Here is a 71202-nt window from a genome sequence, read left to right as displayed (position 1 = left end):
TGTCTGACAATGCAAGGTGACATCAACCGAAACTTGATTTTTTTTTCAGTGAATTTAAAGCTATTTTAAAAATTGAATATTTAATTTAAGAAATAAATTACAGGGTTAAAAAAAAAATTGGAAGGTGAAGAGATTACTGGCTTTAATTATAAAAAAAGAATGTTTTATTTATTATTAATAAATATTTTTTCATTAAAAAGATAGATGCATGTGATTTTGATTTTTTTTCCTGTAATTCTTTCTTCTTTCAAACCATATTTGAAAGAGTAAATAAATTTAAAATATACTACGTTATCTTTTTAAGTTAAAGTATTTAAATCAAAAAGTTTTTTTATTCCACATTGAAAAAACATGATTTTTTTCTTAGAAATATAAAATATATATATTAATGGGTTTCAAATTCCATGTTGAAAAAACATCAATTTTTTTCATGGAAGCATAGATTATATATACAAAAAGGCTTCAAATCTCATATTGAAAAGATACTATATTATCCTTTTACGTTGAAATATTTAAATCAAAAGGTTTTTTTATCCCACATTAAAAAAATATGATTTTTTTCAACATGAGATAAAAAACCTTTTGGTTTAAATACTTTAACTTAAAGAGATAACATAGTATCTTTTCAATGTGGGATTTGAAGCCTTTTCGTATATATACTTAATTAATCTCACAGGTCCTGTAGTTAACGATCATATAAGTCTTTAATAATTCTAAAACTTGTAGAACTCAAAGTTTCAAATTAATAACCTCTAAAAAATAAATTTAGATTTTACTAGTTAAGCTATGTTGTTTTTACCTATTTTCTCAAGAAAATTGGAAACAACATGTAAATTTTGCTATTTTCCTAAATAATTTTTTAACGGAGTTATTTCCCTCTTTTTTTTTCTCCGACCGATGCTCTACCTTGCAAAACAAAACTCAAACTTTTCTTTTATATCATAATGCTACGAATTTCAGACTTAAAACGGTACAGTGAATGCTGAAAACATAACCCAATTTTTCCAGATTAGCAACACATGCAGGGCGAAGTAATATCTCTTCGGTAGCCATAAGTGCCATTAGTGTAGAATAAATTTTCTTCAGGTCAGGCAGGAAAAGATTCATGTCAATTTACACCTTGAGCAATAAAACTAGAGCGAGGCATGTTCGGCCACCAAGAGTAGTCTCCCCACATCTAGTACAGATATTTGCAAGGCAACGTTGTTTTAACTGATCATAACTCCTCTCTTACATCCTTGTGAAACGCAGGTTAAAATATATACTTTCTTGCTGGGAGAATTGCTTTTATAGATCCTCTCATAGGAGAGTGCCAAAACGTGATCAGATTTTTCATATCATCAATCAAACTCAATAATGTGATCAAGATATGAAATGAAAGGTGGAAGAAAGCGATTTTCAAAGTGCACTAGCACCAAACAAAAGCTGACAGAAGTTTAGGAGCATAATTGAAGCTCTTATCACATCAGCACTAGCGTGCAGAATGAAAATCCATTCAAGTCATTGCAAATGGAGGATGACTACTGAAAGCAAAATGGCAGAGGACACTGTCCTGTATTATCTTCCACTGATGTTCTTCACTCTCGTAGTCAACTTGAACGTAAAAATTTTAGTAATTTACAAAAGAATTGAATGAACAGATTCAAAACATGAACTGGGAAGGGCTTATTGGAAATTGAAGCATGCCTTTTAACTCAAACATCCTCAAAAAATCTTCAAGAACAAACTACAGAAACACACGCAGCTCTCACATTATCAACTCGATTGCGTATTCATGGGAGTAAAAAGGCTCGAGTAAAATCTGGCATGATGTTGTCAGATAGAAACCATCACTTCGGTCGTGAGCACTCAAAAAGACAACAAGAAGTGGCAGTCAGCGTTCCCTACATCTTATATTGTGAGGATTCTTAAGGTTCCTTTAATGCAAAACCACAAAAACAGGGGGCCCTGGGTGTTGAGATGATTATGATGAATTTCAGAAGGATCCATCAATGAAAAACTAACAAAGTAGGGCCTGTAGAATTGCATATCCCAAAAAGATGCTCAACTCTAAGAAGATATTCTCGATTCTTAAATTGACAATCACATGCACCATAGACCAAGCCACAAAAATCAAGCTTACAGATCCATCATGTTGAATTGTTAAAACCCACAGAATGAATAAGGTCTAGCTTTGTTTCATGTATCGCACAAATTTAACAGATCCATCATGTTGAGAAATGATGTTTTCGATTTAGGGGCTAAAGAATTTTATTATTCAAATTGAATGGTGAATCTTATTTGAATGAAGAACTTTGAGCTTCCAGCACAGCTACTCAATTTACCAGAATGCTCTTGTCACTTTCATCATAGTTTATGATCAACTAAAAGCTGACAATGATTTGCAAGTGGTGCCATGGTTTGTATTAAATAAATGTATACAATCTTTATTTTTTACATTACATTACAAATCTGAACGCATTGATTAATGTAAATTGAGCGCAAACATTCATGAGCACCTACTACACAATAACAGCCTCGATGTCTTCATCCAAGCAACTAGGAGAGAAATGGCCACCGCAGCCACATTCTTTAAAACTTGAGTGGAGGGAGTCAAGAGTGGAATAATCATAATTGAAACTCAAATATCTGATTTAATAAGAAAAAAAATAAAACTTTAAAACAAAGGTAGGCTCTACCTAACACAGTAAATGTGCCCAGACCAAACGTACGTGTCATGCAAATTGCCAAAAATATTAATAATGTCAACATAATTAATGTTTGAAACTAGAGAATAACAAGCAAAAGATAAACTTTCATAATTAACACTCCTAAATTTAGGGAGTCGTATCGTTTAATATATGGTGTCAAATTAAACAACTCATTTTAATTAGAAAGTAAAAAACTGTTATTATTATTAACGGTTGTTTATCCTGAACTTCATACCAAACAATGATAATTTGATAAAAGATCTAAAGAGTGATTAATTTTTTTGTGATTGAATTATTCGATAAGGATTTAGAATAACTGATGTTTTCTTACTACTCTATTTTTATTTAATTATTTAATTAACGTGGATGTCTGGGTTAGCTTGCATGTACCTTAACTAATCTTACGAGTTCTGAAATTAACGATCATATAAGTCTATAGTAACCCTGAAGTTTATGAGACTTGAATTGATGATCTCTAAATAACAAACCTAGAACTTGTCCAATTAAACCGCACCACTCAGAATTCTTCCTTTGCAGCATGTTCTCAGTGGGCACTAAAAAGCAATGGTACGCCTAGCTCCAGGGGAAGAACTAGTGCATTTTAGCCTCAAATGCAAATAAGTGGACATGACAATTGAATTAGATAAAAGAAAAAGGAAACCTAGGAGGGTGACCATATAAGTTTTCAATCTTGGAGACGGAGGCATTCCTGCTGGAAGCACTCTGCAAAAAAAAGCCAGTGGCTGTCTCGCAGAACTCCATTTTCAGAACCTGGTTTAGCTAGCGTTAATCTCTAAGAATACAAAATTGACCAAGACAAGATAAGGTGTGATGAATGTTTCCTCTCAATAAGCTCTCATTTCATGCATGCATTTTCCTTCTGATCAACCAGAACCTTGCCGTGTAATGATAATCCTGCTATAAAATAAGAAACAATGTGTATGAGGTGAATTGTTCATAAAATATCTAGTAAGTATATTTGTGCACTTAATAAGAAATAAGAGAAAGAAACATGAAATGGCTCTCAAATAAATAAATAAATAAATAAAATAGAGCTACAATCTCCTCTTTATTGCATCCTCTGCAGTTCGACGGCGAAAGTTATTTTAAAAAATCTGAATTATTCAAATCAATACTAATAATAATAATTTTATAATTATTTCGAGAAATAGTAATTCAAGTAACCACCCGATCCTGGTGGTTCTAAAAAATAATTCAAACTATACTGATTAACCTAAATTGATGTCTTTTTTCTATTCTTACTTGTTCATTTTTATAATTAATGGCGACTTATAATTTTTCTTTGACCTAATTTTATATAGTTAATTATTTTTTTTAGCATAAAAACATTAATGGGGGCAGTGAGTGAAAAACTCAAGTTACGCCAATTACTAGTAAAGCACATTCAGATAAAAAGAAATCAGGTTAAAGGGAAAAAATTGAATAATTCAAGTAATATTTATTTAAAATGACAATTTTTCATCTAAATTATCCATATGCCCATTCGTCTAAATCAACTCATAGCAGCAAGCATGATACTTGTATGATCCTCCGATCTTTGATCCTCGGTTCTTCTTTTTTTTTTTTGGTAATTATGGTTATCCAAATCAGTTTACATGCACCTCGACTAATTAATCCCTTGAGACTTAAAATTAATGATTAAGTAAGTTTCCAATGATTTTAAGATTTGTGGCATTCGAACTAGTAATTTCTGGTAAGAAAACTCAGAACCTAACTAGTTGAATTACACCTTTTAGAGTTTGATCCTCGATTTTATTGAAGCATTACATGCGAGTTTTATTTTAAACAAATTTCTTTTTAGTAAGTAAGAATTACACTCCTTTAATCTAAAATTTATTAGTTGATATTTAAATTTCTTAACTCAATAGGATAATCAAGAAAGTTTGCTTCTTTGTTTAACTTTTTAAGTTCAAATTTTAAAATTAATATTGAGATGAATTTATCAATTTAAATACGTTTATCAAAATAAAAGATTCATTCTCAAGATCATTCAAAAAAAATTACTATCAATTAATACATCCTAATTCAAAAATATCATTTATCATTGATGAAAAAAGAGAGAAATGATCATAGTTTGGTTTCTCATAATTAGTTTTCAAGTCTAGTTATAGTTATGGCAATATTTATCCAATATCTAGTTATTGTCGTATTTTAATTTAATAATTCTAAACAAATAGTATATAAGCATATATTATTATATATGCAAAAGTACATAAATTTTATCCAAATAATATATATAACTAAGCTATATTCACATAATATAGTTTCGTTTTGTCACAACCACATAGGCTTACCAGCTAGTTTATATTGGAACTATTAGAGGATGAATAGTTTTGGATTGAAGGGATAAATTAAAAAGAATAGTAATTTCATAAAATATATAATTAAAGAAGAAACCACCAAAAAAATAATTTTTTTTTTAAAAATCAACAAATTAAAAATCTTGATTAAATGATAAAATTGGAAACAATTGAAAGTTTATAAAATATGCAAGAAAAAATGAAGGAAAAAAAAAGAATCATGACCAAATTTGAAAATTTTAAAATTTAAATTGAAGGATGCAATTGAAAATAATAAAAAAAAACTTACAAAAGGATCAAGGATAAAAAATCAAAAATCAAAAGAATGAGGACTAATATTTAAATATACCCTTCAAAGAGGACTGCTCTAAAATTTTAAATGACATACATAAAATTTGAGGGATCAGAGAGAAGAGAAAAAAAAACACAAAAGAAAACAACCTCGGTAACAATCATTTCTGCAAAACATAACACACGTCACTTATGGAGAAAGAGGATGTCGTGAAAATCCAATAACACGACAGAAAAAAAATTTTAACTACTAGAGGATGGAGTACGCACTGCTGAAGCATCGTGAAATCCTCCCACACTCCTGACAATTTTTCAAGAATATGTTTTAGTTATTATAAAAGACTAATTTACCCCTCAACCAATCTTAGTATAACAAAAAAAACCACTTGAAAAAAAAAAAACCCCTAAAAAAAGCTTAAATTAGTTTTGAAACAATGGTTATTTTAGTAAATCTATTGTGATAAAACATTGAAAATCTCAAAAAAAAAAAAAAAAAAACCTAGTTTTGATACTTAATTATCTAATGTTTTGCTTTTAAGAGCGGTGAATTACTGTTTTTTTTTTAAAAACCTTTAAACCCCATACAAAATGAAAGTGAGAAATGAATCACTTGTAAATACCATTTTACCCCTAGCTTAATTCTCTTGATGATTTGATAAAGGTGCAAAACCGTAAATCCACTATTGCAATAACACCGAACTCTTTTTCTGGTAAATTAGTTCGAGAGTGTTGAAGCGAATTAATCACAAGACGCATATTCCTAATTCTCCAATATAAAAAAGCTAAGAATATATGTGTTTCTTAACTAAAACTAGTCAATCAATTAAGAGCCAAATCACTCCTTCGAAATTTTCTTTTGTGCATGCAAATAATTAAATACTTATTCGCCAATGTGAAATAAGCAACAGCTAGCGTGCATGGAATCTGATCCGTTATCTGTAAATCTTTCCAAGGAACATAACTTTCGGCCACAAAATTGAGAAAAGAAGCTAGGTGGGGACCTCCTTCTATGTCCTTCCTCTCCTTTTTGTTCCCATGCTCCTTAAGCCATTCGTTAATTAACGTATAAAATTAATTCGATGATCAAAAAGACCTTCACATGCATATGTATGTCTGTCTGGTGATCAGCAAAAGCATGTTATTTCCAGAAAGATTTTGAGGTGTGAATCATGAACAATTGCGTGGCAATGGCGTGGATAAGACAGCAATGTTTCGCTAGATTTATGCAAATCCTTGGTGAAGAAATAAGAATATCCTGGGAACCCTGTGCTATTATCACAACCATTGATATATTCCCACGTCATTCCAAATATTTGCATATTTCTCTTATAGATCAAAACTCGGCCATTAAAGTAAACGTACACCAGCTTCTGATCATTTGCCAGAGGTAAAATGGGCTACTAGTGATCAGTTTATTCTTGTTTTGAGGAGAAACAGAAGATCTTGCTGTTAGCTTAAGATGGATATGTGCCTTTTAGAGTTTGTTCTCTCATTTGGAGAGATTCTCAATTAGTTTTGGTTGGGAAAAAAGATTTACCGTTTCTAAGATAAATAATCAAGGGACAGAACATTCCATAGGATTATTTCTCTGTACAGTCCTAGTTGAGGTACAGATTACGCAATAAATTATTATGCATGGTGAGTGAAAACTGTTGCATCGTCAAATAGCAAATACCTTGTGTCACGGAGCAAGGCATAAGAAAGTTAGAAAAGGTCGTCTGTGTGTGTGTGTCTATATATATATATATATATATATATATATATAAACAGCGAGATTTCAAGTCAATCCATAAATTGATGGAATATTGGACGTCTGCTCCATTATTTCAACTATGTGCTAAAGGCAGTTGATGATGCAGAGATGACTAGTTTCTTCTTCTTTCTTCCGTTCTTTTTCATTTTTCAAATCGATGGAAAGAACGTTGTTATTAAATTGAGCATGTTCGAATGACTGCGTGGGTCTTAAGAGCATCTAACATCATCTTCAGGTTGAAGATGGCGAGGGTGAGGATGAGGATGATAAGAAAAGTATTCCATCAAAAGTTGCAGACAGCTTTTCTTTTTTTTCATTTTTTACGAAGTATTTTATATGCCCCTCCTCAAAAAAGCTAGCGTACGCAGCCCAAAAGAAGAATCCAAACGACATCCACGCAACCTATTTGCCCCTACATTACCCGTATTCCCATTCCGCTTGATATCCCTACTGAAGATTCTATACCATTGACGGCATATGAGGTTTCTGCAATTTGCCATTGCAAATCGCTAATAATATATTCTGGGTCTTTTCTCTGCTATAATTAGCTGTTCATTCCTGTCGTTTAAAATAAGGTCCAGGAACCCAAAAAGAAAAACCTATATTACAGATGCCTTACCTCTTCAATTAAAAAGTAGAGGTTGCCACAATATTTTGAAGATCTTTATATGTATGCAATAATCTAGAATCATTTGATATCATTTCCGATTTTTGTTTTTATTTTTAAACTTTTTAAAACAAAAATAGAAAATCTGTTTGTTATTTTTTTTTTTTCAAAACATAAAAAAATGCAATTGATTGCCAAAAAAAATTTTAAACCAAACGAAATAATCATTCAAGAATTTCAAATTAGTTGATAGATCTACCTTTTCTTATACCCATGATTGTGGGATTACCGGTTAACTTAATTTGTCTTGAGTTGTTTTTGTTATTTTTTTAAATAAAAGCACAATAATCAATTTTCAATCAATCAATTATTAAAGGATGAAATTGAAATTAAAAAAAATAATTTTTTTAAAAAATAAATGTTGAAGAATCAGATATAACAAAGAAACAATTAAATAACAACACAATAATTTTACAGAAAAAAAAAAGAAGCTCAATTTCAAATAAACAAAATTTTAAAGGATAAAATTAAAAAAAATTTATAATCCAAAAAAAATCGACAAAACTAGACTCTAAGTCCACCTAGGTTAGCATTCCTTACTAGAGGAAATAGTTCCCATGAAATTCTAGAGGCTATCAAATAATATTAATCAATGGATATTTCACCATATCAAGAAACATTATTAATGCTACACTACACTGACTTGCAAGGGTTCTAACATGAGATTGATTGTAGACATCCAAATCCAATAAAATATACTGCTAACATTCAAAGGTATAATAATCTCCAAAAAGATTGAGTATATGTATTCTTGGATGATACTAATGATAAGCTGGATAACATTCATAGTGATGTATTATAGTTACACGTGTTTCCTATTGTAGAGCAAGCCTATGCTCATGTCTATAGAGGAGCCCTTCACCAAATGGTGATGAACTTAGGCGACCATGAACTACTAACTCTTCTAGAAGCGGTGCTTTCTTCAAAAGGCCTGAAGTTTAAGATCTTTAAATCAACCCCTAAACATAATGGAATATTTGGCTATAAAACCTGATCATCGTCTAATGAACAAAAGTGCACACGTTTGAAAATTGCTTCCAACCGTATGAATATCTTGATTAGTGGCATGAACTCTTAACTCAAAAAAAAACGAACATGAAAAAGCAATACACTATTAATATCATTTACTAGTATTGTAAATGGTAGTAAAGTGGTCTCACCTGTCACATGAGATCTGAGTTGGATATGTGATGTTATTACCGGCCTCTCTTTAATTATACAACTTTACTTGTTCCTTCATTGACTCACAAGTTACTATCTGGAGCCAAATTACTACAAACCTTAATTGGATGGTACTCTCACCAAGCAGATAATTGAGCATGGTACTAAGAAAGGGATATACTTCATGGAAGATTTCAATGTTGGGAGAACGCACCATGTCTCTTCTTTATTGGGTTCCAAAACTTAACAGTTTTGGTTATGGCTTCGTCATTTAAGACATCAATCATTTGGGTGTCTAAAGCATATGTTACCTTATTTATTTTCCATTATAGAAACTTATAAGTTATATTGTGATACTTTTATTTTAGCCAAGCATTATAGGGTCACTTATTCGTTAAGCATGAATAAAAATGATACTTCTTTTACCTTAATTCATTCCAATGTATGAGGACCATCTCTCGTTTTAATTTCTTCTGGTGTATGTTGGTTTATGACATTTGTCTATGATTACATACGCATGACTTGGTTATATTTGTTAAAATATAAGGATGAAGAATTTAAGGTTTTTTAATCATTTCATGTTATGATTCAAACTTTGATTTTCTGCTCATATTCGAATTCTTCATTCTAACAATGGTAGAGAATATATAAAACATCACTTTTAACTCAACGACCTTGTCCATGATACTCTATGTCCTTAAACACCACAACAAAATAGGATAGTTGAAAGGAAAAATAAATATATTCTTGAAACTTCTTGAGCCCTCCTCCTCATTGCACATGTTTTCACAAGACATTAGCCTAATACAGTTACAACTACTTTTCATCTGATCAATCGTCTTTCATTCAAAGTTTTAAATTTTCAAACCCCATTACAATCCCTATCAACCTTGATCTCTCTACTTACTACTCTTAAGCTCTCACCCTGTATTTTTTTATGTGCGGTGTATGTACACCTTTCCAAGAACCAACATACAAAACTTGACCCCTGTGTTGTTTAATGCCTCTTATTGGGCTATGTTGTGCATAAAAAAGGCTATCATTACTATGATCCTACCTCTCAAGGTACATACATGACCATAGATGTCACTTTTCTAGAGTCTACCTTTTTCTACACTTCTTCAGCGTCCAATTCTTCTCTTCAGATGGGACACTAGATGAAGAGTTAAAGTGGCTAACCTTTGAATGGTTTAAAAATCAGATTGACATGTCATCAAAAGAGGAGCTATAAGGGGAAGAACTTATAGAAACTAAACTTACATCATTAGAAGAAGAGTTAGAACCCCTCCTGGCATCTCTTAGTACTTGCAGGTCTGACTCCTAAAAATATTCTTGATATAACTAATATTGGCACACCTTCAATTATCAAATTATCAATACTATGAATACTTCTGTTGGGTATACCTTTTAGGCATAAACAAGGCAAACCACCAAATATATATTCTTCAAACATTTAAGAAAGAAGGTCGAGGTATCCAATTGCTAACTATGTTTCCACCAAAAAGTTACCTTAGCCTCTCAAGACTTTTTCACATGAGCTCTTTGCATGTCATATTTCTATTAGAGTTCAGGAAGCATTAATGGAACACAAATGGATGAAAGCATTAGAATAAGAAATAAAGGCACTACTAAAGAATTAACCATGGACCTTAGTTCCACTACCCTAAAGAAAAAGGACAGTTGGGTCTACGGGGCTGCTATCAGTTAAACATAAGGTTGATGGATCTACAGAACAATGCAGGGCAAGGCTAGTTGCAAAAGAATATACCCAGACCTATAGTGTAGATTACCGAGAAACTTTTTAACTAATGGCTAAATTAAATGTAGTCAGGGTTCTTTTATCTCTTGTAACCAACCTTGATTGGCCATTACATCAACTAGATGTAAAGAATGTTTTTTTTCATGGTAACATTGAATAGGAAATCTACATGAACACTCTTTTAGGCTATACAACATCTTCAAAAACAAAAGTTGTGTGCAAGTTGCAGCCCGTATTATATGGTTTGTAACAATCACTTTGAGCATGGTTTGAGTGATTCAATCAAGCAATGAAGAAGTATGGCTTCTGCCAAAGTAATTTAGATTATACACTATTGTTTTAAGTATCAAAAGGGTAAAGTTACAACTTTAATTGTATATGTAGCTGACATTATCATTACAGTGGATGATACAAGGGAAATTGCTAAGTTCCAAAAACAATTGGCAACCAAATTTGAGATGGAAAATCTAAGAGTACTTAAATATTTATTGGGAATGGAGGTTGCTAGATCAAAGTAAGGTATATTTCTATCTCAACAAAAATATATATTAGACTTACTATATGATGTTGGAATGCTAGATTGCAAGCCAGCAAACACTTCAATCATTCAAAATCACAAGCTCAAGGAGTATCCAAGCCAAATACCAACAGATAAAAGAAGATACTAGAGATTAATTGGGAAACTTATTTACCTTTCATAAACTCGTCATGATATTGCATACACAGTGAGTGTAGGAAGTCAATTTATGCACCAACCTAGTAAGGACCACATGAAGGCAATGATTTGGATTTTGCGATACTTAAAATCCTCTTTGGAAAAAAGATTTATGTTTGTAAAGAATAATCATCTTCGAGTTAACCAGACACATATTGGACAGAGAATACCACAGATAAAAGATCCACCTCAGGCTACTTCATGTTTATCGGGGAAGATCTTGTTACGTGGAAAAGTAAGAAGCAAAAGGTAGCGGGACTATCGAGTGCTGAAGCATAGTTCCAAGGAATGGATAAAGGATTTCGTGAACCTTTATGGCTAATAAGACTTCTAACATAAATTGGCTTTGCACCTACCTCCAAGATGGACATGTTCTGCGATAACTAGGTAGCCATTGCTATTGCTCACAATCCTATCTGGCATAATCGCACTAAACACGTGAAGATTGATAGACACTTCATTAAAGAAAATTTTAAAACTAAAATTATTTGGTTTCCATTCGTGAGGTCAGAAAACCAACTGGCAAATATTCTTACAAAAGCCATACTAAGTAACAATTTCTACAACTCACTACACAAGTTGCATATTAGAGATTTGTTGCACATTAGAGATTTGGATGATTCCACCTGAAGGGGGAGTGTTGACATAAGTTGTAAATTCAGAATCATTCAGAGATGTTGTATGAACACATACTGATTCTAGTAACAATCAAAAATATTTTAGAAACAAATTTCAACATTATTCTATTCTTAGATTTTGTATATTGCATCATATATATATATATGACATCACTGTGTATCATTGAGGAGATTTCTTATATAGAATTACTTAGATTCAATGACTTCAAAAGAAACTATAACTGATAGCATTCTTCAATGATCGATCCACTTTGACTTCGTTAATGTGCCTAACTCTGTAGAACACCTGGCCGCAGACACGAAATATTCCCTTCGTCTTTCCATAATAAGATTGTTTCCAGTCCCTACTCGAGACCTCCAAGTCTTAGGTGTTCAGCCCACATTAGTCTTAAGGTTATTCACCATTTCAACTCAATCCCGGAGGGATCAGCTACTTTCCCCAGAAAAGCAAAGGATAAAAATGGGAAAAGGAAAGCATCAAAGGCACACTGATGAGTCAACAAAATGCTAAAGCCTGAAAATAAAAATAAGGTTTCAGATCGAGAATAAAGCAACAGTCATCGCCTAATTGCTATATCATTTGCAAAGAAGCATTAAAAGCAATCCAGTTAAAAGCTTGAAATTTGCTCACTCCTCCCCAAAACATTCCTTCACTGTCCCTCTCTACCTCTTGCTTCATCTTCGATCTTCCCTTTGTTCTTCACTTTTTCTTCACCCCGAAGTCTTCCCTTCTACTTCTTATTCTTCTTCTTCTCTTTGAATTAACACCAGCAAACAATCACCAGAAGATCTTCTCTTGCTCCTTCCTTTCTCTTCTTCAATGGCAGATGCAACATACTGCACCAAATACCAACAGCAAAAACAAGCAAATCCAACCAAGTACTATACTCATTTCCTCTACAAAGCTCTCATAGTCACAGTCTTTTTAATTATACTCCCACTTTTTCCTTCACAAGCCCCTGAATTCATCAACCAAACTCTAAACACTAGAGGTTGGGAGTTTCTCCACCTTGTCTTTGTTGGTATAGCTGTCTCTTATGGCCTGTTTAGCAGGCGAAATGATGAAACAGAAAAGGAAAATAACAACAGCAGCAACCAGTCAAAATTTGATAATGCTCAATCATACGTGTCTAGATTCCTTCAGGTTTCATCCGTTTTCGATGATGATGTTGATAGCTCACCTAAGTCCGGAGAGACCAAGGTCCAAACGTGGAGTAACCAATATTATAGGAATGATCCTGTGGTAGTTGTAGCGGAGCAGAACTCCGTTCTTGATAAAGAACAGAGAGCTAGCAGCTCAAGAATTGGTGAAAAACCACTCTTGTTGCCTGTTAGGAGCTTAAAATCACGAGTCATAGCCGCAGATGTTGATGAAACTGGTAAAGAATCTACTGGTAGATCTGCTTCTATTAGTAGGTCTAATTCTACAGGTTCTAAAACATTTTCAAACAATTCGAGTAAACATAAGGGTGGAGAGTTTGGGGGGTGGGATTGTCTGGAATTGGAAGAGAAGCTGAAGGGGAATGTTGTGCTTCCTTCGCCAATTCCATGGAGATCAAGATCAGGAAGAATGGAAATGAAAGAAGAAGCAGATATTCCTCCTTATAATCTGCCTCCTTCCTCGGAGGAATTTGAATACAACAGGTCTTTTAATTCCCAAGTTCCTCGATCAGCACGAACCAGTTCTGCAACTTCTTCACCGAAACTGTCCCCTTCACCTTCATTTTCTTCACCAAAAAAGTTTTCTACTTCACCGTCTTTCTCATCCGAGGAGCAAGGCAAAAGTGTTGAGGATTTTGTGAGGAAGAAGAGCATTTATAGGTCTCCTCCTCCTCCACCACCACCACCACCCCCGCCGCCATCAATGAATCGAAAATCATCATCAATGAAACCAAGTTTTAGTGCTATTCATGATGAGGCTTTTCTTGAAAGAGAACTGAAGCGAAGTTTCACAACTGAACCTAAAGATTTGAACAGGGGTGGCAACTTAACAATGCCAAAGTCAGTTAAGACATTTAGAAGCAACGATTTGCTTGGTGAGGCGAGGAAGGAGAAAGAATTTGATGACAGAATCAACAGCAATGCAGAAAAAAGATTGAAGCAAGTTGAAGCAAGTGCAATGGAGAGAATAGGAAGAAAGACAGTGGGATTTGATCAATCCTCATTTAAGACTGATAGGCAGAACCGTGAAAGAGTGACTTTTACGCCTCAGTCAACTTTCATGGAGTTCCCAGAGGAAGAAGAATATGTGGAGAAATTGGCCATGGAAACTGACGAGGAATCAGGGACTGAGGAGGAGGGGGGGGATGAGGATGAAGATGAGGACATAGCAGGAAATTCTTTCGCTTCAGGCATAGCGGCAAGGCCAAAAAAAGAAGCAGCGGCTTCTAGCAGTGCAATTGATGGAGGACCTGATGTTGACAAGAAGGCTGATGAGTTCATAGCCAAATTCAGAGAGCAGATCAGGCTCCAAAGGATAGAGTCTATCAAGAAATCAAGTGCACAGATAAGAAGAAAACCTTCAAGGTAATCTTCGAAGATCATTCGGTCTATTAGAGAGTTAACAGGATGGATTTGGATTCGATGTTTAAACTTTTCTTTTTCTTACTCACATCATGACTATAATTTTACTTGGTATCAAGGATCTTAGAACTCATGGTATACAGAGATTGCTTAGTTTACTATTATGTAAACTGCAATTGAATTGGAGAATTAATGTATCTTCTTCCTCTTTGTTCTTCAGTCTTGTTGGTTACAATACTTTTTGAATCGTTGTTGCTAAATAACCATGGACTTTTTCATACATTCGATTCTTCCTTTCCAGCATACTGGTGGAAAGCAATGTTTTCTGAATGGTTTCGGATTTATATTTTTCATAAATTGGAGTCTATTTCCTCGCTCGAAATCAGTGTCGGGAAAATGGGTGTCAGTTTATCGAAACCTGGAGTGCTGCAAATGAATGTAGTAATGGAAAATGAAGGTCTGATTCCTTACTTGAAATATTGAAGCAGCACACTGGCTAATTGAATCATATAGACCCTTAAACAGCACACTGGCTAATTGAATCATATAGACCCTTAAACAGCACACTAGCTGAATGGAATAAAAGTTGTGAATTGCGACTTCCATTTATATGCAAAGCAGGTGTTTCATCTCATTCCAATTTAGCAATTTTGACAAGTTACTGAAAATGCTAATCAGTAAATGAAGTCATTCTGGATTCAAATTTACAATTGCTGATTCTAACTTAGTTGATTGATAGACTCTGCAATCTACACGTTGCCTTCAGTTCCTATCCTTGTAGAAGCAAACTACAAATTCCATCCTTGCTATTGCTTATGAACAATCATTGCAAATATTTCGTATTTCTCCTTGTAATTGCTTCATTTTTTAGCTCAGATAAATCTTTTTTACAACGGACACTGCGCTTACCCAAGGCTGAGGATGGTAATGGCGGAGTCTTTGCTGTTGCTTGGAGTTGCTATCCTATCCAGATCAGCTTGGTCCAATAATATTCTCCGATGTTCGATTTTCATGTGTCCCAAATGCCAAGACTACAAAGTTCTTTTGCAGATTGCAGCGTAAACTGCATTCCGCCCAGAAGCGAAAGATGCAATCTGAACCAGTTTTGAAACTGTGGGTAAAAACTACAGTCAGTCTGTCAGTTAGCATGCCAATAGACTTTTGCTGCCCACAAGTCTTCACGTTTAATCCTGATCACGTCCGAGATAAAACAGATTCGATGGAGCAGGGATACTTCTGCAACATAGCCTAATTATTCAGAAAATGTGTTAAAAGAAAAGGTCAAGGAAAATTTCCTTTTTTTGTATAGCTTGTTGATGATGTAGAGAAAAACTTCATACATGAATGGACTTTTTAGGCTGCCTTTTGGGCTGATTTGAATGTGAGGCTTACTCTTCAGGCACAATGTTTCCTGCAAAACAAGTATCTTGTAGGAATATTATAGGAAGAGGGGACATTTCGATGCTTAAATTAATAAATATACAAGAAAAAAATAATATATAATAAGAAAAAACATAATAAAATTGTAGAGAATGTTTCTGTGTGTGTGAACCTTGTTGAATGGTGGCTAATTGCCTTCCTTACCTGGTCATCAAGGGCGGAGGGGTGTAGAAGGTTTAGGTGGGTTGTAGCCCAGCTAAAAAAAAAGATCCTAAAGAAATTCAATAACTCACCTTATAAGTAATTAAGTATAGCCTTTTTTTTACCTCCTTCCAAAGCGAGGATCTGCATCTGTAAATAGCCCCGTCTGCATTACTTCTTCGTGGCCTGATCCCTTCTCATTAGGTTTTTTAGCCTTTGGCATCCCCTTTTTTTTTAACCGTCTAAATAAATCTCTCAAGATTTCTCTCCTCCGGAGAAAAGAACTCATCCTATATCCCTATTTATGTATATTTGCTTCGTAGAAAAACACTAAAAAAATAATTTAAGATAAAAAGAAATTAAAATAAATTTTAGAAAAACATGAGTTAAAACTCACTCTCAAACTGTGCCATTCAAATCTAAAAGGTTAGCAGCACTAGGAAGTTTAAACTACAGGGGTTGAAATGGAGCACTGTTGAATCTACGGGGACTAAACATAGCTTACTCTTGGCCCCATCTCAAAGCAGCAAATAAATACTCAATCCAATCCAAGATTTTGAAGACCTAAAGGTGTAAATAATATAGCGAAACTCAACAAACAGATTGATATTCTGTGAATAAATATGCCCATCCATTGTTTGGTATGCCGACTTGGGTGCTTTCCAAAATAAATATAGTTTGACAATGTAACAATTTAATGACGATCGTTGACAACATGGCAAAAGGACATCAACACATTACCAGACAAGAACTTCATGATATTTCACGCATTTTCCACATCTTTTGCACCTGCTTAACTCTCATTGGTATGGTATGGAGTATGGTTTCTTAACTCATCCTTCGATTCATTATTGGGAAAATTTCCATGTATCATTAGTGAAGTGATGAAAAACAAAAGGCCTGAAACTAGAGTGTCTATTTAATGAATTTGAAAAACAATTTATATGTATTTGATTCATAGCTCAGGGCAGAAAAAATTCTTGGCTCTGTCCCGACCAAAGCAGGGTATTTATAAATTCTAGTCATGTTTGTTTATCTCCTAGAGTGTGGAGAATAGAGTTGCAGTTGCAGGTTCTTATATGGAGAATGGAGTCGGCATCATTAATGGAGATTGTGGTACTTGCTATGATTGGTAAAGAAGTTGGCGATTGCCACTTACATAAACAACCATTGGCGTAGAAATATGATGCCTACTCTGCATAGAAAAATATGGCTCAAAATTTGTGTGTCACACAGTCCTATAAACTGAAAAACACACAGAGGTGTGAGCTGGGGTAAGGATAACCTGGCTTTTTAAGGAAGAAAAGGAAGACGCAGGAAGAGAGGAGAGAGAGAGAGATAGGAACTCCAGTCATTTTGACACCCTATCCTTCCTTTAGCATAGATTAATTATTTCATTGCAAATATCAATTTTCTTTAGATGCCCGACTATCGAGATTAGTTTCTTTAACAACTCTCTTGGCACTGATCCAAAAACCATGTCAAAACTTCCCCTGCATTCTGTGTCACCACTAGGTTCTCCACCACCACCACAAAATAATGCAAAAGCGAGCTGGAAGTCTGAAACCAATTTGTCGGTGTCGCAATTAGAATCAGTGGTTTTAGTTTTGAATAATTGGTCCTGTGTTTTATGTCCTGTGTTTTGATCAATGATTTGCACGTAACTGAGTTGTAGACAGTTACGTCATTTGCAATTTGTTGTTAGACATTTCCTGTTCTCTGTTAACAGAGAAGGGAATTCATTGAAGAACAATGAAAGTTCATCAAAGTGTTACAACAAAGAATTCTCTCTTTAACACAATCTTTAGGCTCTCCCTTCGTGCCTCGATCTCGTTCTTCTTTTTGCCGGAGCAAAGCCTCGCGGATTATACAAGTAAGAAATTAAGGTGGCCTGATCATTTCTTTATACTGGTGGCGGGCTGCTGGGCTTCCTTGCTGTCCAGAAGAACTTCTCCTCGTCAAGTCTGCAAAAACAATTAAGTCTCTCGATGTTAAGACCCATGTAAAACCAATTTGTGTTTTGGCAGATGCTCTCCCCCATTAGCAGCCACGGCATCTTGCATCCTCTGCCCCTCTGTGGATCATTAGCAAGGAGTGATAATAAATCCACCAGCTACATTCACGAATATTTTGTACCAATAATTCTTATGGTAGATATTGGCTGGACATATATGCTGTTATTTCTACATAATTCTTACAGTTATTTCATTAATAAATTGTCAAGCTTTAGTTGAAAAATACTTGAATTTTAAAAGGAGAGTATTTTAAAACAGTAAATATTCCAATTCCTTTATGCATAAAAGATTCATTACAATCCATCTAAATATTGAAAATGCAAGACTTGAGAAATTGACTATGTGAGGACGAGAGGAATAGGTTAGAACCTGTCATGTTGAATTACAATTAAGAGTTAAGATATGATGAAATTTAGAATTAAAATGATTTTTACGATTCTCTTAATTGATTTATAATAATAAATCTCTCAATTATCCAAATATATATATATATATATATATATATATATATATATATTACTGTTTGGATTTGCATGATAATTATAGGGATGAATATTATACTTAGGATACTTGTTTTAGATGTGGTTCAGTATACGGTGTCAGTTTACAGTAATAAAACCCATGAATCATGTGGTTAATTAATTATTTCAGCTGAAATTCAATTTTCTATTTAAGTACTAATTAATTATTTCTTTTTTCCAAAGAAAAAACTCATTTGGCACATATTTAAGAGGTTGCTCAGATACAAAATAATACTCCAATTTTCTAGAAAAGAAAAATAGAGTTAAAAGAAGGAAAACTAGAACCTTCTGTTAAAATGCAATATTTTAATTTTTCCATTCAAAAAACTGGAAAACTAGTTTTCAGTAAATTTAAAAAATATATTTTAGAGGTTCTTCATAGTTTTTCAACATGATACGGGGTAGTTTTCCAATCTGATACAGGGTTTGGTAATCTTTGATGAGGTAGAGATTGATAATTTTGACGGCAACGTGGAATTGAAATCATAGGTTTGAGGATCTAGCTATATATATAGCTATATATATAGTGGTTGATTTCTAAAAAGCTTAATGATTTTGAGGAGTGGCAGATGCATATGGCATGGCTTGAATTATGTTAATATTGATGATTACCAGATGTTACATGCATTTTTTTTGGATTGAAGATACAAGTTTGATCATAAGTTTAAGAGGAAGTGTTGGTAATAATCTAAATGTAGGCATTTTTCAATATGATTAGGAGTGTTAGAAGAGCTTTAAGGTTTTGTTAATGGTGTTTATAGAATGTTTAGGATTTACAGATAGAATATACGACGGATAATTTTGTCGACAACTAGTTGTCGACAAAAAATTAACAGCAAAATCTAATTTTTTGGCATCAATATTCTATCAGTGTTTGACATTGCTGATGAGAATACAAATGAAAATAAAATCTCCAATGATATACTTTTCAGTGACGGGTTTTTGTAGACAATTAAAATACCAACGAAATATTTACCTAAACACCGACAGAATATTCCGTTGACATTTTTCAATTTTCTTATAGTGATAAAATTAATATTTTATTATTAAATTATCATAAATATAAAATATTATGATGTTTTGATTTTTATAAAAAATAGTTGTAATCTTAATATATTTCTTAATTTTTTCCGTGAAAAAAATCATCTTTGTTCTCAACTAATAAAAAAAAATCATTGGAAACGAAAAACTGAAAAAAAAAATGAAAACTGAAAAAGAAAAAAAAAAAACTGTTTTCCATTACTAAACACACTCTAACTATCGTCACAAGCAAATTCTACAGGTAAAACCAGAGCTCAAAACTCTCAGCTCCCCTTCTTCTTTGCTGTTAAATCCTGTTATATATAGAATTTTCGTTCTTGATGACCTTGACAATGGTTCTTGACTATCACATGATTTTACAGCTAACCTGCAACGAAGAAAAAGCAGAGAGTTGAAGGGACAAATCTTCCACATGATATGATAGTGGAAGTCCTCTCGATACTTGCAGCTAAATCCTTACTCTGTTTCATTGTGTTTCCAGATCACGGCCTTCTTTGATATGCATCATGAAAATTTATTTCTTGTCTTTAAGAAATATCATTACCCCAGCTAGGCCTCTAGTAGCTAAACTAGAGGCCCAGGTTACCTCTAATTTTCCCAAGAAGTCTGAAGTCCATTCGTTTGAGATGAATAGGCCTTTATTCAAAATTGGTCCAATATCTTTTAAAATCTCAAAACTAGAGGCCCAAGTAATCTAGTCCAATTTATTTACAATCAAGTCCTTTCTAATCCAATAAATATCCTTCAATCTCGCTCTTAATCGTCCACATTTTTTATATCTTGCGGAAGTACTCTCCCCAGCTAATAGGGCAATCGTCTCAATGTCAAAAATTTATAGACTGTCTCGGGAAAGAGCTCTCTATTGGGAATTTCATGCTTTAATTAATAAGCTAGAAAAACAGATATCAACATAATAAAAAAAAGGGGGATAATTTTTGCCAAAAACTGTGCCGAAACAAAGCCCTGAGATTTGGATGCAAGTGTGATGAATCCCCAGCCAGCCATTTGCACGAACAAAAATAGTAACTAAGAGTTAAAGAAACAACACCTCGCTTAGCTTCGACTAGTAGGCTAAAATAACAAGGAAATACTGATCTTTACATCCGAAGTCCTCTTCCTCCCGTTCCACGGCTTTTCTGTGTTTGACAGGAAAAGGCGTATTTAGTATTAATTTGCTAACGCTACACAGATTAAACTAATTATGTCAACCCTGTTTTTTAAGAGATTGATGGGTCAATAATACAAAACATGAAGACCCACCAAATCGCACTGCAACAACCATATCTTAGACCAAAGACTTCGAGCACGAGAATACGGTACGCTGTTACACCTGGCTCTTGCCCCCTCCATTTCCTACACGTCCCACTAGCCCTTGGAAGAGTTAAATGACCAAGAGGCACTTGTTTTCTGCTCTAATTACGATCGAGGACGTAGGACATCAAACGGAGTTGGTCCACGTGTGATTGGTGCGGCTGGGGCCCATGGGTTGATGGGGATGGGCCTGTGATGAGGGGGGGTGGGGCCCATATGGGGATGGGACCTAGCATCGACGGTGGATGATGCGGGCGGTGGGACCGCAACACGCTCACATGATGGGCACATGGTGAGGGTGGTTGGTGGGGTCATTTGCATGTAGAACTGCGGGGAAAGTTTCAGTGCTCTGAGCTCCTGAACTTCCTTTTGCAACCTCCTGTTCTCCGCCGTTAGGTTCTCACAGCACCTCTTCAAGAACTCACAGTCAACCTCAGTTTGCTTCAGCTTTGTCCTGCAGAATTTAACATTCTTGCGTAAATAGGGGGAAATTATATGTGAAATGCCAGGAATGCCCTTGATGCCATAAGAGATTTTCTCACCTTGCCCTTCGGTTCTGAAACCACACCTCCACTTGTCTAGGTCGGAGTCCTAGCTGTTTAGCCAAGGCCATCTTCTGCTTCTGCACGTAGCAAAACAACAGATTGTCAGCTCCAATTACCAAAATACCCTCCGAATCTAACCCCAATAAAAAAAATAACTTCTCTGTTGCATTGTTTGGTTGCTCAGAAAACACGGGAAGGCCACCAGTATTCCCTTGCTTCTGACTCTAAAGAGTCGGATAAAAAAATCCACCAGTCAAAGATCATTTTTGTCCACTTCTCCTCAATTTACTCAACAACCAAGGAAGAAAGTTTGGGTTTTTAGCTTAAAAAATAGAATACTTACTGGGTTGAGAGTGTTGTGTTCTTTAAAACTTTCTTCGAGAATAGCTGCCTGATCTTTAGAGAGCCTGAGCTTCTTTCTCGAGGTATCACCATCCTCTTCATCACTGATTCCACGAGAATACTCTCTCTCCATCTCATGCTCCTCTCCGTTAATCCCTTCTCTTTCGCTTCTCTTCCCACTTATACTCGATATCGTGCTATTTGGAGATGATACACCCGCCTCCTCTTCACAATCAGCTGTAGATGGTAACCTGTTCACGTCGATTCCTCGAAGGAACGATCTGGTCTCGGCGCGGTATGGATCAGAGTTTTGATCTGCATGTGAGATGAATTAGAGTGTCAAATGGGGCTCGAATTAGTCGGAGATCGAAAGTCAGAAAATTTGTGGGCTAGGATCTTGAGAAAAGAAGAGGGGGTGTTTGTGTTTTCGAATAGAAGAAAAGTAGAGTAAAAGCGATTAATAAAAGCCAATACAACATGGGGGGGGAAAGCAAAATAGAAAAGGTACGGTTGTTTTATTTTATTTGAAAAGAGAAAGAAAGGCGAATAATTTTAAAAAATAAAAAGGCTTTGTAATGTGTTTGTTTCTTGGGAAAGTGAGGGCAAAGGAAATAGAAAATAGTTGGAAAGGGAAGAAACAGGGCTGGATCTGAAACAGGAGGCCATGCAGATCTTGAACTTACCAAAAAAGGAAGAAATGGAAAATGTTTCTAAAATAACAAAAGTACATACCTGAAGGAGGGAAGGTCGCATTCCATGAGGGTTTTTGAGGATTGAACCCAGAAAGAGAAGAAGCAGCAGTAGATGGAACCAGTGAAGGCATGAGATTAAACTGCAGAGAATGCTGATTTTGAGGAACACTAAGACTTAAACTCAAACCCAGATCTTCCTTCTCAGCCATCATCATCTTCCTTTTCCCAGTAAGAAAAGGGGTTTATTAAAACCCTGCTGCTGCTATTCCCTGCTGCAAATTATGTAACCTAGTTTTGTATATAAATGGGCAGGAAACTAAGCTTAAAATTAAGGTTTTTCTGTTTTGGTTCTGTTTTGAGAGAGAGAGAGAGAGAGAACAGGAGAGATATGGAGAGTTGATTGTGTTTGGATTAGCAAGAGAGTGCGTGTGGGGGATTATATAGAAAAGAGAGGGGGGGGGGGGGGAGTGGTGGTAGTGTGTAAGTTCAATCATGACTTCTTGTCAGGAAGGCTAATTATCTCAATCATGGCTTTTGCCTCCGTATATAAATATAATAATACCTAACTCTGGTTTGCTTGAATTCATAAACCATGGTAAATGGGAGGCTCTGTTATATATATATATATATATATATATATATATATATATATATATATATATATATATATATATATATAAAAGGAAAAAAACAGAGACAAGGTTTTTTTGTTTTTTTTCATTGTACTTGGGTGGACAGACTGGAAAGGATATCTAGCTTGACTATGCTGGAAAATAAAAATAAAAAATAGAATGTATTACAGTTTTACTGTGCACATAAATTTAATTTACTGTTGATTAAATGGTGAAATGATGAATTTATTTTTTCAATAGAAAATTATTGAAATAACTATTAGAGATAATAAAGTATTTTTTTTCTAGGTTTATTATTCATCATTAAATAGATTTGGGATAACTTAATTTTTTCTTATTTAAAACGATAAAATTGTCATTCAAAGCAAAAATTATTTAAGTGATGTCCTGGGTTTTTTTACATTATAACTTTTTAAAAGCACAAAAAAAAAAATAAATATTCTTAGAAGCAAAAATAAATGACTTATGTACAAAAGGTTTTTTGTATTTTATTTCAGTTTGTTAGTTATAATCAATTTGACTCAAGGGAAATTTGGATTTTAATAGATATAAAGTATAATATAAATGAAAATTAGTTGGCGCCTAGTAGGCGACTCATAAGGAGTCTCTTGGTGGCCAAACACTGCCTTTCATGAAGGGGTTGGAGTCGTCTCGGTAGCTTTTCCATTCCTCCTTGACCTGTGTTGATTACTGACCTCCGGTTTGGCGTAGTGGCCTTTTCTCTCATATTTTCTCTTTTCTCCTTGATTTTCATGTCTGGCCCTTCAAACTTTCAAAACAATCCTTCATTTTGTTTTGGTTCCTATTATTTTGATTACTATATGTTATATTTGTAATAATTTATAAAAAAAGAATTTTTTTCAATTCCAACGTCCTTCAGTTTTTTCATTTGTCAGATTGAGTCCTCATTTCTTTGATTGCTATTTGTTTTATTTTAGATAATTTTTAAAATAGATTTTTTTTAAGATTTTATACTCTTCCAGTTTTTTTTTCCTACTAGATTTGGTCATCATTCTTTTTATTACTATTTTTTTTACTTTAACAAGTTTTTAAAATTGATTTTTTTTATTTCATCATTCAACACTAAATTTGTTGAGAATTGATTCTTAATTGAGTCTAGATTTAGAATTTCACAAGTTGCGAGTTTAGAAGATTAAACGAGATTTAGAAAATTTACTTGAGTTTGCTTTTTTTGTCTTTTTTTTAGCTTATATTTTCTATTTTATCATTTAACATTTATTTAATTGGAGATTGGGCTCTATTTTGTTTGCTTCATATAGGATTTTTCACTAATTTTAAAAATAACTCAGGTTATCTCGAGTCTTTTTATTTGTCATTCTATGTTATATTTAGTTTTTAAAAAAAGAATTTGTGTTTTTTAATAAATTAAATTAAATGATTAAATATAAGCTTAAGATGCTTATTTCATGATATTTTGTTTGATTTGTTTTTCAAGTCGTTACTTTGACGACGCATGCAACCTCATGTAATGGTGTTAAAACCATCTCGGTAAACTCTTGCAGGTAATGAGATCATATTCACAACGGAGCGAAGATGAGTCTTCAATGAATTTTTCTTTTTTCTTTTCTTCTAAGTATGATATTAGCAGATCATGTTTTATAGTTAATTATTGCTCCTTTTTTGTTTGCATTATTATTGTAGTTGCTTTTTTTCTAATCATATTATTAAATTAATCAAGTTTATTAAACTCAATTAAGTCAATGATCTTGATCTTATATTTTTTTTTCTACTTATTTAAAAATGATAGTATTGCCTAAACATTCTCTTTTTTTACATTAAAAAAAAAAATTAATACAGCATGTGATGTAGCACTAGCTACCTATCTTGTGTTGATTATACTAACACGTGCTGCAATTACCTTCTCTGATGAAACAAATGGAAAACATTATGGTGCCTGATTTTTTTTAATTATTATCTTTGAATTTGCTAAGTCAAATAGATCATGTTATAACAATTTCTATACGATTTAATTTAAACTTGACTTAGGAAAGAATTCAGGCATGGAGGTTTTTTTTTTAATTTCATTCTCAATTTTTTTTTTACCAATAGACAAAGTTGTTTTTAAATCGGCCAAGTTAATTAGGTTATGTTAAGACTTAGATCGAACACATAATTATGTGAAGAGATTTCAAAGTTAATATGTTAATCATGATGTAATAATAATATCAAATAATTCTCTATAATATTAATATTTTTTAGTACATTATTTTTTTTATCAACTCATAAATAAATGTGTGGCGGGCATGGAAACCAGTCTCGAGCACATAATTGATTGAGGGATTTAGGATGTAGGAAAACGATTACCATTAATACATGCTTTAGTGTTTATCTTCAGTAGAAACTTAACCCACTTTGTGTCAATCTAATCATTGTATTGTTGATAATACTTAAAAGAAAATTTTAATTAAGGACTCACAGAGAGCACTGTTGTCAATTGTTTTAATGGATGATATGAAGTATCCCATTGTGAGTCAATCTAATCACTGTATTGTTGATAATACTTAAAAGAAAAGTTTTATTTGCTCGGCCATTAAATTACGATATATATAGTCATGAAATATTTTATATTTATTTCAAAAATAAAATCATGAATGACACTTTTCCAAGACGATATATGGTATTTACAATATTGGGATAAATTAGCAATAAGCACACAATAATAAAAATAAATAGCAAATTAACATAGTAACAATAAATCAAAATTTTAATTGATATTGTTATTTACAACTGTAACATCAATTAAATAAAAAATTATTTAATTAAATGGTCCATAATGATCAATTAAATTAGTTGATTGGTTTATAAGAAAAATTATAAAACTACTAAAATCTAGATTTAAATAGAGATTTTTAAAATTTAAAGATCAGATAACTTAGATGATTGAATGCATAGCTATTTTAAGAAAAATAGCCCTAAAACATATGTCACAGGATGTCAATGTGAGAGCGAAATAAACCTATTTTGAGAAATAAAATAATAAATGATGGGTGTGAGTCCAAAAGTCATTTATTCTACTTCTTCACACCATAAATAATAGACATCAGTCAGAAAAAATTAAGCTTATAGAGACCCGACGCTCATAAATATCCCCATCTCGTTCATCACCTCGTAAATGAATTTAAATATAATAAAAACATTAGAGAAGAAATAAACGTAATGGAATAAAAAAAGATGCATGCATCTCCTTCATTGAGAGAGTTGCGATATTGGAAGTTGGAACAACTCCATGATTCCGGACCATCCTGCAATTCACATGCTTGCCACCCTATCGCACGTGCAACACATATGTCATTCAGATTTGCTCAGTTCTAAAACCCGCAGCTACATTAGAATATGGTGAGGATCTTTTTATTAGAAAAATATATTTTTTTCTATTTTTGATTTTCTAGTTTGTACTATCATGTTTTTCTTTTTTTTCATTCATTATTAATAGTTTTTTCTATATAAATATTGTAATAGACTTTTCACATGTGAGATTTTGCTAAACAAAATAAAATATTTGAAAATCTTCTTGTAATTATTGTTCTTAATTTTAGTCTTTAAAGATTTTGATTTGTGACAAATCTCCTTATCATTCATTCTCATTTGTGTTGGTTGACATTAAAAAAAAAAGATCAAAGATCACTATTCACCACAATAGTATAACTACAATTTTGTCATTCCAATAAAAAATAAATAAATTTGTTATTGGAGATAATACAATTTTTTTTACGTGATTCATTAGTCATTATAAGATCAATTTAGTTTTTTGACCTTTTAAGAACACAATGTAAAAACTATATTACCTTTTAAATTTTTTTTTTAAAGATTTAGTAGGGCAATTCAATTTTTTAATATTTTAAAAGCACAATTTAAAAACTATCTTATCTTTAAAAGCTAAAAAATTTCAAACGTGCATCCATAGGCTTTTTTGGTATATTGAATCTTTTTTTTTTAGTAATTAACAAGTTGATTGGGGCGATTTGATTTTTTAATAAATATATATAAAAAACAAAAGTAGTTGGTAAGTGCTCTAACGAGTAAGCGACACGTGAGGAATTGTTCCACATCCAAACATTTTTCTTGTAGCAGTGTTGGAAACGTCTCGCCATGATGTTTCTTGTGGTGTGATGTGTGTATACAGCGACATAGTAGATGAAATTTTTTTTTCCCCTCTTTTTTTTTTATTCTCTTTTCTCCTTGTCAAAATATATCATCTATATATCAAACATCATCAATGGAGTAATTCACTAAAGTGTCATGCCAATGTTTCTTGTAAAAGAAAAGGACAAATGAATATACAAATATTGAACACCCATTTTTCTTTTGAATTTATGTGTTTTTATTTTATTTTTTATCCGAGAGGTTATTTTTTCTCATTAAAAACAAATGATTTTTTATATATAAAAAAACAGAGCATACAAATATAGTTTATTTATATCAAATAGAAAATATAAATTTCAATAATCCTTCTAAAACATTATAAAAAAACAAAATAATTTTAAAAAATAATTACTATTTTAAAAAACATGGACAAAAATAATTTTGACTTTCGCATTGTACTTTAAAAAATTACATTTTATATCTTGAATTTTGTAAGCGCAGTAACACTTGTAAAAAAAAAATTAATTATTTTAATGATTACTATTATTTTTCATTTAATATCTAAAAAGCCATTGTACTTGTAACACTTGTAACTTTGTCCACAAACTAATATTATATCTTAGCCAAGAAAATTAAAAAACAACTAAAATTTAGTAATTGATATTTCATCACTTTTAGAGTCTTTATCATACACTGCATTTGCATATTAATCCAGACCAAACTCTTCATTACTAATTATGTGAACAGATTATTAAGGGATTGCAATATCGAACACCAACTTAGAACTCTCCCTGTCATGAAGAGTTGATTTGCCTTCCGACACGCAAGCTATGTACGTCCAACAACTGAAAAACTGAAAATCCTCGGTCAATTTATTCAGTAGATTCTCAGCAAGTTCTCAAAATCAATATATGCGGATACTTGTGGCTTGTGATTTGGGGATTTTTTTTCTAAACTTTGATTGTTGGGATTTTTATGGGGGCTTTTTTTGTTTGTTTTTGAAGGGAATTGTGGGTGCTGGAGGGAAGGTTGTGAAAGTAGCAACATTTGATGTGGCGCCAGGTTACAATCGAAAGGATTTGACACTTGAGTTTTGAGAAAATCAAATTCCAATTTTGGGGTTCCAAATCAACCATCATCTCCCCACAGAACCAAATCAAGCCCTGAACCCACACAAATCAGTCCTCCATACACAGGCCATCGTCCTCCCGCACTTCCTCCTCTATCCTTAGCCTAAGCCACCGTTGACCAACACTACAGCATCCCTGTCAAACCTCTCCTCACTGGAATTCACTTATAAATCAGTGTGTAAATCCTCCATCTCCCATCCAAACAGCCCAACACAACCCACGTCTCCTCCCTTCCAAAACCCTCCATCAGCTAGCATCTCTGCCCAGGCCATCAGCTACTGCCAACCTCTAAAACCCCCTATCAACAAACCTACTGTGCACCTTCACGGCCACCAAAACTGTAACCCACAACCACCTTTCCACACCTCTCGGCCACAGCTCCACCATTGAGAGTCCCGGAACCAAGAAAAATTGTCGCCACTCATCATCCAGCTCATCACCACAAACCCCTTCAACTCGAGCTCTATAACCCATCTTCAAGCTCAATCTATTCTATTTCTTAATGTTATTTCTTTTTCTAGGCTAAGAAAAGAGGTAGCGAGACATGTATTTATCAGTATTAGTGTTGTAATAATCTAGAAGAAGGCTTTGGATCTGGCGGAACTGAATCTGAAATCGTCGTCTGTCATCGTCATTAAGAGAGGGGATCATAGAAGAGAATTGAAAGAGGAAAAATAATAAAATAAGAATTGTAAAAGAGTGTTGTGTGTTATTTTTCTTTCATTTATTTATTTATTTATTTTATATATGAGAATAATGTTGTCTTTTAATTGTTTTTAGAATCTTTATGTGATTCGATATGTAAAGTTCGATTTTGGAAAAATAAAAAATATAATTATTCTAAATTAAAAATAACGTTTGAGGATATCTAACCTTATTTACAGTTGACATCTCTACAGTACGGAGATACAGTGTTGATTACAATAATACCCATCCATTATCTTTCTCGTATATTGCAGTATAATATTATAACTTGTATGATTGAAAATTATATTACACTAACAAATTAATAATTTATCTTGAAAGTGTATGAAACAATAAGACTTATTAATTAATTCTTTAGCATGCATGCATGCATGCATGCATGTATGTCTAAGAAAGGGATATGTTCATGGTAAAACAAAAAACACACACCAAAAAAAAAAGAAAAAAGTGTTAATGGGACAAAAGAAATAGTGTAACCAGTTGATCGGGTACCACAAGTAAAAAAAAAGTACCACTCTTGCTGTAAAATAAATTATTTTAATTTAAAAATTTAAATTATTCAGTAAAATTTTAATATATAATTAATATTTTTTTATTTAGCACATCATAAAAATCTTTTAGATTTATTTATATATTTTTAAACTATATTATATTATTGATTAGATTTTTAATGAAAAAAAATAAAAGTAATGCCATTTGAATTCATAATTTTTTAACTATTAAAATTCTGATATTATATTAAAGAAATTTTTACATTTAAAAATTTAAACAAATTATTAAGTGATTTTTTTGTTTTTATATTTCAAAAATATTTTTTAAAAAATTAATTTTATTTTCATTTTAAATTAATTTTATTTTTATTGTTTTGATTATGATAATTTAAAAAATAAAAATATTTTATTGATATATTTTTAAGAGTAAAGTACGTGTTAGGTACTCCGCTCTAAACACCCTACGGTGAGGGTTAATTCATACCTTCCAATCAACCACCGGCAGTGATCAAATCCAGGTAAAAAACAAATGGTCAGAATATCGAACTTTATGAGTAGGGTCATCATATCCTGTGCTCATTACATAATTAGGGCAAAAGCAGGGAGGCACGCAAGACAACCATCAAATCAAGGTGTGGCTGGTGATGATTGGAGGCTGACAGATCAACTTTTGTTTTGATCATCAAGCGTGGGTCCCGCATTTTCCACCCCTTATCTTTTTTTAATAAAAAATCTTTCCTCATGCTTTGGCACGAGGGGGGTCTTGCCGGACAAAAGCGTCGCTTTCGTAAACTTTTCTAATAATATAATACTGTGAGCGCTTTCCATCTGCTGGGATTTCCTCAATCGAATTTGTGCGCGTGATCTACACCAGCTCGCCCGATGAAGGATGAACCGTCATTTGCTCGCTTATCTCCAGAGGCGTGTTGTTGACGTAACTGGGAAGAGTATGCACGTACACCAGTGGATCTAATAATTGGCTAATTTATCGAGATGGCTAGGAGCTGAAAGCGTTTGTCGGCTTCGGTATCACGCTTCGTGACAAAATGATTGTGGCAACGCCTAAGGATCTACAGGTTAGCTATTAGACTATAATCGAAGTAATATACCAATCACATAAAAAGAAAAACTTCACATTTTATGGTTTTTTTTTCTTTTTCATTTCTAACACCCTTGACGAAAATATACAATTTTTTCCTATAAAAAGATCAAACAACAAACAAACCCTAACTTTAACCTCAAACTAACCCCAAATACAAACCTTAAATAATATACTATCCTAAATATAATCCTGAATCTCAAAAACAAACCATAAACCCTAAAAACAAACAATAATCAAAATCTTTTAGTTTTTTTTTCTAATTTCATATGGGGTTTTCATTTAATTTTATCCTTGATGTTGGGTTGATGGTAAACACTAAATAAAAAAAAGAAAAAAATATAGAAAAACCAAAAGATTTTATTATATATAGTTAGTGTTTGTTTGTAAGGTTATTAATTAGTGTTTGTTTTTAGAATTAATAATTAGTGTTATTGTTTAGGGTTTGTTTTTTAGATTTAAGGTTGTAGTTTGGTGTCGGTGTTTGACTTTTAGGGGTAGAGTTAGTTTGCGGTTTGATTTTTTCAGTTAAAGTTGTTGCTCTCAATCATATCTTTGTTAAAATCACTATTAGTAATCTCATTTTAACAAAATTATGTAATGATTTTCTAGTTGTGATCTCATAAAATATATAAATTCTTATTATAATTATACACATAACTTCATGTCAAAATATAATCATAACAAAATAAATGTAGATCTTCTAAAACTCACTTTAGAGTATTTTGTGGTTATAGGACAAGATAATCTTAAGAATGTATTTGTTTTTGTGTTTAAAAAATATTTTTTAATTTTTTCTTCAAATGAGTTTTTTATAATTTTGAATTATTTTGATACGTTGATGTAAGAATTTTTTTAATGTATTTTCAAATAAAAAATAATTAAAAAAATAAGTGATATTACCATGTCAAACATTATCTAAGAATTTGTATCTTCTCGTAGAATCATAACTACACTTTACAATTAATAAGCTAGCTAAATCTTCCTAATACAATGAAGATTTTTTTTTTTTGCTTTACATAATTCCCTGATTAATTTTTAATACTAATAATTTTGTTTTTATTATGTATAAATTCGGATTCCAGACACCAGAAAAGGCGGGGTTTATAAAAAATAAAAAGATAGCAAAAACGAAGGCTCGCAGCTGATGGGTCAAGTTGAGCCAAGTAGATATAGAGTCTGAGCGTGGAAGCAAACGATTGGAGGTTTTACTTTTCAGACGAGAGGGGAAAAGAGAGAGAGAGATAGAAAGGAGGAGACAAGAGACGGTGGAGTTCACGTGGGGTGAGAGGGTGCGGGAAATAAGGGAAAGCGTGGAAGAAAACACCACCTGTCTTTGCCCCCCTCCCGAACTCACGTGGACCAGCATGTCTTGCCTGGAGACACGTGCCATCGCACCCCCTCGTGGTCCCCACTGTCTCTCTCAGCAGTAAACCCTCTGGCCCACACCTACTTCATCAAGATAACTTAGTCGTCTTGTCACCTCACGCCCCGACACTGGCTTCTTCACAATCATTTGAACTCTTCCTTAAACTAACCTAGTTCACATCCATCTCTTTTCACGGTGCGTGTATCACACCGTCACTACTCTAGCAGCTTTCTGTCCCAGTATCCCCAGTATCATATTCAAAATACTTACGGTATGTTTGATATTACGACAGTGATTATTTTTAAATAATTTTTTATGTTAAAATACATGTTAATAATATTTTTTTATTTTTAAAAAATTATTTTTAATATTAACACATCAAAACGATTCAAAACATACAAATTATATTAAATTTTAATTAAAAATAATTTAAATTGTTTTGGAAACACGTTACAAACGATTTCTTAGTAGTATCAACTCGAAAAACAAAATCTAGAATAATTCTTCTTTTTCTTACTAATATATTTTGCAATAAAAAATATATATCTGCCAAGGTTCCTAATATGATAAAAAAAGGAAAATCAATTACAACAAATAAAAAAAACTAGATGATTTAAAATAAACATAAAAAAAATATATCTTCAATTCAATTAAAACCATGTTATATATCTCATTAAAAAGGTTTTTTTTTTTATTTTCTTCATTGAAATATTTGTTATTTAGAAAAAAAAAACTTATAAGAATCATGAAGGCAAACTTTGATGTTTTGATAATCTTGACCTCAATGTATAAATATAAAAAAAATATATAAATTTACGAGTTGGTGAGGGAAAGTTTTTGAAATCCAGTTTTTATCTTCTCACATGATAATAAAAATAAAAAATATACAAGAAAAATACCCAATAAAATTAAAGGAAAATATTTTAAAAATTATGAAAGACTATATAAAAAAAAGATGCTTGATATGAAAAAATACTATAATATTTTTTTAAGAAAAGGAAAAATTGAACATTTAATAAAATACTATTCTAAAATTCCAAGGCTATTTTTTTTTTAAAAGAAGGAATTTGAAAAAAAATTCTAAGGCTATTTTTTTTCAAAAAGATGTTGAATAAAGAATAATAAAAAAGGCATTTATTGTTTGCCTTGATGTCAATTTTTTTCCCCTTACCATTTAGCAAATAATAAAACAGAATTTTTTATGCAAAATCAAGCATTAATCCAATGTTGGAATGTTGTTTTTTGGCATGATGATAACCTAATATAAAAAAAGATAAATAAATTGTCACGTCCAATTCCAAACTAATATAATATTAAAAGATGAAATAAAAAAAATTTAATGATCAAAGCAAAATAAAATAAAATCAGAAAATTAAAAAAAGAAGGAAACTCATTGTTCCAATCGATGGTAAACTATGTCTAATGCACATTTTTATCTATTATTATTTTTAATTTTTTTTAACTAATTAAAATAAAATCAATTTATTTAATCTAGTCGGGTTTATAATTCAACTCACAAATATTTTTTTCTTTTGAAAGTATATTTGTGACACCTAAACATCATTTTATACATTAAAAGGCAGTCTGACTTCGCGGTTGCCATCATTGTAAATTACATTTGTTTATATAAACCTTATATACAACTCAGTGGAAAAGTACAAGTTTGAGAGATTTGGAAAAAGAATTAAGGGTCAAATAATGGTCTTAGCGGCATGGTTTAACATTTCCAATTTAGTATATTTGCATGAAGTTTTGCATACCGTTAATGTTCTTGATCTTTAGATTTGAATGCAAGTCGGTATTTCTCATAAAATTAACTGAAAGTTGGATAGCTTAGAAGAAATCACGGTGGCTGGCCGGAATCACCATATTCCGGTGGCAAAACAGGCACCCAATCCCATCTGAGTACTTTTCTCGAATACTCGTATTTCATGGGGAACAAGTAGAACAATCAATCTGTCTGCAATTGGAGGGGGCACCTTCCCTTCTAGCACTCCAAACTTCGATCTTGATTTTGATATTGTAACCTTTATCACCTTGGAACAAAAGCAATTATTGCTGTTGCCATCAATTTTATTTTTTTTTGTCATGCTCCAGCTAACCTGATATCTGAGTGCCTATCTTGTTTTAGATGAGTTGTATAATCGCTTTACCTATTCATTGAACTCAAAATAATTAACGCAACAAGAACAATTAAACCATCAGCAGCCAGGAACAACCATTGTGGTATTAACTGGACTCATGAAACACGAGTCATTTCACAATATTACGAGGAAAATAAATACGAGTTATTGGTGCCTAATTATTATTTGAGAATATAAAAAATAAAAACATACAAAGATAATACTAGCAATTTCATCCGCAGATTGGATAACTTTTTTGAAAAATATGTAAGCTTTTCAAATGTTTTTTTTTAAATCTAATTATAAATAAAAAAAGTCTATACATGGATTTAATTAAATACATCAAGAATTATATATGCTAATAAATAATAAAAACAAAGTGTTAAATTATTTATTCAACTCGCATCACTGCAGGTTGAATAATTCTTTTATTCTCACGCAAAAGAATTAATGTGCATGTGTTATTAATTTTTTTTTTACATGAGTAAAAAATATAACTATAAATAAAAAAAATTGATGATTACATATAATAAAACATAGTAAAGATCTCAAGCCAATTTTTAACATAGTAGATGAATGGAACATTCGTATAATTGCTACAATGAGACACTATTTTCTTAGTTTTTGTATAATAATTTTTTAAAAAAATGTAAAGAAAACAAATTTAAAAATAGAATAAAGATAAGAACAAAAAAAAATAGTATAAATAGACCAAGTGTAGAGTGATAAATATTCAAATTGTAAAATATAATATTTTTTTCAAAAAAATACTGTAAAGAAAAGAAAAGGAAAAACTAAAAAAATATTATCAAAAAGTAAAAATAAGAAAAAAAATAATGATAAATAGGTCACGTGTAAAATGATAAAAAATATTAAGTAATAAGAGAAATAAATATAAGAAACAATTATTAAATATATATATATATATATATATATATATATATATATATATATATTCACCATCATTACAATAAAAAGATTGACAAAATTTATAATTATGTCATTTCTACTGGAAAATACTATTTATATGTATAATATTCTTATATTTTCCTTGTTTTGAAAAATAATTAAATTTTCATAAAATTAAATTTATTTTTTTATATTCGTAATTAAGTATATTTATATCTTTTTATATTATTTCTGCTGTCATCAAATAGTAATTACATGCAATCATACAGTTTGGTTTATGGAGACAGTCAACCCGACCCAGATATCTGTTAAAATAGAACCCGTAAATCAAAAGAAAAACACCCAAAAGGCCCAACAGTATCCATCTCGCAAATCGAAATATATCCCAAAACGAAATGAACTCATCCACGCAGTGCTCGAGGAATGATGGAAAATGGTGTTTTTGTTTCGACGGAGGAGACGACGACGGGAGACAAGATGTTGGATGGTGATTGTGGGTGTCCCCACGGGTGAGAGATTGAGTTGTCCCACGTGCTCTCTCTAAACAGTCTCCAATAATCAATCCCTTTAACTCTCTCTCTCTCTCTCTCTCTCTCATCGTCTTCGCTAGCCAACAAGGTGTTCCAATGGCCCCCTCCGCCATCTTGGCCGTATGAGTTCCATTCTCCATGTGATATGCACGTGAACTCGGTCCCTTTGCGGGATGCTAATGGTTGCTTCTATATCTTCCATTTTGTAATTACCTACTTATCCTCTCTTTAACGAGCCATTTCCTTTTCCTTTTTTGTTTAATTCAGTGATAATATATATATAGGCATTGACTGGGGATGCACTTTTAAAAATATCCAAGAAATACTTGGTGTCAATTGATGTGAAATTAAACAGAAGATATCAATACAATAGATTGGGAAAAAAAAATATAAGAATAAAAGGTGAAATGGAAGGAAAGAAAACAACAAAACTTTCAAATCTTGACTCGGATGATTCGATTCCAAATCGTAAAATCTCTCCAACCCTCCAAATGGAACATTTAATTCAAGGATGTAAATGATTGAATCTCTATCGATTAGAAGACAAGACAATATCCCGTCACTCTCCTCCTCCGCCCGTACGAGACTCGTATCCATGTGATTCTCACGTGAAACCGGACCCTCCAGGGGTTCCTGTCACTCAACTACGATGCTGTCCTCTGGTGCGCCATGCAATCATGTTGCGCTCAATCATTTGTGCTCTCTGTTACATGGCTAGAGTTTCAGGTCCCTTGTTACTGGGTCCCAGCTTTTGATTAGACGACTTCACAGTTCGGCCTGGTCATGTCTTGATCACACGGAATCTTAGCCTTTTTTGATCATCCATTCTACCCACCAACCGCATTATGTGGTTTAGCCGCTTCAGTGACCTTTCCTTTTCTCGTCATTTTGTTTTTTACTTCGTGTATGCATAAAAGAATAAACTCAAGGGCTAGAGGGTTTGAACAGTGTTTTTAATTATTACTTTTGTATTGAGTCTGATAACATTTATCTATTTTTTTGTATTTTCATATTTTTACATTTTTACAGTAGTTTTTTATTATTTTAATTTAAATCGAGGGACCATTTAGTATTTGTCTCAATATTAAAAATAATAAATAATTAAAATGCAAGGTAAAACAATGAAAATAAAAGGAGAATTTCAATTACAAAGTCATGTCATAAGAAATATGTATTTGGTTAAATAAAAAATAGATGGGAGCGCGTGGTGGAGCACTCGGGGGCTCGTGAGAGACGCCCAAGCCCTTCCACAGGGTCATTGTGGAAGCATCATTTGGTGAATTTTGTTCCCCAAAAGTTATTATTCACCAAATTACCACTCTTTATTCACTACAACAAAATAACATTGTGGAACGTGAGAACCAAATATTAAAAAAATGATGAATGTCATGTTGATAAGTTCATGAGCATCTCCTTGTAAGGAGGAATTCTAACTATCAATATTCATATACTTGACAAAGTACCCCATAAAATGTTAAGAAAAAAATACTATATGAATTGTGGAAAAATAGAAGGTATTCCTACATATACTTGAAAATGTGAGGGTGTCTTGCAAATATACCAATACATGATCTTAAAAAGGTGATCAATATAAGATCTCAAACTCTGTATTATATATTTATTAGATATGCATACAATAGCTGTGTATAACAGTTTCTTGTACAAAAGTTAAATATTAAGAATAATCATCTTAATACTATTATAAAATCAAGGAATGCTATACTCTTTGAGGATGTTTCCATGAAAAGATGCATAAAAAATCATTCATGTAAGAGAACAATTAAGCCTAGTTCAAGTAATCACCATCAATCAAAAGATGATGAAGTTGAGATTAAAAAAATAAAAGGGAAAAAATGACCAAAATATTTGATTCTAATTTTTTAATATACTTGTTAAAAAACGAACCTCAAATCTACTCCAAGACAATGTCTATCAAGAAGCTTTCTTTTTCAAGGAGACAATCAATAGTTAAATTAAATCCATTATAAATAATTAAACATGAGAACTAATGGATCTTTCTCCCAGAAGTAAATCATTAGGCCACAAGTGGATCTTCAAAATGAAGATGAAAGTTGATGGTACTATTTATAAATATAAATTTAAACTTGTTATTAAAGAGTTTAGACAACAAGAATGTATGGACTATTTGTCATTCATTTGTGTTAAGACTAATTATCATACCAACAATAATAGTCATTGCAGCTATTAACAAGTTGAAAATACATCAAATGATTGTAGAACGAATTTTCTTAAAAGTGACCTTGAAGAGAAGGTTTACATGGAATAGCCCAAGGGGTTTGTTATCAGTAGACAAGATTTTTTTTTTTAAAAAAATAAATATGATTTAAACAAATTATGAGTGAATGACAAATTAATCTTAAAGAACCCTTGGTTTTTCTAGATTTATAATGGCTAGTCAAATGTTAATAATGATGGGAATTAATTCTTAAACCTTTTAGCTTCTAAAATTTACTAAAAAAAAAGGGTTAAAGAAGAGTTCAAACTTGATTTTTGTTAGATTTTTACATTCCCTTTCTCACCTCATATTTTAGTGTTTTCTTCTCATTTTAAGTTTTGATTCCTTTCCAAATCTAGAGCTCATGTTTATATTGTTAAGAGATTTTTTAGTCTCATATTATATAATTCAAAGATCTTAGTTGCAAGTGTATCTAAATTACGGTGATGTTGGTGGAATCTTGATAAACATATTACAAATATTCTAGTTGCACAAGTGAGAAGCAATAAAACATTGAGGACAAATGATTCATCATTGACAACAACAAAAATCTCATTCCTTTAAAAAACTTCAAGAAGTAAATACTCTTCTTTGTTTTAATTTAAATATGAATATTTTTTATTACTAGTATGTATACTAGAATTTTGAGTTAATATCAATTGCAAGTTTGATTATATGCTTAGTATGCATGCTACAATTTTATTATTATTTTTTCAATGTTGAAAGCATGTTTACCTTTAATTATGCTTATAGTTTTAAATATGTATAAACTCTAGGTTTTGGATGAATATCTTTTGTTTGTTTATCATATTTTTATGATGAAAAACTAAACTTCTTTACTCACACACACACACACACACACATATATATATATACACATACAAACTCAAGGCTTGGGTTTTCTATTGTTCTTAAATGAAAAAGGTCAAGGACGGAAGCAAGGGGTAAGCAGGGCCCAAGCCCCTGTAAGACATTTTAATATTTTTCATTACTTGGTAATTAAGATGAAATTCAAAGGACATACATTAATATGCTAATGTTTATCAAACATAAATAATGATTCGCTTTAGCTAATGTTTCTTATGTACTTTGTATATTTATATTTGATAAGTATAAAGATCAACAATATTAAAGTGATAAATATATTATGAAGATGAAATTAACTTCATTGTTTTGACTCAATTTGGTATTGTTCCAAACCTTTTACCTTATACAAAGATCATTATATGTTTGTAGTAAGTTATTTGAATAAAACTAAATAATACATGTTTTTTTTACAACTTATATACAATAAATTAAAATAAATATTATATATTATTATATTAATTTTGGCCCTCCTAACAAATAATCATAGTTCTGCTCATGAAAAAAGTGGTAATCTTTCCAAAGATTTCCATTAAAAAACATACAAGCATGACTTTTTTGAATTTCTTCAATGAATTTTTTGAAACTTTATCATTGTAACATCATTCCAAAAAAAAATTAGCAAGTTAATTTTATATCAATTAAAATGATAAGGAAATTATTTTAAAATATCCGATAAACTATGTGAAGAGGCTGTTGTTACTTTAATCTCAAGATCGATTGACATTCTTTGCAGATTATCATTAGCAGTTTTATTACCAATTAAATTATGTATTAAAACTAAAAAAAAAAAATATAAGGAGAAATAAAGTGCATGAGAGGTGACAGTTAAACGGAATAATATTGAACGAAGGAATGGTGGGTGAAAATGAATTAAGAACCCCCACCATTCATTTATTTAAAAAGATATTCCCCAGTTTATTTGTTAACAAGAATTTACACGGCAATTAGGCAACCTCGGGTTCTTAAATCCAACGTGCGCCTCCATTATTACCACTCATGTGGATCCTATGTGGCGCATCATTCCCTATGCAGCTCCAAGACAGCAAGGCACACGTGTGTCCTCAAAACCCGCACGTTCACTCCCAGTCAAAGTCACCGTGTCTTTGCTGGATCTGTTCAACGGTCAAACCCCCCTACAAATCATTTCCCTATTCGCTGGCACCAGCGGTGACCACACGTACGGACTCCTCGCAGCCGTTAGATGATTCGCAAGCTAATCCAAACCGTTGATCACGAGATTTCCCGCACGTGCACGTGCAACCATTAACCAAGAAAATAAAGTTCAAACTTGAAAGGTTAGAAAGGCCAGCTTTGAGTTGGCAAGTATGGGGGGTGGGTATTGCCACCCCATGTGACCGGCTGAGCTGGTAACCATGTGATCAATGGTTAAGGGGCTTCTTGGAAACGCAGTCCAAAGAAACATTTCACAAAAAAAAATGATTTTTTTTAATGTGTTTATATGTTTTCATATTAAAAATAATTTTTAAAAATAGTGTATTAATATATTTTTGAGAAAACAAAACCTTTGAAAAACAACCATCACCACAATACCAAAACCAACACAAGCAAAATCATTGCTTATGGGGTAATTGGAAGTATTGTAATAGTTTCTTTTTGTTTTGAAAGATATTAAAATAATTTTTTTTTATTTTTAAAAATTATTTTTGATATCAGAATAATCAAAATGATTTAAAAATACAAAATAATAATTTAAAATAAAAAAATTTAAATTTTAAAAAAATACTTTTAAAATATATTTTCAGTAAATCTATGTTTTGGCAAGCGTGCTTTTGAGGCACGGTATGGGTCGTGAATGACATTCATACCCAAAGTATTGAATGGGAATTATGATTGCACGGGTGGGTGGTAGGGGCATTATTGGATTCTAAAACGGAATGTACAAAGTTTTTTTTTTTGGATTTTGTTAAGGAAGCATGTCTGGTTGGCGAAGTTGTTGTTAATTGCAAATGGGAATTGCAGAATGATATAATAAGAGCACAATCATTTAGGATGGCAAATTAGTCATTAATCTATGAGTTAATTATTAGCTTACACTCACCTAATCATGCCATGGCTTCAAATGATGAAAGTTGTAGTCATCATGGCCATGATAAGATCTCCCCCTCTCTCCCTTTCTAGTACAGTTGGAGCCCACTTGAAGGTACTTTTTTTAAAAAAATTGCACAGGTGAATCTATAGAAAGACTCCCCCATCTTGTTATCTTATCAACATCATCATTCCCATTTTGTAAATAATTAGGCTCTTAATGATGATTAGGGCCACACCAGCATCTCTGGTTGGCTGTAGACATGAGGAGGGTCGCCGTGGCGATTAAACAATGCCCTTACTTTGCTGCCTTCCTAGCTAGCATTGTTCCCCATGGCCTTGGAAGCATAAGCTTCCTTTAAGCACTAACGTGGTCTACTTGTCCATTTTTATTCTCATTATTCTTCTGATCTTCTACCTGCCTGTGTATTATTAAATTAACAAGAAGCCGAGACTCCTAAGCTGTCGGGCTGGTCTTTTTGTTCGATAATGCTTTCACATAGGTTAAAAAAGAGAGTAAAATTGCCTAGAAGCCCACTCATATGTTGCACCCATGCCTCTATATAGTGTATACAAAAATCATATGTTATTTTCGTGCACTACAATGATAACAACATCAACGTATTTTCATCGATCGATCTCTCTTTTTTATATAATAGCATAGCGTATTATCTGAAACGTATGCCAGAATTAGATTTTTATACTCCAAATAAAACTTAATTATCAATATTAATGAGCAGAGATAGTCAAACTTGAAAAACCCAGATGATTTCATCAGTCAATCTAACTCAGTCATCCACTCATGAGTTCATCAACTAATCTTCTTGATCGAAAATGATCCGAAGATATGGTTAATTTGATATCCAAAGCATGTCTTTGTCTTACGTTTAAGATTAACCTAATGATTAATAAAATAACCACCAATATTTATGTATCAATTAACCTAATGATTAATAAGATAACCACCTACATTTATGTATCGAACCTCTATCTAAATTCCTTCCCTAGCCATAACATTGGTGGAGGCATTTGTTTCAATATTGTCAAGATTTTCTGTATTTTCTCTTAGTGTTTTCTTTTCCTGTTAGGCGCAGATCGCTTTGGTATCTCAAGCCATCAAACTGTACAATCAATCTGAAAAACATACAGCTTCATTAATGATATTATGCTATCACTTCAGATACAAATAACGTTTACCCAGCGACTTGGTAAAACAAAATCATAACATTTTGATAAACAATAATTAATATGCATTTACCCAGTAACTTGGTAAAATAAAATCACAACGTTTTGATAAACAATAATTAATATGCATTTACCCAGCGACTTGGTAATTTGGGCTTTTTTCCCGAGACCACGGGCTGGGCTAATCATATTGAAATCCTTCCATTAAGAAAATATTTTTTTTGGAGGAGGACAGGTCCAAATAATTAGACCGGCCTCATAACATACGAACTTGCCCATTAGGCTTCAAGACTATAGGCCCATGAAACGAGCGCATAATAGCTGGTGTAAAGTAAAATAATATTACCGTCAATGATTGATTGGTCGAAGAGGCCCAGGTTTTCCACTGGACTTGACCCGGGCTGGGCCCCTCATTTTTGGAAACGAAAACGCACCTCCCTTCCGAACAGAACACCGACAAAATTATTGGCAAAAAAGTTTTAATTATTTCCCTTGCCGTGCCAGTCACCAAGTAGCACAGGAGGAATGGCACCCTTCTCTCCCCTTAAGGTTAATGCTCCTTTACTTCTGTTCCTTTAATCGCGATTCCGGCTGAAAATATGGAGCGAAACCAAATGAACGGTCGTGCTTCACCTTCTAACTCCACCGACTGCGGCGGCACGGCTTCCCCTTTTCAACCTAACTACGGCAGCCGAGCTGTTCAAGTACGTAAAAATCTATTTCTTAATCATTTTGTAAAACCCTAAATGCTGTCGCTAGCTATCATGCTACTGCTGTTTTTTAGGGTTTTAGGATCCTTATTGTCTCATTCACCGTGAGTGACATAATTAACTTAAGTCTTAAGTTTGGTTTAAATTTTGAAGCGGAACTCTTTATTTTGATGGTATTGTTGTTTGAAGTCAATTTAGCCTTTTTATTTAAGCAGCAGCAGCAGCTGCTTGCTATTATGAATCTATCTGCTTATAGTTATTAGTTCATTGGAACGACCTCCCGCGGTAATCTCAAGTATATATGGGATCATCCGATCAGGGTTTTGTCATTTTTGCTGTAGAATGTGGGATTGAGAAAATAGCTGAATATAGGTTTTGAACCATGATTATGAACTGATCTTTCCTTAGTAGGATTAGAGAAAAATAAATAAAAATTCTGATACGTGGTAGTTAATTTGTGTATTTAGATGTATTGATAATACATACAATGAGTAAAAAGCGAAGTTTGTAGTATGATGTAGTTGGGGAGTCAGATTTTTAATGTGTTGCTACTTCATACATTGCGCCTCTAGTTGTTTTTATTTTACTTAATGACCATGCTTCTTGAGACTGGGTTTGATAGCACTCGTCTGAGCTGCTGACAGAGAGGTGATATGCTGGCTGTTTGTGTTGACAAAGCTGGTAAGGTTAGAACCCATTACTCCTTTTCAAAGGAGGTATTGTGGGGACCCAATTTTTCTTTCACGAGCTTCATCTAACTGGTTTTATACCTAACTCATGGTGTATTGAATGTTTGGAGTTAAAGTTCTGTTCTCATCCAATTGTCACCTATCCATACTTGAGGATTCAAGCATTCATGGTTTTGTTTTTTGCACTCAGTACAGGGATACGTCACATCTCGTTCTGTATGTTCATCGTTTACTTGTTTTATGAGGAATTATATCTTGTTGCTGATTCTTATTTCAGGAAGCATTGGAACACTTGGCATCTATTGATTTAATTGAATTATGCAGTGAAGCAAAAGTTGAGCGTTGTCGAGCAACTAGAGATTTGAGAAGTTGTGGGCGCTATGTCCAGTATGTGTTGAACTCATGCAGCCATGCTTCCTTATGCTCTGAGTGTAGTCAGCGGTGTGATATTTGCCCCATTTGTAGAATCCCTATCCCAAAGACTGGAATTAGGCTCCGTCCTCGCCTTTACTATGAGTGCATAGAGTCTGGCCTTGTTTCCAAAAGATGCGATGAAAGATTTCAAGAGAAAGAAGATGCGGACAATGAATTAACTACTGATGTCCAGCGGCTCTATTCTTTATTTGATGTTGCCTTGGAAAATAACTTGGTTTCTTTGATTTGTCACTGTATCCCTTCTCTGCATCCATGTTTAATCGCATTGAAAATTGGTGCATTGGAATGATTTCTAATATTTCTAAATGAAATCTACTCTTAACATTCTTGCAGAGGCAATTCCATAAAATATTATTTCTTCACTTTTGTTCCTTTTTTTCTACATGGAAGCATTTGGACAAACTAAGAAAACTGTAAAAGTGACATTTGAAACATGGACAGCCTAGTACTTCTGGTATTGTGTGATTATCTGGGCATTCATGCTTTATAGAAATGTACTCTCATTTCTGAAGGAAATTGAAAAAAAAAGATAAAGTCTCCCTTTGCTGAAACTTATGAACAGCCTTAACATAAATTTAACAGATGTTACAGATGTTTGTATGGATGAAAGTGCCGTGTCCAGTGATCCTGTCATTGCTTTCTTGTTGGATGAAGTGGTTGTCAAGGATTGGTGCAAGCGCACGTTTAAAAACATCATAGCAGAACTCCAAGGGATATGTATCCTTATTTTTTTTTTTTTTGAAATTTGATATTCTATGGCCTGCTATTACTTTGTGTAACTGCATGTATGTTATTTGGTTGATCGCCTTAGTGTAATATTCTTAACACTTTGTTAGATAACCTTGAAACAGAAGAAATGAAAACTAGGTTGAGTTTACTTCTTAAACTTTCTGTGCATCTGGTTGGAATATCCAATGTCCTTGAAGTTTTGGAATCGTCATTTAAGGATAGTCTTTCAGCACAGCTTCATGACTTGCAGCTCCTTCTAGAGAACATATTAAAGGCGAAGCAGGTTTGGTTGCTTACAGGATTGAGTTGTTAACAGAATGCTACATTCAATTGTTTATAGGCTCTAAACTTCTTTCTTTCTTTCTTTTTTCTGTAGTTCTTGCTTTCCTATATGTTTTTACTCTACAGCACAGAATGTCATCCGGTTCCATCCCTTTTCATTTCCCCTTGCAAATCTTTTGTGATATTCTCTTCTAGTACGTTTAGATCCTATTGTGGACATGATTTTTTAGCTGATTTTTGAAAAGCCCACTAAACAAGAAACTAGCATGGAATTCAAAAATATCCTGCACATTCAAATTTTTAATGCATGTACTTTTATCTCTGACACCGTTGCTGTAATAATGATTTGGACTGTGTGTTCTATTGAACTTGGAATAGCTTGTTCAAGTTCCGCAAGTGTCGTAGAAAAACCACATTTTGCAATATCATGTCTTCTATAGCTGCATGCAATTCATAATCCTTTCTTATCGTTAGTTCTTGATTTTCAGCATATGGAGATTATAGCATGGTGTGTAAGACATCACTTTCTGGAGAATGTCGGATCTCGTTACAGCAATTTATCATCATGGCGTACTGTTGTCCTTGAAAGGAAATCAGCTGCAATTAAGCGTTCATGGCCTGATGTACCAAATCAATCTGCTGAGCCCAGCATGCAGGCTGGTTCCCTGTTCATTGAAGATGCTCTCGCCAATCTTGAAATAGATCAGGGCCATATGCAAGAAAAGGGAGAAGAGTCAGAACTTGCATTATTGCTGAAGGATGGAAGGTTGTTTTTCAGGTCTAAGCTAGAGGGTTTGGCAGTATGCTATCCATTTGAAAATCTCCGAGCTGCTGCTGATGTACTTTTTTTACATGGAAGTTCTGATTTGGTGCTTGCAAAGCAAGCAACTGTATCCTTTATCTATTTTATTTTTCTTAAATATATTTCTGATGATTATATATTCTCATTTTGCTGAGCATTATGTTATCCTTTGTTTTCTTAACATAGAATTAGTTTCTTTATTATCTTTTTGATCGACATTGGGCAATGCCAGATGAAAGTTGGCGACATATTGTAGATGACTTTTCAGCTACATTTGGTATAACCAGGCATTCATTATTGGAATCACTTACTTTCTATCTTCTGGATGATCACACAGAAGCAGCTCTGCAGGTAACGGGATTTCTACCTATTCTGATGCTGAATAGTCGATTAATCTTGTCACCAAGTTTACCTTCGATCAAGGCAATGCATACAACAGTACAAATTTTTGTCAAGCTACATTTTTTGTTAGTAGTTCTTGTTATTTGTATATGAACTATGGAGTCTGAAAGTTTAATGATACAGAAATATAACATGCAAGTGAAATCTTTTAATTTAAGTACTAAAATACATATATTTCTCACTCAATGTGTAGTTAATAATACTGCTTGTCAAGCTAAACGTAACTGAATGAGGTTCTATTTCTAATCCTACTTTGGTCAAAGTTTTTAGTACGTATTCTCCTTAAGTAAAAGATCCAGAGATTTTATTACTAACGGGTAAAAACTCCTTTGTGAGAAAATTATACTCTCTTGAGTATGAAAATATCCTATCTAGATCCATCATTACATTCTTTATTCTATGTTTAAAGTGCTTAGAATTCTTGCATTCTTTATGCTATGCTTAAAGTGCATAAAATTCTTCATATTCAATGTGTTGTGGTGACATATATTCTGTATTTAGGATACTAGGGTATCTGTAGCTACATTTTGAGAATGGCTGTGACACTGTTTCTAATCCTCTCATAATATAGTGAACTCCGTGCTTTCCATGACCTTTTATATGCTGACAGCTGTTCACTGATGTACTTTTCACAGGAAGCTTGCAACCTTCTTCCTGAGATTTCAGGCCCATCAACTCATCCTAAGATTGCTCAAGTGCTATTAGAAAGGAAGAATCCTGAAACAGCACTGATGGTCTTAAGATGGTCTGGGCATGATGGATCTCAAATGGTTTCTCTCAATGATGCTGTTACTGCTGTTCGGATTAGGGTGCAGTGTGCGCTTTTGACTGAAGCATTTATGCATCAGAGAATGCTCTGCACCAAAGTCAGGGAAAATAAGTTCAAGGCTAGACCACCTCGAGATGCTTCTGATGATCTTAAAGGCGAATGCAGGACCTGGGAAAACTGGGTGGAGATACTGGTGAATGAAATTTGTTGTCTTTGTATCAAGAACAATCTGGTAGATCGAATGATATCATTGCCATGGAATTTGGATGAAGAGAAATATCTTCATAAGTGTCTCTTATATTATGCTTTCCATGACCCTTCAACAACTATTGGAAGTCTTCTTGTTGTATTTTATCTCCAGGTAACTTCGAGCACAAATCTTAATAAACTTTGACTCAGGGTTTGAAGAAAATTTGGCTCTTTGATGAATTTACCACTTAAAAAGGGAAAATAAATGAAAAGAAATGTCAAACTGAAATTTTCAATATGTTTAGTTATGTGACTAACTTGGTTAGGTTTCAATATTCCCTAAACTTTCCTTTTTATTCGTGCTTAATTATGATGTTAGGTTGATAGCAATTCTGGGATCAATGATATTTTTGTTTGGTTGAACGGTTGATGTAACGTTAACTGCATGTTTCCTAAGTCATCATATTGCATTCAATTGTGCTGTATAGCCCTAATAATGACACTAGCTCACCAAACTCCATATTAGGTACAGTTCTAAAGTTACCATTTTCCTTTTTTCATGTTCATTTTTAGTTAAAATGCACTCACAGTGAAGTTTTGGTTATAAATTGAAGCAAAATACCTTCTACAGCATATGAAGCAAGCAGAGTCACTTTTGCAAATGATTCGACAAATTCATCTCTGTATCCTTTTAGTTTTTAAAATGAAGACTTTGCAAAAATCAAAATATTTGCTATTGCCCACTATATAATTGCCAATGACCTCCCGTACTAAATTGAACACAGGGGTAAGGTTGAAAATTAATCAAACAATGATGGAGACAAGCCTATATATCTCATCTAATGTTTGATTAAGATGTGGATTTTGAAAACCTGGAATGCTAGTGGTTGGTGTTTTTAACTGTCACCAGAGCAAGACTCCACCGGGACTGCTACATCAAATAATTTGATGTTGAAACTTGTAATCTTGTGAATGATTATATTACAGTTATGTGCTGTTATTTTTATTTAATCAAGTTCTGAATTTCATTTTACTTCTAGATTACTCAATAACTTTCTGTGACATATTTTTCTCTGTTCCAGCGCTACAGATATGTGGAGGCATACCATGTTCATTCCAAACTTCAGGGTGTGGAGCAGGAGTTCATTTCTAAGAATTCTCTCAGTGAAGAAGTTTTATCCAGAATGAGATCAGCTAGTCACCACAGAGGAGAACTTGCTGTAAGTGTTAAAACCTTGTAGAATTTTTGTGTGCATCTTTACCGAAAATGGAGCCTTAAACATGGGGGTGTTATGAATTTTAAGTCTGATTTTCTTTAATCTAATCTCCCAAAATAGAATAGTGATTAACTAATTAACAAGCAAAAAATTAAATCAATCCTGTGGGAAATCTTATGGACTAGGCCCCCCTTCTGATTTGCTTTTGGTCAATTTTTATAAATTGAATTCCAAATGGATTTCAAATCAATACCCTCAAAAAGGTTCCAAACACATGAATTGATTTAACTCTGTGAAGTGAATTCAATTCCAAGAGTTTCAAATAGTCTAAGTTTTTGGGTGCTACAGTGCTGGTCCAACTAGCAGTGCTTAACTGTCAGTAGGTTTCTCAGAGCGAAATCATTGTCTATTGATGCAAGTTAGAGCATCTTTGTTGGAACATCACTTCCTCTGCATTTCATAATAAGTATCTTTGGGAAGAAATTGGATTAAAGTAACTGACCAAACTATACCTTCTTTAAACAGGTTCAATCCATTAAGTTGCTTCCAAAAATTCAACAGGAACAGCTTAAGACTGGAAAATTGTCACCCGAGATCCATAATACCTCTGGTGAAGAAGTTGAAATTCAAGAAAGGGCTGATCTTCCCTTGGCACAAGAGCCAAAGTCAAGCAGTTTATTAATTTCCCTGCCTGCAGATTCTTCTCTGGTTTCTCAGACAAATAATAATGTTACTGTTAAACCAGCAGCTCTTAAAACTCCAACAAGATTTGGTGCATCTATCAAGAGTCCTCACCTGGAAATGGGTAACTGTGACTCTTCATCTGTTCTTCATCAAAGGTTATTTAGAACTCCAGAAAGAACTCAAAAGTATCAAGTTAGTTTCAACAAAAATTTCAAATTTGATGGCATCTCAACTCCTGGAATTCATCAAGATAGTCACATGAAAACCACGCCATTAAAGGAGACCAGCAGAACTTCATTAGAAGTGCTTCCGAACAGCAACCTGCACCACAGTCTATTCGATGAAGTCTCTCCAGAAAGGGAACAAAATGGGTTTCCTAAGCAATTACGAAATACAACTCCTCCATATTCCCATAGGATTACTGCTAATCCAGTGGCTATGACTGGCAGCAACAATGGTCTTCGTAATGATAAAAATGATAGATCTAGGAATAAGGGTTCTATACGTGATCCAAAGGACATAGCTTGGAGGTAAAACAAAATTTCTTTCCCTTTAGCCTCTTCTGTTTTCTTCTAAGGCTTCCTTATGAAATCATTCTAGAGCAAAAAAAAAACCCATTTTAATTGTTAAGAAAAGCTTTTTGTTTGCTTAATGGCAATATAGTGCTCTTATATTCTGTTTGTACTTATGATTCCGTGATATTTCAGTGATAGAGAGGAGTTCATTGTTGATGAAAGGGAGGTAAATGATGGGCTGAGATGGAGAACTGATGAAACTAGTGATGAAGAAGAAGAGCATATTCCAGAGAGAATTGTTGGAGTTGGTTCGTTTGCAGCAACCGCTAGGAGAGTTAGAAGAAGTAGATTTGCTAGAAGATGAACATTGTTTCCTTTCTGTAACCTATAGGTGCCTCTGACATTCTATGGTTGCTTCTCTCTGGATCAGTGACAAGCAGGAAGTGCATGAGCTAGCAGTGAAATGAAGCCATGGATTTTTTTTTTCTTGAGAGGGCTGCACTGCTAAGATTTACTGGTTTCGATGAGAGGTATATAAGCATAATGTATACTGATTTATAGTTTTTGGACATGGAATATGAAATTCAAGCCATCTTTTTTTTCTCCGTTGTGTTGATCAAATATGATTTTTGATTTTCCCCTCTTTTTTGTATCGTGAAGTAATTCAGTTCTTGAACCAGTCTTTTCTTTTCTAGACAGTTTCATTTTCTGTAACTTGTGTTATTGTTATAGTGCTTGATATGAGATTTAAAATCCAATAAAGAAATAAGATAAGCTGACATGAAATGAGTGAATAACAAAAAAAAAAAATTATCAGGGACACACTAGAATTTTATATTTGACACGCCTAATAATATGGTTAAAATCATTTTGTTTTTCAAAATCATTTTGTTGATATTTTTTTAATGATAGTGAATGTATAAAAAACAAAGTTTATATCATCATAATTCATTTTTTCTCACTTTTTTTCTTTTCCTATTTTTACTTTAGTAAGTATTTGGAAATGTGGCTTTTTTTTTAAATAATTTTTTATATTTTTAAATATTTTAATGTTCTGATATTAAAATTATATTAAAAAAAATATTATTTATATATATTTATATATATATATAAAAAAGCTATTATAACACCGAATCAGTTTTCAAAGAAATTGCTAAAAAGGGCTTGGACTTTCACTCTGACCGAACAGAACTCAATACAACAGGCCATCACCACTGACTTCCTTTTTACCGTACAACTACTTTGGCCATCCAAATAAAATGAAATGACACAAAAGGGGGCTTTGGTCAGGCAGACGTGAGAAATGGCAGAAACTGTGAAACTCCCAATCATAGACCTCTCCTCGCCCGATCGCATATCTACAGCCAAGTCAATCCGTCAGGTCTTCATTTCACTCTCTTCTCTCTAACAACTCTTGTTTTCTTTCATGCCATGTTATTTCATTCTCTCTCTCTCACAGGCTTGCGTGGACTATGGCTTCTTTTACCTAGTGAACCATGGAGTGGAAGGACAACTTCTTAGCAAAGTTTTGGAAGAGAGTAAGAAATTTTTCTCCCTCCCCTTGAACGAGAAGATGAAGCTGTCTCGCAAACACCACAGAGGTTACTCTCCATTGTATGCGGAGAATCTTGACCCCCTTTCAAGATCCGAAGGTTTTTTTTCCTCTTCTTTCTTGCTTTTCATTTAAGTACAAAATGTTATTTGACCCTTTTCAATTATTTGAACACGGATTTTTGCTACTTGTTGTGTAGGCAATGTAATAAAAATTAGAACTTGATTGTCTTATTCATAAATCTGGATATAGGTGACTCAAAGGAAAGCTTCTATGTTGGTCCTGTGGAGGGGGATATGGCTCAAACTAATCTTAATCAATGGCCTTCACAAGGTATTTTCTTTCAGACATATCTTTTTCTTTCACTGTTGTTAGAATTTTTTTCCATTACATTTTATCTTATGGTTTGAATCTTACCTTGAAAACCATGGCATACCTTTCCTGAATATTCCTCGTTTGTGTATAAGATGTATGTTGCTACTTTGATCATTACTTAATTTGTTCTTTTGGCTGGGGAATTTCAGAAATATTCCCATCTTGGAGATTGACAATGGAGTCTTACCATAAAAAACTCATGTAAGTCATGATCCTTGTAGTTTTTTATATTGATTGTATGTTTTTAAAGAGTCTTACCATAAAAAAAACTTATGCAAGTCATGATCCTTGTAGTTTTTTACGTTGATTATATGTTTTTAAATGGGTTTGCAAAGCTGAATATTTATGATCTTGGTTGGTTATAGGCTGTCTTTCAATTTGATTTCCTAGTAATTATTTTTGAGTATTTTGAGATTTTATCTGTGGAAAGTGTGGAAGTAGAGGTTTTTAAATTCGACAGAGTCTTGTCCCTTTCATGGAAAATTATTCTCTAGTTAGGAAACTCTAATTTGGTATTTATGTCTTGATTATATATCTCCAGGAAAATCAGCTTAAATTGGCAGTTGTATGTTTGAGCATAGCTATCTTATTGTTGATTATCTGGAGTTTAATCTTCAAGCATGCTCATTAAGTGGTTGTTTGGAAATTTTACTTTAGTAGAAAATAGCAACAAAATACAAAGTCCTCTATGGTGTTACTCCTATTGTTTCAGGTCTGCTGGGAAAAAATTAATCTATTTGATTGCTATGGCTTTAAATCTGGATGAAGATTACTTTGAGAAAGTAGGAGCCTTGGACACACCGAGTGGCTTCCTTCGTCTCTTACATTACCCAGGTATGCTGGCTTAGTTTCCCCCTTTTTTTGGGTAATATACATGTCAGCATTTGTCAGCTTGATGCAAAACTGAAGATAGAGGTGTGGAAAACGTGGTCATGCATTGATAGTTGGCTGGTCCCTTTGATTTCTTATAAAAATCTGGCCACCTAATTGTTATCTCAGGTGAACTGGGGTGTTTTAATGAGCAAATATATGGCGCTTCTGAACATTCAGATTATGGAATGATTACTCTTCTTGTTAGCGATGGTGTTCCAGGACTTCAGGCATGTGCATATTTCTCCGCTTGCTGTTTTTTAAAATCTCAGGGACTTTATTAGTGTTTCATGATGCTTGAATGCTATCCTCACCCTTCAAAGTTTCAAGTGCAAAATATTTGGCCATCTTATCTTGATTTATAATTTTAATAGGTTTGTCGGGAGAAATTTAATCAACCACGGCTGTGGGAAGATGTGCCACACATAAATGGGTGAGTTTGAAGTAGTTGTACTTTATTGAAAGAATAACTGGTGTAAGAAGATGCAGTGTTTTTAGTATGTTCAAACAGAACAATTAACCTTAATAATGATTTAATCCTATGGAAACTCGTGTTTTTTTCTTCTTTGAAATCAATTGAGACATGATGACTTTGATATGATCATATGATTAATGAAATGTGAGCTGTCCAGCTAAGTACACCAGTCTGTGCAATTTTTGCCCCACCATTGTTGTTGAAATGAATTTGTGTTGTGGATTGTTGTTGGAAAACCATAAATCCTATAATCTTAAGCAAACATCTTTATCAGCATTTTACTTGCACGTTCAAATTTACATGACTACATAAATATGAATCTGCAGGGCTTTCATAGTTAACATTGGGGACATGATGGAGAGGTGGACTAATTGTTTGTTCCGGTAATTTACCATTCCTCTAATTTGAGGCATTCAATCTTTACATCTTTCCTTCTTTGGAGAGTTTTATCATATTTTTTAAAAGTTTTTCTGTCCCTCCCTTTGGTGATTTTTGTTTTAATCCTAAATCCATTACATGTAGGTCAACACTGCATAGAGTGATGCCAGTGGGACAAGAACGCTACTCTGTAACCATCTATTCACTTCTCTATTTTTTTGGGTTATCTTTTGTGGACTTATACTTCTAATAGTTTCAACTCTAAATTCTAGTCAAAAGCCTCTTCTTTAGACATGTGAATTATTCATGTTTTTGAACCTGTGTATAGGAGTTTCGATATTGCGATACCAAACTTCTTGTTTACACGCTGACCTGCAGGTTTTGCACATTGGTCAGTTTGGAATTACTTTTATGACAAGTTGAAAAATTACTATATAATCCTATAGGATGGATTAGCTGTTAAATGGTTGCTTGGGGGAAGATTTTATAACGAGAAAGTTGCCAGCTCAACTAGTATATGATACAGTGTAATTCAAAATAGCTTTAAATTGAAACCTTTGCATCATATATAGGGAATGAAAAATAATAGTGGGTGCCTTATAAATCGAATTGTAGTTTATAAATATCTCAGAACTAAAATGCATCCTATATGGTGGAACAGTCCTGAAAGTCATAAAATGGTTCAACATGATAATGGCTATTAAGAGAAATATAAACTCTACTAACATGGTAATGGTGATAAAAAGAAATGCAAATGACTGAAGAAATTACTTCCAAATGTTGTCGAAATTGAACTAAGTGCTTTTTTTATGCCATATGCTAACATATTGATTTTTGATGCATATGCCATGTCTTCTGTGATTGGATTTTTGTTTTGTTGTTGACTCTTTTTGTGATACAATGTGGCAGTTGGCATTCTTCTTAGATCCCAACCCAGATTGTGTTGTGGAATGTTTGGAAAGTTGTTGCAGTCCATCATGCCCTGCAAGGTAAATTAAATCTGTTTTCCTTATAAAGTTTTCTTGTTAGTTCAGTGTTGTTTACCTAGTAATCAATAGTTAGTGTTTACGATTATCTCCATAATAGGGTATTTAATTTTCATCAACAAACTAGCAGTATACATTATGAGAATATCTAACTCATCAAGTTGGCCCTGAAAGAAGCCATACCTTTTCACTTGATAGATTTTACTAGCGGAGTATTCTGTATTTTTTAACCTTAGTGGTTAAGCTAGAAAATACTGCATTCTATTTTTGCTAGCCACTTCGATAAAAGCGCACTGGTATGTCCTTAGTTTCTAATCACTAACGTGAAGTTCTACTGCTTTTACGAGATTCGGGAACTTGCTGAGAATTTTGAAATACTAGTTTGACATGGAGGTTGATTACTTGTTTACAAAGATGTAGTGTATAGAAATTAAACTATGTATAAATGAAGGGAGCTTCGAAAAGGCCTTGAGAATTCTACAAGGTGCTTGGACATTTGCTTTCCAAAATTGCGTACAATGGTGGAAACAAACTCCTGTTTACTCATGTAAAAATAATTATATTATCATTGTTTTGGATCGAAAAATGGAAATAAATTTCTTTTGATTATGTTTGTAGATTCCCCCCCATTCGCAGTGGGGCCTATTTGGAAGAGCGGTTTAAGCTTACATATGGCGAGTAAAAGCGTTGGATGATCAAAGACTGCTCTTGTTGCTCACAAAAGTGTAAGATCATATTGCTCTTAATTGGGATTAACTTGTATCTCACGGTTTTGGTCCTCCACTTGAAAGGCATTTAACGGGGATTTGTCTGTTCATCTGACATCCACTAATGACCAATTTTCTGAAGTTTCAGTTGAAATATTAGTCCAAAAGTTTCTTTGCTTGGAAAAGAAAATATGCTTTAGATGTAAAGGTGACTGCGAAAACCAAAAATAGAACTGAAATTTGGTTGACAGAATGATTGCCCTACCGCTATTTTGCTTAGAAGTAACTAGATATGTTTCCCGCCTGCAGATGAGCAAAATTTTTTTTTTAAAAAAAAGTGTCAGGCTAAAAAAATCTGAGTTATTGGTCTAAGTTGTAATTTAAATAATATAAAAAAATAACAAAAAATAAATTGACAAAAAAACAATAAAAATAAAGATAAAAGGAACTATAGTTAAGTTTATTCATATTATATATAAAAAAAACTCAATGCAAACTCAATAGAAAATTATAAAAAACAAAAAAGGTTACTTAAAGAAAAACATTAGCATAAAAAAATTAAGAAAACTCAGGCGAACTTTTTAGATCTAGTTTAATTTTAAAATCTCGCAACTTGTTAAATTTCGGTTTGATTTTAATTAAGAAGTTTAATTTGTTATTTAATTTAATTTTAAAGAATGAAATTATTTAAAAATATTAATAAAAAACCTTGCAAAAATAAAAATAAAAAACAGTAAAAAAATTAAGGATAAAATTTGAGAGAAAAACTGAAATTTGAAAAAATAAAACTAAAATAATCTAAAAATATAAATAGCAACTAAAAAAATAAGTATGAAATTTGAAAGATTAAAAAATTAAATTTTTTAAAATTCCTGAGCCTTCCTTCTTTTATTTGTGTGGTATTTGAGGTTGGAAAGTTTGATTAGAAGTAAAGGATACTTTACTAAAGAACAATTAAATTGCCATAAAAAAAAGGACTAGGTTATAAGAAATATGAAAATAGAGGAGCTCGGTCTTAATTTTTTTCAAATTAAAGAGTATAGCTAATTATTTCAGTAAAAAAATATAATGGGATGGGATGATTCATTACATTTCTCGGTTGTAGGGATTATTATAGTGATGTGATGAAGGCTTTTGTAATATTTATTTTTTTTCCCTTTAATTTTAATCTCTATATATATATATTTTTATTCACAAATTTATCCTTATTTGGAAGTTTTTTGTTCTTGTATTTTCCAAGAATTTAATCCTTGTAATGGATTTTGTTTCTATAACCATGCCATATTGCCATTACTCTTAATAATGTAATGGTTTTTTTTTCTTTTGTAAACCAAATACAATGCCCCTAGTTAGTCCTATACATGTGACCCAGAAAAAAAATTGCAATAGCTAAATGATGGTGTATAATATCGGTTAGTCATAGACCCTCACTGACCCTCAGTTACTGGGTCTAGTTCTTCATAAAAAGTAAGAAATTCCAAATATTTTGACGAATTCAAAGTGAAAAATGAGGTTGCTTCCTTGGCAAAATTGGGATAAAGTTGAGCTAAAAGATCTCAGTTTAAAATAAATTCATGAGAAAATGAGATTTTTTTAGGATTTATATTAAAGTTTAGAAATTAGTTAATTGATAAATATACATGAACTTGATGTCATGTTCAAGAAAGAGGTTCGAGCACTAATAACCCTGCTAAATAGTGATTTAACATAAATTCTATATTTTGAAACCAAATCAATTTTGAAGCAACTTTATGATAATGGAACCACCCAGCAAAAAAAACATACTATAAATTGAGAAATTCTATATTTTTTCCTTCTGATTCGCAAGGAAAATACATGTGAACAGTCGTGTCGATGCACGACGAGAGAGAAGAAAATTATAAAGACCAAAAGCGAAAGAAGAAGAAATTTGAAGTTAAAGATGGAAGAACATGGGGGGAGGAAAAAAGGTCAAAGAAGGGGGGAAGTTGATAAGGAGAAATTGTCAACTTCCATTCCATTACACGTGTCTTCAGGAGACACGTCAAAATCTAGTAAACCACGTACTTTAGTTTGGGTAGGGGGACCAGAAGAAGCAACACGTATGACAGTGAACCCATGAATTACAAAGAAAGATGGTCAAGCAAGGCAAGCAATCTCTAATAGCTAGCATGTTTATTTTTGTATTTGAGTTTAAAAATATTTTTGAAAATAATTATATTTTTTATTTTAAATTAATTTTTTAGGTGTTTTTAGATTATTTTAATATGTCAATGTTAAAAATAAATCTTAAAAATAAAAAATATTATTTTAATATATTTTAAAAAACAACGAACAGACAAGTTTAAGATTGTCGTTGAATCCACACCGTACAAAACAAAACGAATCATGATTTGATCACATGCACACCCTTCCCTTAAAGTTCACCATAGTTTTCTTTTCATCAGTCTTTTTTTTATCCGTTCAATCCCGCCTGATTATTCCTTTTCCTTTTTCTTTAGACAAGAGCAACACGTATATGTTTTTTATTTTTACGACAAAAGCACTGTTTTTTTTTTAAAAAAAATTAATATTTTTGAATTGTTTTGATTAATATTAAAAATAAAATTTAAAAAATAAAAAATATTTAAAAAACAACTATTATTATAATATCAAATATTTTTTTTATTCTTAAAAGCATCTATTTTATCATCGGCCATGTCTCGGGGATCAAATTTATTCCTAGTGATTTCTTTTAATACAATTTTATTTTTAGATTACGATACATATTGTTTTTTTAAGTATTTTTTATTTTTAAAATTTATTTTTAATATTAACACATAAAAACAATTTAAAAAAAATAATTTCAAATAAAAAAAAATAATTTTAACCAAATAGAATTTTGGCCGGAATGCAGGGGAGGGCCCACTGGTGATAAATTACAAAGAAGCTGGTGGCGGTGGATAAGGGAGGGAGGGGATGGATAAGCAATAGTTAATAGTAATCGTACGATAAGAGATTCGAATCCTAAATAGGGTGCTGTTATACGCTAGAATATGCCGTACCCAAACCCACTTTAATTACACATCCACGTGGGCTCACACCCTCACAACATCTCACCGACTATTCTATTTTGTAATCAGATCACGTGATGCTCTTAACATCGATCCTGATCCGCACACGTGTACCATGCTGTTGCGGAAATTACAACGGAACCTAGTGTGCGGCTCGTGTAAATAATCAGAGGTTATATTTTGAAGGATAAAGGGTTAAATGTTAATGATGGTATCTAAATATAATTTATATTAATAATTATAATAATAATCTGTAAATAAATATTAAAATGAACATAAACTTCAATTTTTTCCTCTCCTAAAAAATTTACCACCTCAACCTAATAAGTTAACATTTAACCTCCATTTAGATGTTAAATGTTAACCCGAACTTTATTTTGGGTGTGTTTAGTAACATAAAACTATTTTTCTTTTTTAATTTCTAGTTTTCTTTTTAATTTCTAGTTTTTTTTTCTGATGAAAAAATTAAAAACATGTTCATAAAATAATTTTTCCAAAAAAAAGAAAGAATACATCAAGGTTGTAACTATTTTTCTAAAAAAAAAATCATAATCGTAATGTATAATAGTTATCTTAATATTTTATATTTGTAATAATATAATTATAGAATATTAATTTTATTTCATTTGAATTAAAAATATCATGAAAAATTTATATAGTTAACTAAAAAAAAATCTTTATATTAGATTTATAGTAAGAACTAAATTAATTTATAACACTAATTGAATATAAAAATATATAAAAACATAATTTTAATTTTTTTATATTACTAACAGGTGCTTGTATATAACAAAAAGTATATAGTTCATGTTTTATTTATTTTTTTGGAAAACAATATAAAACTTGTATTGAAAAATTATAAAAACTTCTTAAATATGTTTTTAAAACTTAGTACAATTTTGAAAAACTAGAAAACTAAATGTTTAGTTTTTCAAGTTCTATTTTTCCTTTATATAACCCTAGTTTTTTTTTATTAATATGTTCTGAACAATCCATTTTCTTTTTATTTTTCTTTTCCTTTATATTAAAAAATATATGTTCAAGAAATAATTATCAAAATAGATAATTTAGGTGGGGTGTCACTACTTGAGATAAATTAGAACCCTTAAAAATTAAAAGGAAATATGGGAAAATGGAGTCAACACTTTGTTCTTCAAGGAGATTAAATTTTTTAAATATATACTAGTTTCAAAGATTTAAATAAATATTTTGTTATGCTTATGAGAAGATAAACATCACTATTCTTTCTAAGAAAAGGTTATCTTATTTATATGTTTTCTTCTAAATTTATTTTATACATGCTATTAACTGTTTAAAATGTTTTTTAAGCTTATTCACAAATTATCTATCGTCAATGAATATTTGTCAAGTTAGCATCATGCCCTGAATCAGGAGTCTTATATCTCAATGATTTTTCTTTGTTATATATATCATTTTAATTTTTAAAATCAAAAACTTGAACAAAAACTACACTAAACCCATGTTGGTCCCACTTGAAGGAGTCTTGTGAACTTATTAATTAATTCTCTTTTGGTTTAAATCATTGTGATATGCCTACGCTGACCTCTAACACAACGTTAATTTGATGAAAACATGTTTTTTTTATTATTAAACTCATTTTAAGATTTAAAATGCTGCGCTAGGTCTATCTCGATCCTTAAAAATTAAGAGATATATTGATCTAACTGTTAAAAACCAAGTTTACTCAAAACATGAATCTAACTTGATGAAAAACTAATCAACACAATTTTTGTTTTTTTTTATTTAAATGAGTTTTTATACACACATGCATATATAAAAAGAACATATTACAGCATATATAAAAAGAACATATTACAGTTTCACGAAGTGAAGATAATGTTAACACAAAGCATATAAAAATAAAATGAAAATGCACGAGTGAATAACGTTTATGCATGAATAATAACATGTTCATTAGAATGCACTTTGAATAGTAATTTTCATGCAAACTCAAGGGAAAAAGAAAAAGGAAAGGAAAGGGGTTTGGTTTACCTTGGGGCTTGTTCTAGACAAGGGTGGAGCTATTGTGGTGGTTGTTGGTGGTAGAGACAGTGGCTGGCTGACGGTGCTAGGGTTTTTAGGTGGTTTTTTCTCTCTAGCTTCGGTTTTCCTTTTCCTTTTGTTCTTTTTTCTTCCCCTCTTCTTCGATCTTCTTCACCCCTCCCACTATTGGATGGCTTAAACACACCCATATCCAGCTAAAAAATCCTCTCTCTCCCTCTTCGTGTTTTTCTTTACATTCGAGTTTCCATTTTTTTTGTTTTTCCTTCGTATTTTTCTCTGTCTCATTGTTCTCTCTTTTGCTACTTTCTAAACCAAACCCCCCCTTCTCTCGGCTCAATACTCTTTCTTTCCTCCTCTCTCTCTCTCTCTCTCGACATTCTTTTTCTATCTTAGATCCCCTTGTCTCTTGCATTCCCCTTACTTATATGCAATGACGAAGCTCCTGAAACCTTTTTCTTGGTGGAATGATCGTGGCCATTAGTTTTCTTGGGATAATCTAAGTTCTTCACTATGCATGATTGTACACTTTAGCAAAAACATGTTTAGGTTGGCCTCTTTACACTGATTTTTCAACAGTTTGAGAGGTCAAATCATATAGTGTTTGGCTAAGAATATATTACACATGCAACGGGAGAGTGTTATTTGGCATTTATTAGGTGCATAGGAGAGAGAGAAGAGTGGACAAAGTCATCCTAAAAGCCATGAAGAAAACAATAAAATTATAGGAAGCATGCTAGAGAAGAAAAGGGTATTGTTTTGGCCATCCACCAAAACAAAGTTTGTTTTGTTTTGGTGGTTTGTCTTTTAAAAAAAAAACATATAGCATGGAACGATTTTATTTTGCCCAAAATATGTTGATTCATTTAATTGAAATTCTCAAATTTGCACATTGATCCCTTCATTTTGTGCCTTTTTAAATTTAGTCGGTGTCTTTTATTGTTTTAATTTTGATTTTTTTTTCTTAATATTTCTTTCAATTTGTCCCTGATTGCATTTAAAATGGTTTCTCATTATTGACACCCTTTTCATTTAGCCATTTACTTTTTATTTTTCAATTGTTTAGCCAATTTCCATTATTTTCTCGCATTCTTCTTAATCTCATCCCTTATTGCGTGAAAATAGTCCCTCAATTTTGGCATAATTTTCAATTTAGTTATTGGCTTTCTAATTTTCTATATTTATCTAAATTCAATTGCTTACTTATTTTTTAAATTCATCCCTAATTGTATTTTTTTTATTTTTAATTATTATCCTTTAAATGTTTATTTTCACTTTTTTTTGGATTGAAGTATTTTTTTTATTTTGCCTTTATATATATAAATATATATTTGAGAGGGTTCAGAATCTGAATTATCACACCGTGAATGCCATCACACTTGGGTTTGAGTCGCGTCACTTTGTGAGCTTTTAAATTTCTACCAGCCCCTTTTAATTTTTTTACTATTTTTGGGACTTTTTGACCCTTTAAATGGGTTTTAAATTTCTTTGTTCGTGAAAATTGGAGACATGATCCGTAGCCTCCTCGATCCCCAGTATTTACCAAAATAGATTTTCGGTTATTGTAGAAATAATAATAATAAAAACATGATCATGGAGTATATTTGCTATTTATCTAATCTTAATTTGTTAGGAAAAAGTAATTCCATCTTTTTACAAGAAAAAGTAGTTCAAATGTTAAGAATATATATATATATATCACCTTGCGAGTGTTAATTTAAACGTCATTTATGATATATATGAAAATATATAAAAGTTGTTATAAAGATTTGAATACATTAGCTCTGAATCAAACATTATATTTATTTTATGAAAAACTATATTTAAATATGAATTAACGTGTTAACTGTAATAATAATAATAAACATATCGATGCGAATAGTTGGTAGGTAAGGTTGATTATTAAGTTTCACAACATATTTATTTATTTATTTGTTTGTTTAACATGTGCTTTATCACTGTTCAAGCTTGTTCATCTAAACAGTACAGTAACCTACTTTCTAACATTCTCACAATTTGTTTTTTAATTTTTTTTATATATATATTTTAATTTTATCATTCAATATTTATATCTTTAATTATTATATTATATTATTTTTATTTATTTTTTGTAAGTTTTTTAAATTTATATTTCTTTACAATTTTATTTTTAAAAATTAAATTAGTTAAAAATTAAGTTTCTTGATTCAACTCGGGTCCATGATTTAATGGATATCAAGTTTTAAATATTAAACAAAGTTTAGAAGATTTGCTCATATTTGTTTTGTTTCTTTTCTATTTTTTCAAACTCATGTTGTTTTACTTTTTTTTAAAAGTTTTTTTTTTGTTTTTACTTCTATAAAGTTAGACTCACGGAATTATTAGTTTTAAAGTTGAATGCAAGTTGATTTTTTTTATTTTCAAATTTATTTATTTTAATTTCATCATTTAATATTTCATATATTTAAAATTAATCTTTGTGTTTTTTTCTCCTTTCCTTTCAAGTGATTTTTTTTAAAATTGAGTTTTTTATACTCTGAACTATGTTAAATTTTGTATTGATATTATTTAAATTATTGATGTATCGTTTACTCCAGCCTTAAACTTGTTTTTTCATTAGCATTATTTTTATGTAAATATTTTTTTTTTAATTTTTTTTACTGCCCCCAGCAAAGCGTGTGCCCCGGATCTAAATCATTGCGAGTTAAAAACGCCAAGGATAAACAGATTAAGCATTATTTAAATCCAAGTCACGACAAAACATATAGTCATGGTCAATGCATAAGGTGCCAAGTACTTTCCAGGATCCCAATCCCTAACCAAACAAATTAATTGCATGAGATGTTCATACCCCCAATTTAAATAAGATTTTTTCATTATCATTCATTCCCTTAATAATTATTGGTGACGACACACGCAATTAAATTCCGGCTTTTTTTTTTATAAATAAAATAGAAATAGAAAAAGGAAAACAACATCCCATTTCCTTGACCACATCCACTCTAACAAGTTACACAAGAACCAAGTTACTCAAATTCCACGACACCCACAAGACTGGGGTCAAAGTCGACTAAACAGTTTTTAGTCGACTTTGACCAGATCAACGGCCAAGAGAACAAACTCAAAAACATCTCGCGAAGCAGGTGATAACTATCACCTCCTATATCTAATAATCCTCAGACCTAAACTTACGGATATAAAGATATTGTCTCTCCCTCCCTCCCTCGCTCGGTCCTCTCTCTCCAATCTGGAGAAACCAAAAACACTATCTTTCTGTTCGGGTCATGCTATTCGGATCCTATTAGATCCGGATTAAAACCAATTTCTGATAACCTGAACCTGAATCAAAGATGACGAGGCGGTGCTCGCATTGCAGTCACAACGGGCACAACTCCCGTACTTGCCCCAACCGAGGGGTCAAGTTGTTTGGGGTCCGATTGACTGACGGGTCGATCCGGAAAAGTGCTAGTATGGGTAATTTAAGTCACTATACTGGGTCTTCTAATGTGGGTGGGCCCCTCACTTCCGGTCCGAACAATCCCGGATCACCAGGTGATACCCCTGATCACGGTATTGCCGCCGCCGCCGCCGGTTATGCTTCTGAGGATTTCGTTCCTGGGTCCTCTTCGAGTCGTGAGAGAAAGAAAGGTTGGTTTGAATTATGTGAAGTAACTAATTTAATTATGTTTCAAATCTCCCTTATCATGATTTGATTTGATTTGTGATCATTAGTTTAGAACTGGGTTGTCCTTCATGAGATTGTTTTTTCCATGTTTAAACGTTTAGAATTGTGTTCCTTTATGCCTTAATTTGATTTTATTTTGTTGAGATAAACAAGTGCAAGGTTTTTGTTTTCTATAGAAAGAAAAAAAAAAGTCCATGTTGGGTTGTTAGTGAATTCAGTTATTGAAGTTTCCGAAAAATGAAGTCTGATTCTGGTTAGGAGATTATGGGGGGAGGATTCGTGTTTTGTTTTCTGGAAACAAATGAGGGGTTGAAGTTTACATTCTTATTAGTTGAGTGCTATAAAGACCTGATAATGTTGTCTGTAATTATTTGTTTGGTATCTGAGATGAGGACAAGAAAAGAAGATTGTACTTTATGCTTGGTTTTTACTTTGTTTTTCAGAAAGTGATAGGCTTGGCTTAAATAAGCAAATTGTTTTCCTGGGCACATTTTATTGCTGCTGTATTGGTTCTCCGTGTCCCATCCTTTTTATGCAGACGAAACCCTTATTGGTGTGGGATCTTTCTCTTTTTGCTATTTCATTTTTAGCTAGTCTCCTATGGAGTTAAAATGATGAAATAAAGAAAAATACGACACAGACAGTATGGGAGTCTCTGAACACCCATAATTTAGGTTTGTCCTGGTTTATCGAGGGCTAGTCGAGGAAAGTAGGGATGGAAATTTCCATACAAGAAAACTTTTGATGAACAGTGTGCCTTCCAAACTAGAAATTTTGTTTGTAGTGCCAAAAAATCGCAGATATTCAACAAGGAGTTATGAGGAACATGTGGTGTCAGATTTATATGTTTCTTGTATTGGTATATGCGCTCTTTAATCCTGAATGACTAATAACAAGTGGTGCAGGTGTTCCATGGACTGAAGAGGAACATAGGATGTTTCTACTAGGTCTGCAGAAGCTTGGTAAAGGTGACTGGCGTGGAATTGCTCGTAATTATGTTATATCAAGGACACCAACTCAGGTGGCCAGTCATGCTCAGAAATATTTCATCAGGCAAAGCAATGTGTCTAGGAGGAAAAGACGTTCTAGCCTGTTTGATATGGTTGCTGATGAAGTGAGCTCTGTTTTTTCTTTATTGTCTATCTGAGCAATGAATCACACGTTCAAGTGCAGCTTCATCTCCATGCCACATTAAAATATCGCTTTGTGCTTCTTCATCATGATATTCCACCCATCTCCTATTACCTCGTGATCATTTTATTGATGCATCAAGTTTACAACTCTTGATCTTCCCACCCTTATGAGTTGTCTGATGTATATTTTTCCCTGTCCATTCTGCATTTGCAGCCAGGAGACACTCCGATGGAATCACAGGACTTCTTGTCTACAATCGAACAAGAGTCTGAAGCACAAAGTGAAAATCCAGTGCCTGTCCCTCCTCCTTTGGATGAAGAATGTGAATCTATGGATTCTACCAACTCCAACGATGGGGAGCCCCCACTTCCTAAGCCAGATAGCTCACAGTCTGCTTATCCAGTAGTATACCCATCTTATTTCTCGCCTTTCTTCCCATATTCTTTTCCATTTTGGTCTGGACACAGTGCGGAGCCCACAAAGACAGAGACACATGAGGTTCTTAAGCCAACAGCAGTGCATTCAAAAAGTCCAATCAATGTTGACGAGCTGGTTGGCATGTCAAAACTGAGTTTGGGAGAATCTATTGGCCAGGATGGCCCCTCTTCTCTTTCCCAGAAATTGCTTGAAGGGTCACCAAGACAATCTGCTTTCCATGCTAATCCAGCCTCTAACAGTTCGAGCATGAACAGAAGCAGCAGCCCAATCCATGCAGTTTAAAGGCAGCTTTGCTGCGATTGAAATCGTAGGTTAGCTCAGTGCTGATGAGCTTCACAATTTACAGTCTATATCAGACTATAACGTGCAGGCTGGTTTGGGTTTACATTCTTTTGTGGGATTCTTGTAATAATGTTGTTCTTTTAAGTTCTAGCATTAACTTGTTTAAGTTAGTCTTATGTAGGCTGTTAGCATCTTGTCTAAAGTTATTTGAATCTTTAACGTTCTCTCTGTGCATTCTTTATTCTGTTTGCTGCACCTTCCTCCATTTATCAGTGCTGATTGAGAATGTCAGTCAGAAAACCTTAACTGGGAGAACTGTGCTTATTTGACTTTGTAGGAGTGACTGATAAAGTAGTTTCAACCAATCTTCAGTGAGCTAGAGATAGGGTCCGAAACCGAAAACCTCTGACCATTACGGACATTTTCTTTTGAAGTTTTGAGATCCATATCAAGCCGCTTCTGCATATGGCATGGGGACCCTGTTGCAATTTTAAGAAACCGATGAGCATTGTTTTCCAAGCGACGTCGTTTAAGATGCCATGATGAGAAGCATCAACATAGATCACAGAAGTCCAGAACGGGCCTCCATCTAAGTCCAGAACGGGCCTCCATCTACATGCACGGCACAATGCAGCTCTTAGCTGCTCATCTCATCGCTTCTGAAATTGAGAAATTCAGTGCAATGTTCTTGGGGGAGATTAAGGAGTAGGCGAGGGCCTTTGATTTTTATATTCTTGATAGTTAAGGCTTCCCCTCCCTTGAGCATAGTTGATGATGGTGGAATAAGGGTTTATCTAGGGAAATCATGGACCTGGGGTGTTGTTGATGCTAGTGGGTATGGGTTTGTGTGTGCTGACAGTAAAAGAAAGAGCCGAGATCGAAGAAAAGAGGCTCCTTTATTTTTGGTTTGAAGGCTTAGTTTCTTATGGGTCGCAGGTGTGTGGCTTCTTCTTTTTTGGTGATTTTTTTAGGAGAGAAAGTCTTTGGTGAAAATCTAAGTAACCGTGTCAGTTTTTCTTCTTTTTTTTTTTTGGCTAATGCTTTTCTAGATTTCTTTCTTCACTATTTATAGGTAATGCAATATTATCTCTTTATTTATGTCTAAGCAATTTGGTTTTATTTTGATCTTTTTATTTTTTTACCTTGTGCTTGGGTCCTTCATTATATTTTTTTATTTTGATCTCTTTATTTATGTCTAAGAATTAAAAATGTTTGAATTTTCAATTCTTTTAAAAAAGTGTTGGAAATAATGCAAAGATATCAAAATATATTTTTTAGATTGTTTTGTTGTTTTTACGGATTTCTTAGAAGGAAATTAGAAAAGAGAATAAAAATTCAGGTTATGAGCGATAAAAAGATTTTAAATTTTTTTTCTGTTTTTTTAAATTAAAACCCGTTTCTATTAGTTTTTTCTAAGTTCTCAAATAATTTTTAAAACAAGATTAACTAAAAGTAAACTATTATAAGTTATTAATAATTATAAATCTACTCCAAAAATCCCACATTTTTGTTAGCAATAATATATATATTTTTTTGAAATCAACTAACAGGCCTACCGGGCCGACAGCCAGACGTTCATCGGAAGGTGTCTCTTCCAAGTTCCAACGTAAAAACAAAGGCAAAATGAAGAAAAAGCTGAAAGAAAGAAAGAAAGAAGGAGAAGAAACAATGAAGAATGCTGCCTTCAATCTTGACAAAAACACAACAAAATCATCATCATGGATCAAGAAAAAACAAACACAACCTCTCAAATCTCCGCTTTCTCTCTTACTAATTCTCTCTCTCTTCCTCTTTATTTTCCTTTTCATCTCCTTCTTTAAAATTACCCCCAATTCACTTTTCTCCAAAACCATTACAAATAATCCTCTAATCTCGCAATGCACCAAATTCCAAACCCTAGCCCTAGGAGAGAAGTTCCTATGGTATGCACCACACAGTGGGTTCAGCAACCAGTTATCAGAGTTCAAGAATGGGATTTTAATGGCTGGGATTTTGAATAGAACCTTAATTGTGCCTCCTGTTCTTGATCACCACGCTGTTGCTCTTGGTAGTTGCCCTAAATTTAGGGTTTTGGGACCTAAAGAGATTAGGGTTTCAGTTTGGGATCACGTTCTTGACCTTGTTAAGACTGGCAGGTGAGTCTGCTCTCTAGCCTTTACTGGGTTTCTTTTGCATTTCATGGTTCTTGTGTTAGTATGTTGATTCAGTTTTTTATTCTGAGTATAGTTTGGGCAATGAGATCCGGTCAATATTTTTAGGACTATTATCAGGTGGTGAGAAAACTGTAGTAAGGAGAAGAAGTAGAACCTATGCTTTACTGGATGTGTGAGAATTGGGATGTCTATCTCAGCTGATACTGTTAAGACTGTAAATAGATTTCAGTAGAATCTGAAATTGAGATCTCTGAGACTTACAATCATATATTTTGAAGTAAGTTCCCCGTGGAAAACCAGCTAAATATTTTGTTCTACTGTTTTTTTTAAAAATTTTTTTAAATCAAGACCTACTTCTATCTCTGAACAAAGGAATGCCAAATTGTTCGGCTTAGACCAGTACGCATTTTTGGACGCGGTTGATTAAATAGCCTTATTTTTTAATCTCAATTGTTGAGAAATGTAAGACTTCGACAGTATTTTTGAAATTATTTCCCAGCAGCCTAACAAGCTTTAATGTCTTGCCCTGCTGTTTTCTGAGTGCTAGGGTATGGAGACTATGCCTCACAAGCTTTATATCTCTTTGCTGTCACATCAGTTAATGAAGGAATACTCAATTTGCTTAAGTTTATTTGAATATGCCTTGCCCTTTTGTTTTGAAGAACAGGTGTATCATATTTCTTCAATTGAATACTCCAATCGTCTTCAAGATTAGCTTATGTATATTCCTTTGTTAATTTGCAGGTATGTCTCTATGGCCGACATCATCGATATTTCGTCTCTGGTACCTTCCTCCATTCAAGCGATAGATTTCAGGGTTTTTGCATCGCTATGGTGCAATGTGAATATGGATTTCACCTGTTCAAATGATTTAAATGCTCAATCTTCTTTGTTTGATAGCCTCAACCTGTGTGGATCTATACTGTCCGGGATTGATGGTAATGCAGACAAGTGTTTATATGCTGTAGATGAAGATTGCAGAACCACTGTTTGGACTTACAAGAATGGTGACGAGGACAGAGTGTTTGATTCATTTCAACCTGATGAACAGCTAAAGAAGAAAAAGAAAATTTCATATGTTAGAAGACGCCAGGATGTATACAAGAGCCTTGGACCTGGTTCTGAAGCTGGATCAGCCACTGTCCTCGCATTTGGAAGTCTTTTCACTGCTCCATACAAAGGTTCGGAGCTCCATATTGATATCCATGAAGCACGAAGGGATCAAAGGATACAATCTTTGATTGACAACAGTGAATTTCTTCCTTTTGTCCCTGAAATCCTAAATGCGGGGAAGAAGTTTGCTTTAGAGACCATAAAGGCTCCTTTTCTTTGCGCGCAGCTCAGGTTGTTGGATGGACAGTTTAAGAACCACTGGAAGGCTACATTTCAGGGCTTAAAACAAAAGCTAGAAGTTTTAAAGCAGAGTGGATCTAAACCTATACATATTTTTGTAATGACTGATCTTCCTCAAGGTAATTGGACCGGAAGTTTCTTGGGGGACATGGCTAGTGAGGTTAACCATTTTAAGCTATACTTTTTGAGAGAAGAAGATGAGTTGGTCAAGAAAACAGCAAAGAATCTTGCGGTTGCTGGGCATGGCCTGAGGTTTGGATCTGTTCCGAGGAGTGTTAATGGAGAGAGCAAGATGAAGACAAATTGTTCACATCAGAGGTTACCCGACATACTTCTGTACATAGAGAAAAGTGTTTGTAGCTGTGCTTCCCTTGGTTTTGTTGGGACTGCTGGGTCAACTATTGCCGAGAGTATAGAGTTGATGAGGAAATCTGATGTATGTTCTAAGTCCTAGTCTGACTGCAACATGACAGTTGTTCCTGGTTGTTAGATTGATGTATGCCTGGGATGGGTTTCTTTTGATCACAGTTGACAGCATCGCAAGCGTGATGAATCTGAGTTTCCGCATGTATATTTTTCAGCAAAACAAGTGTTGGTGCCAATCTTATGCAACCTTGTTCTATCCTATGATTCTCAGCGACCCAAAGTGCATGCAAGAGTAGAACCTTTTTGTCTATGAAGATTCAACTCCTACACGGGAAGGATTTTTCTGCATTCCATTTCAATTATGCCGGTTTAATTTCTATATTGCTTTCAGAAAAGAGAGTCATCCATAAATGCAAGGAGGCGCTTGAGAATTTTGATAGGTAGTGTACTGCGCTGAGATCAATTGTAATTGTAACTTAAGAATGCAAGTCGGATAGTTTAATGAACACAGAGGGTTCTTCGTATTTTGGACTTTTACAAAAAAACAGAGAACTACACGGGCAATCAGGCTTGCACAAATTGGCCATGATAAATATTAGAGCAGCACAGGCTCAGCACTGGTCCAAAACTCAACCATGTGAGTCCACTCGTAGATTCCATATGTTTGTATCTTGGGCTCATGGCGTGTTAAGCTCCTGCAAGTCCTGCTCCCATCTAGTCTTTTTCTCAAAAAATCGGAAGAATTTATTAAATCTTGCTTATAAAATGAATTTTTTAATCACAAAACAGAAACCCTTAAAGCTTCAACTTTCAATAAACCACCAACATCTTGCACGTTAATGGCATGGTTGGATAGCTCCAAATGTCTTTTTTCCCCTTCAGTTTTATTAAGAAAGCCATCGACAAAAGCGTGATAAGAAGGGCCGGAGGAGATCGATCTTCTTTTATCTCCAATCACAAGAGAAATAGCAGCCCAAGAATAACGTGCATAAAAATGGAAAAGAGGACACCATGATCCTTCTTTTTCTACCGAGAATCAGAATCTGGTCCGACGGAGTACGGACCACCGACGTGCTTGAGAAGTTGATTTCCCCCACCCTTTCCTCGTTCTTTTTTTGGGTCTTTGCATGCTTTATTTCTTTCTTTAACGTGTAGTCGGGGGACTCTGCGCGGATTTATTAGGTGATATTTAAAATTATGATCATAATTTTTTAAATATTTTTTATTATATTAAAATAATTTTTTTTAAAAAAATTATTTTTAACGTCAATTTATTAAAACGATAAAAATTTTTAAAAAATAATTTAAAATAAAAAAATAAATGTTTTTTCAAAACATTCTTATAAAAGTACTTTGAGCAAACTTTTAAAAAGTCCACAGCCTACAAAAGCATTTTAAAAATTCTTGATATATCAATAAAATTTCCAATCAAATCCTTCAAATAGCATCCGATAAAGCAGTCACATGAAATTTAAATGGGATAGACTGAGAAGTGAGAACACATACGAAGATATTTTCTTACACTTTCGTTATCTAAGCAGTGTTTGAGATCGTGCTTTTTAAAGTATTTTTAATATAGAAATATATTAATTTTCTTAATTGTTAATCAAGTAAAAAAATTAAAATTCAAAAAGAGAAAAATGAATAAATAGAATTAATTAGAGAGGGGTGAAATTGATTAATATGAATTGTTGATGAAAAAAAAGGCTGAATAGGAGATAAAAGAGTGAGGTTAAAATGAGGATTTAGAGAGTTTGAGGGACTATGAAGAAAAAATAGAAAAATGAGGGGTATAAATACATAAATGGCTGTTTAGGGTGAGAAAAGGGGTATAATACATAAATTCATTATCAATGTTGGTTGTTTAGATTTGGAATTATGGAATATTAGATGAAGGAATATTACGTAGAATTTAATGGGTTTATTATGAATTTATAGAAGGTATTGGATAATTGAATATTGTGTATTTGAATTGATGATGATATGTGATTAAATGATAT

At 32.8% G+C, this 71202-nt stretch overlaps 6 protein-coding genes across 8 annotated transcripts; 5 read left to right on the top strand and 1 right to left on the bottom strand.

Moving 5' to 3' along the window:
* Positions 1–12354: 12354 nt before the first annotated feature.
* Positions 12355–15903, top strand: LOC133701279 (uncharacterized). 2 transcript variants are annotated; one of them, XM_062125143.1, is made up of 2 exons: positions 12355–14521; positions 15390–15903. In XM_062125143.1, the coding sequence occupies exons 1-2, from the start codon at positions 12816–12818 to the stop codon at positions 15505–15507; spliced, it is 1824 nt and encodes a 607-aa protein (XP_061981127.1). In that variant the 5' UTR covers positions 12355–12815; the 3' UTR covers positions 15508–15903. The 2 variants fall into 2 exon arrangements, with proteins under 2 accessions (XP_061981127.1, XP_061981128.1); XM_062125144.1 differs by having other exon boundaries at positions 12359–14521; positions 15395–15903.
* Positions 15904–20709: 4806 nt separating this feature from the next.
* LOC133701282 (homeobox-leucine zipper protein HAT4) lies at positions 20710–23079 on the bottom strand. Of its 2 annotated transcripts, XR_009843544.1 has the most exons (5): positions 22607–23079; positions 21876–22189; positions 21530–21609; positions 20937–21441; positions 20710–20812 (listed from the first exon to the last, which is right to left on the bottom strand). XR_009843544.1 is itself a non-coding variant. In XM_062125145.1 (4 exons), the coding sequence occupies exons 1-4, from the start codon at positions 22779–22781 to the stop codon at positions 21093–21095; spliced, it is 918 nt and encodes a 305-aa protein (XP_061981129.1). In that variant the 5' UTR covers positions 22782–23079; the 3' UTR covers positions 20710–21092. The 2 variants fall into 2 exon arrangements, 1 of the variants encoding a protein (XP_061981129.1); XM_062125145.1 differs by having other exon boundaries at positions 20710–21441.
* A 19361-nt stretch (positions 23080–42440) lies between these two features.
* Positions 42441–50018, top strand: LOC133701772 (E3 ubiquitin-protein ligase HOS1-like). Its single transcript, XM_062125855.1, has 10 exons — positions 42441–42696; positions 43669–44059; positions 44409–44543; positions 44663–44838; positions 45326–45727; positions 45832–45990; positions 46677–47171; positions 48082–48219; positions 48742–49430; positions 49608–50018. Exons 1-10 carry the CDS (start codon positions 42592–42594, stop codon positions 49777–49779), a joined length of 2862 nt encoding a protein of 953 aa, XP_061981839.1. The 5' UTR covers positions 42441–42591; the 3' UTR covers positions 49780–50018.
* A 609-nt stretch (positions 50019–50627) lies between these two features.
* Positions 50628–54912, top strand: LOC133700919 (2-oxoglutarate-Fe(II) type oxidoreductase hxnY-like). Its single transcript, XM_062124650.1, has 11 exons — positions 50628–50796; positions 50875–51067; positions 51220–51300; positions 51492–51543; positions 52055–52176; positions 52342–52442; positions 52587–52645; positions 53014–53070; positions 53210–53255; positions 53975–54054; positions 54670–54912. The coding sequence occupies exons 1-11, from the start codon at positions 50719–50721 to the stop codon at positions 54731–54733; spliced, it is 933 nt and encodes a 310-aa protein (XP_061980634.1). The 5' UTR covers positions 50628–50718; the 3' UTR covers positions 54734–54912.
* Positions 54913–62984: 8072 nt separating this feature from the next.
* Positions 62985–65564, top strand: LOC133701435 (transcription factor KUA1-like). The gene is made up of 3 exons (XM_062125349.1): positions 62985–63439; positions 64382–64590; positions 64824–65564. The coding sequence occupies exons 1-3, from the start codon at positions 63142–63144 to the stop codon at positions 65328–65330; spliced, it is 1014 nt and encodes a 337-aa protein (XP_061981333.1). The 5' UTR covers positions 62985–63141; the 3' UTR covers positions 65331–65564.
* A 130-nt stretch (positions 65565–65694) lies between these two features.
* LOC133701434 (O-fucosyltransferase 30) lies at positions 65695–69726 on the top strand. Its single transcript, XM_062125348.1, has 3 exons — positions 65695–66266; positions 66881–67465; positions 68228–69726. The coding sequence occupies exons 1-3, from the start codon at positions 66256–66258 to the stop codon at positions 69288–69290; spliced, it is 1659 nt and encodes a 552-aa protein (XP_061981332.1). The 5' UTR covers positions 65695–66255; the 3' UTR covers positions 69291–69726.
* Positions 69727–71202: the final 1476 nt, after the last annotated feature.

The sequence above is a fragment of the Populus nigra genome, chromosome 8 (assembly GCF_951802175.1).
Source record: "Populus nigra chromosome 8, ddPopNigr1.1, whole genome shotgun sequence".
NCBI classification, from domain to species: Eukaryota; Viridiplantae; Streptophyta; class Magnoliopsida; order Malpighiales; family Salicaceae; genus Populus; species Populus nigra.
The sequence above is the reverse complement of the archived record's forward strand: the minus strand, read 5'-3'. Positions and strand labels throughout refer to the sequence as shown.

Excerpts from the sequence above, each read along its gene's own strand:
- LOC133701279 (XM_062125143.1), top strand. The coding sequence starts at position 12,816 with ATGGCAGATGCAACATACTGCACCAAATACCAACAGCAAAAACAAGCA. Across the intron at positions 14,522-15,389 it reads ATAAGAAGAAAACCTTCAAG|CTCAGATAAATCTTTTTTAC; the intron begins GTAATCTTCGAA and ends TTCATTTTTTAG.
- LOC133701282 (XM_062125145.1), bottom strand. The coding sequence starts at position 22,781 with ATGATGATGGCTGAGAAGGAAGATCTGGGTTTGAGTTTAAGTCTTAGT. Across the intron at positions 21,610-21,875 it reads AACACAACACTCTCAACCCA|AAGCAGAAGATGGCCTTGGC; the intron begins GTAAGTATTCTA and ends TGCTACGTGCAG. Across the intron at positions 21,442-21,529 it reads TTTCAGAACCGAAGGGCAAG|GACAAAGCTGAAGCAAACTG; the intron begins GTGAGAAAATCT and ends TAAATTCTGCAG.
- LOC133701772 (XM_062125855.1), top strand. The coding sequence starts at position 42,592 with ATGGAGCGAAACCAAATGAACGGTCGTGCTTCACCTTCTAACTCCACC. Across the intron at positions 45,991-46,676 it reads ACACAGAAGCAGCTCTGCAG|GAAGCTTGCAACCTTCTTCC; the intron begins GTAACGGGATTT and ends TACTTTTCACAG. Across the intron at positions 47,172-48,081 it reads TTGTTGTATTTTATCTCCAG|CGCTACAGATATGTGGAGGC; the intron begins GTAACTTCGAGC and ends TCTCTGTTCCAG.
- LOC133700919 (XM_062124650.1), top strand. The coding sequence starts at position 50,719 with ATGGCAGAAACTGTGAAACTCCCAATCATAGACCTCTCCTCGCCCGAT. Across the intron at positions 50,797-50,874 it reads CAGCCAAGTCAATCCGTCAG|GCTTGCGTGGACTATGGCTT; the intron begins GTCTTCATTTCA and ends TCTCTCTCACAG. Across the intron at positions 53,071-53,209 it reads TGGACTAATTGTTTGTTCCG|GTCAACACTGCATAGAGTGA; the intron begins GTAATTTACCAT and ends CATTACATGTAG.
- LOC133701435 (XM_062125349.1), top strand. The coding sequence starts at position 63,142 with ATGACGAGGCGGTGCTCGCATTGCAGTCACAACGGGCACAACTCCCGT. Across the intron at positions 63,440-64,381 it reads GAGTCGTGAGAGAAAGAAAG|GTGTTCCATGGACTGAAGAG; the intron begins GTTGGTTTGAAT and ends CAAGTGGTGCAG. Across the intron at positions 64,591-64,823 it reads TTGATATGGTTGCTGATGAA|CCAGGAGACACTCCGATGGA; the intron begins GTGAGCTCTGTT and ends CTGCATTTGCAG.
- LOC133701434 (XM_062125348.1), top strand. Across the intron at positions 67,466-68,227 it reads GACCTTGTTAAGACTGGCAG|GTATGTCTCTATGGCCGACA; the intron begins GTGAGTCTGCTC and ends GTTAATTTGCAG.